We start from the raw sequence: 72,089 nt of genomic DNA, 5'->3' as shown, positions 1-72,089 counted from the left end.
TGAAATGAGGTGAGATGGGTTGGATTGGAGTGAGGTGCATTGGACTGTGGTGGGTTGGATGGATTAGATTGAGTGGGGTGGGTTGATCTGGGGTGGGATGGGATGGATTTGATAGGAATAGAGTAGGTGGATTGGAGTAGAGTGGGGTAGATTGGACTGCAGTTGGGTGGGTGGATTGGAGTGGGCTGGAATGGATGGGCTGGATTAAATGTGAGTGGAGTAGATTGAAATGGGGTGGGTGGATTGGATTGGGGTGGGGTGTACTGGAGTGGGGTGGATTGGAGTGGGGTAGGGTCGATTGGACTGGAGTGGGGTGGGTTGGGCTGTCATGAGGTGGAATGGAGAGGCATGGAAGGGAGTAGGCTTTATTAGAGTGGGATAAATTGTATTGGCATGGGGTGGGTTGGATTAGGGCAGAGTAGAATGGATTGCAGTGGGGTAGATTGGATTGGAGTGAGGTGGATTAGATTGAGGTGAATCGGGGTGGGGTGGGTGGATTGGAGTGGGGTGGGGTGGGATTGCGTTGGGTAAGGTAGATTGCCATTGGGTGGGTGGGGTGGATTGGAGTGAGGTGGTTTTGAGAGGGGTTGATTGTTTTGAATTGGAGTGGGGCAGATTGTTTTGGATTGAAGTGGGGCAGATTGGAGTGGGGCAGATTGTTTTGGATTGGAGTGGAGCATATTGGACTGGGTCAGATTGTATTGCATTGGAATAGAGCAGATTGTTTTGAACTGGAGTTGGCAGATGTTTTGGATTGAGTGGGGCAGATTGTTTTGTACTGGAATGGGGCACATTAGTGTGGGGCACATTGGAATGGGGCAGATTGTTTTGAATTGGAGTGGAGTAGATTGGGAAGTGAGTGGAGTTGATTGGATAGGGGTGAGGTGGATTAGATTTGAGTGTGGTATATTGGAGTGGGCTGGATTGTGGTGGGTTGGAAAGGTGTGAGGTGGATGAGATTAGAGTGGGGTGAACTGAGGTGTATTGGCCTTGGGCGAATTGTGATGAAGTGGGTGGATTGGGCTGAGATGGATTGGATTGGAGTGGGGCAAATTGTAGTGTGGCAGATTGGAGGGTGGCAAATTGAAGTGGAACGGATTGAAGTGGGGCAGATTAGAGTAGGGCAGATTATTTTGCATTGCAGTGGGGCAATTTGTTAGGGATTGGAGTAGGGCAGATAGGAGTGAAGCAGACTGTTTTGGATTGGAGTGCAGCAGATTGAAGTGTGCTAGATTGTTTTAGATTCGAGTGTGGCAGATTGGTTTGGATTGGGGTGTACTGAATGATTATGTGTTAAAGCATCAATTAAGAAATTACACATAAGAAAGAAACAATGTAGCTTTGCTATAAAATAATCCTCATCTTTTGAGACCAACGTCCGCAAGCAAAAAGAAAAGAAAACAGGAGTGCAAAGTAAGACAATATGACTTGGCAAAGTAAAAGGATGTTAACTATAGAAAATAAATCTTTGCAATTTTTCCGGGCACTGATTAAATTGAAACAATCAGTGCTTGGTCCCTGCTTCAGAGAGACTAATGCATATGATGCTAAACCTGCCGTGATGAATTGCGAGGCTGTAAAGAAGAGCACCACGCAAGCCAACAAATAGTAAGCCATGGGTGGGCTTCAAGGCCTTTTGTTAACAACAGTGTCTCACAAGTGAGATGCATGCGCTAGTACATGCTCTCGCAGTCTCGACCCTAAAAAATCAATGTGTACCTAGCCATGCATACAAACCATTCATACTCTAAATATTAATCAAAACTTGGTTGGGAGAGCCCAAGTCATGCGGTGCATTTTCCTTATTTCATATTTTTTCCCCACAATTACAATTGATGTTATTAGGCACTTCTCCAGTCAGCACTTCTTACCAAATTCTATTGACTAGGGATCCATAGTTTCGGCCCACACCTTTTAAGCCTCCATCAGCATAACGTAAACTTCTTTCATCTTTTGTTTACCGGATAGTTCTTTTTGATGTATCCTACTATGTGCATAAATTCCTATTTTACATCCGACATTCCTATATATTAAATCCTTTCATGTTTACCTTTCTCAGACCGTATCGATATGTAAAGCCAATCAGCCGCGTAGCTGGGGGGGGCGAGGGGGGCGGTCCGCCCCAGGCGGCACCATTTTGGGGGCGGCGGCGGGCACGAGGCACTGGTGACCCGTTGCGGTGGCCTTTAAAATTTATTTGGGGACACTACTACTTTACAGTAGTGTCCCCAAATAAATTATAAAGGCCACCGCAACGGGCCGCCAGTGCTGAGCGCACGCGCCGTTTAAAGTGCAAACTGCTTCCTGCCGCGTGCGTGCATCACACGTATGTACGCACGCCACGCCACGCCACCACCTAGAATAGGCCCGTCGCACGCAGAATTAACTTCTGCAACGTTGATTGCGACGGGTGAGGCGTCTGCATGTACTGTAGCATGACTGGCATGATGGGTGCGGGGACGTCTACCAGCAGTTCAGCTGCCTCAGAAGTCAGTACATCCGCAGAGGCTGCTGCTGCCGGACAGACAGTGGTTGGTGCCTGCAGCCTGTAAAGATGATGCCGCGTGACTCGGGACCAGGTGCGGCTGCCGGAGAATATTTTGCCTGCATGCAGCCTCTCATAACTGTGGTCCCAGCAACTCTCCTTTGATCGCTATGCCAGAAGTCTCAACCAGGTAATTTAATAGTATTTATTCATTTTTGCGCGTTAATAATCACTGTGGTGTTGTGTGCCTGTTAAGTGTTACAGTTCTCATTGCTTGGCTGTCTACTCTGTCTGTGACTTAATTGGATACAGTACAACTGACTTAGGCCCTGCATCAGTGCCCGATTGCTTTTCGTTTCGGTTCTGACCGGGACTGCCAGGCAGAAAGGGCCACGTCGGGATAATATAGGGAAGCAGTGGTGGTGGGGGAGGAACCCTTACCCATGCCAGCCGGATACTGCCTGCCCAAAGTGAATCTCTGGTGACACAGAGACCAGAGCTCCGTTCGGTTGCTCGGTGGAGGACAGAGTCAGTTTGCAGCTTCTAAATGCATATGCACTACACAATTGCAGCAAAAACTCGAGCACTGACAGCACAGCAGCAGGTCGCAGCTCCTGACCCCGGAACTGCACATTGGGGAAGCCAGGCCGGACACAACCTGTCCGGCCCGTGCCACTGTGAGACAATTCATAGATAATTTGGAGCTGGACCGGCGGGACGCCCCGGAGATTCAATGAAGCCTAAACTGGACTCAATCTTTTGGCCAGCGCAAGCAGGGTACAGCTGAGACCATGGTGATTTGACCCCTGAGATGAGGCTGCAGCTATCTCTTTAGTTGACGTTCTGCCACCAGTGTAGTCTGATCTCGAGATGGCAGGTCAGGTCTGTGTGTGGGTTGATTTTTTTTGTGTCTGTTTGTGGGCTTGTCAGGTTAAGTGGTTGGGCTAGACTGCTGATTTTTCTCAAGCAAATAAAATCCTGCAGTAAGCTTAAATGGACAGAATCTGACATGCAAAACACATATAGCATAAGAGGACAACCTGAAAACGTGTTTGTTATGGTGTACGTCATGATATCCTACTGTTGCACTGACTTGCTATGCTATGATTGCTTTTGGTGGCAGTCGCGTTACTCAAATGGGTGAAATTTCTAATATTTCTTTCCCTCGCTTTCATTGCTTGATTTTACTCGCAAGAAAGTGTCACTCATAGTCATTGAAATGTCACTCATAATTTCCTTAAAATTATGAAAACGTCACACATAGCAATATGAAACCTTGGCAGCAATGAGTGATGCGGACCTCTGGTTATTGAATAAAAAAAAAACGAAGTAAGTAAAACAAAGATTATCGATGATGATTTTAATACTTATTGCTGACGATTGTCAATTAATGATATTGTGATCTCATAGAATACATGAGTTGGGGCAGTTGACGTTTATGATCAGGTAAATTCTCAGGCGTTTGGAGACTGGTTTTTGAATAGGCTAAAACCTGTATATGTAATGGAAGCTATTTCCTTTTTACCACTTAGCAGAGCCCACTATGACTGTTTTAGAAAAGGAATCATTTTGTAACACTCTGGCCAACATTAGTTTCTGGTTCTTATTTTTTGATTCAATGTTTTTCATATCTGCAAAGGAAACCGACGTGTGGACGCGATTTACATTACAAGCCCATATTCTTAGTTCTGGACTATCGTATTCAGACTCTTTTGTGCTTTGATTAATCTATTTTGGATGCAATATTTGATCTTTCTTTGCTTTTTCTAGAAGGTATTTATATATTTTTGTTTCGAATATTGCTCACTGGATTCATTGACTTGGGTGTTCTTCTGGGCACTCTCACCGTATTCTTTCTCTCTCCACTCTTTTTTCTTTATAATTTTTTTTCACTTTCTTTTTTTACCAATTTTTTATTTGACACACTGTCCTTGATTATTTCACTTCTTGGACTGAGTGGAGTCACATACTAATTTGTAAAAAGATTTCTCGTCTTGATTACTTCTTTTGCATGAACACTAACACGAGGGAGAAGAACTTTTTGATTAAGCACATTAGGGGTACTCTAAATTCTCTCCATCTAACCTGATAAATTACAACAAATTAATATTCTATATGATCTTGGTAACAGCCTTGAAAAAGTCGCGAATGGCGACGAAACATGTGTCGGCTGTAGCAGAATTAATGTTGTAACCACAGAACAACTATCATGAAGATTGTTTGCTGAACAGAATTTACTCCATGAATTTCGTATTAAAATAATTTCGCTGGTTGGGATCAATCAGCTGTTTACTTAATTTTGTGTTGCGCTCTGTCTATGTTTCTAAGTTGATTAATATATACGGAGATCTCCGCTATGTATTAGGTGACTACTATGGTTCATGGTCTCCGCTTTTAATATAAAAATAAAATCTGCTCTTAAGGTCCTCGTCAGCAGTCTTTGATTTTGCTGCAAGATTGGGAAACAAAATGGTCCAAGCAGTGACAAAGATAATGCCTGGCCAATTGTGCTGCTCTACATTAATATAACCCTGGTGTCAAACAAATTGAGTGGAGGACATTTATTTTAAACATCACACTACTACACTGGAAGCTAATTCATACTGTAGCCCTTATATAGTGTATTCAACTGTGTAGCCTTGGACCGTGTCATGTATGTGCATGTAACTTGCATGATCGAGGTAATTATCAGCAGCGATACTACGTGTCTCTCTGACCTGTTTTAAGTGCCCGCTGTCCTTTTTCCCCAGCAAAGGGGGTGGCAATTTGAGGGATAGCCCCGGGCGCCACAAGCTCTAGCTACGCCCCTGAAGCCAATTTCTTTCCAACTCTTTTAGCATCCCTTCTTACCTTTTGCCTCTTCCTTCTCCATATGTTAGAGGAATCCCGGACCGAGGATTTGCCATAGAAAGTGTAGCAAGTACATAAAGGAGAAGGGAAAAGCAATGAGGTACATTAATTAACATGGAATTGAACCATTCAGATGCATCATCGATACTGTTAGAAGGGATGCTGAGAGAGAAAGAAAGAAATCAGCTATACATATAAAGGAGGTCTGGGGAAGGCAGGCATGAAAGGATTTGGTACATAGAATGTTGTATGTAAGATAAGAACGTATGCACATTGTAAGATACATCCAAAATAATTATCCGGTGAACAAAAAACAAAAGAAGTTTCAGTCATGCTGATGAAGACTTAAAGGAGGTGGGCCAAAACTATGGATCCCTGGAGTCGAGAGATTTTGGGAAGTGCTGGCTGGAAGAGATGACCCTAATAACATCAATTGTAATTGCGGAAAAAAACATTTGTAATAAAGAAAATATGCAACATGATTTGGGGCTCTGCCAACCAGGATTTATTAATATTTAGATTATGAATAGTTTGCTTGCTTGGTGAGGTACGCACTGATTGTTTAATATTTGCGAGGTATCTATTGAAGTGTGACTAGCATGAATGTATATGCTTAGGTTTAATTGATTTGTAAATAGCATGAATTTATGTGACTAGGTTTAATGCATTTTTATAAAAATGTATTTGGAAAATTAAACAAATCAAATTGTTTGACATTAATAATAATACAATAAATGTAGATATGGTTTTGGGTATTCTATTTGTGTGCAATAGGTATCACTTTATGACGTTTATATTTTCAGAATAACAAATGTATAATTCAGGAGGTTTCCAATCTTGGAGGGATAGTTTGTTGGATGTACTGATTTGCCTCTCTAATCGATAAATGCCATTGGGAGTGCAGTCAAACCTCCTCATAACCCTCTCATATATCTGCTCAAATTAATATTTTGATAAGTGACAGTAGAGTTATTGAAACATTAAAGAGCAGTGTTAAAATCGTGTATGAACTTAACTGGGAGACCCTCGTACAGCTGCTGAAAACTATTTGTTCAACTTTCATCCTAATGTAAATCAAGATACCAATGAGAACAAAGTACCTATGGATAGATGGAAAATATATTCAGAAAATGTTCTCGTCAATTTCAATAAATATAATAATAATTACAAACAACCAGCAACAACAAGAATACGAATCACCATCATCACCATTATCGTCAATAATAGTGTTCTTTTTATGGCGATTTAGTCTGAGCTGGCTCTTTGTCATTTGTATTTTTTGTAGCTGAGGGGCCAAATTAGGCACGAGACTGTGTATGAATCAAGCAGACCTTGCAGGATGCTCTGCAGACAGTCTATTTGGGACAATATTTCTGCCTGTGCCAGACTTGTCAGAACAGCATGTAGGACGTGCCACGATGCCCTGTAAGAACTCACGAAGACGGCAGCAGATAGGAAGCGAAAGGACCCATCCTCCGTGGCATTCAATCACCGTCCGTGTGCACTGCACGTGTCACAATAAATTTAGGAAAGGCAGCGCTGCTCTGAAGCCGCTTTTCGAGTCCCACAACCACAGCGGTGACAACTGGCAAACGGGATTCAGGCCCCCGGGCAAGAATGCAAGATTTGGTCTGACCCAGACATTCCAGGCCTTTTTTTATTCATTTGTGAATTTCTGTTTAGTTGCTCCGGACATTCTTCATGCACTCAGAAGCAATGAAATGTCAGCGTTGTCCAAAATATTTTTAACTTGGAATCGTTTTAGTTTTGGCAAGTAAGATGTACAAGAAGGCAAACTCACGAAAGAAAAATTAAGTTCAATGCTTTACAAACTCCTTTTTAGCTAGAACAAAATGTCACTTTGCCCACAGCAAATATGGCTGCATTGTTGCTACGCAGGAAAAAGCCAAACATTCATAAATGGCAAATATTTTGATCTAATATAGGACACAAAAGTTGATAAAACTCCAATTAAATCCAAATAATATTTAAAGATCGTATGGCTTGTCCATTGTTTATATCACTTGTTAAGCACGCCAAAGAATTAGCAATGGAAACAGATGCATGCAGCAATCTGATTTATATGCAATCTATCAACACCATAATTAACTTTTTGTTCAACGCCACTTTTGCTTAAGTGAGTAGTACATTCATTAATCAGTAGGATATCAATATCAAAATTGACCGAACATTTTTTGACTTGTATCTTCATGCAGGTGGTGGTACTGCTACTTTTGTCCTCGCTCAACTTCCACTGTTCCCCATGCCAGAGGAAGTTAAGGCAAGAATTAGCTTCAACTATCTAGTCTGTATTTAAAGGACTAGATACACATTGTTTGCCAGTGAGACATCACTACTTGAACCTTCATTCTGACTTCAGGGGAATTTTGGGATTTGGCACAAATGGTGTTTGCACTTGATCCTGGCATTCGTCGTTGTGCATTAAATTTGCAAACCCTAGGTTTTTCCCTGTGCACATTTCTCAAATAATATCTGGTGAAAATTGCATGGGAAAATAGGTTGGAAAGAGCATAAATGTGCACAAATAATCTGTGGTAACTTTCTTTCCCTTAACCTAGAATAAGGCAGTAATATCCCCCTGGGAAAATCCCCTGTTGTGGGCCAGTATTTTCTGGAGCAGTATTGCTGCACAGTAGTTCTGAGATACTTAAAAAGAGCAGTGATATAATGTAAGGTAATGTATGAAATTCTTCCACAAGTCTTAACCTTAGGAAATTGCCCTGTGTACTCCAATCGAGTCTATTTTTTTCTGCTGCACCAATCCAGACGGGAACAATCATACGTAAATTTGATTTGGTGCTGCTCCAATAGGAGCAGTCCAGTGGAAACTGCTAGGCCACATCCCCTACGAATGGAAAAACGAAAAACCCAAAAACGGTTTCAGTCCTGTTGGTCCTCAGCAGAAAGATGCAGCTTGGAACCAATGGTACAGTGAGCACTGACCCATGTTTGGCATACCCTTTGCACTTAAAGACGCACATTACAATAACAAAAAGTGATGTGTTCAATGCTTGCAAGAGCCTCAGCCATTGACATTCACTCTGGACTATAGTCTAGACAAATGTTTTCTCCTTCTATGTCACTCCAGATAGATCCCAGCCTAATACAAATCAGCCTTAGGCTCCAATAGGAACAGTTCCGCCCAGCCTGCCAGGCCACGCCCCCTATGAAAAGGGCACAAGCAGCTGCAGATCGGTTTTGGTTTTGTTAGGCCTCATCACTGAGATGTAGCTTGTGTTCTCTGGCACACTGCACAGAAAACCAATTTGTGGGTATTCCAGTCAAACTTATGGGTTCACACTGGGACAAAAACCAAAAGTGATAGATAAAATGCTTGCAAAAGTATCAGTCAGTGGCAACTGCTCAATGCATAAGATATTTTTTTCAGCTAGTACAAGTTACACGTTTTGAGTAGGTTTCTATTAATGCGGTTCTGTCCACAATTAAACCTCTGGGGCCATATTCTAAAATGGGTTACACTATGTGTAAATTAGGGATCCAAGCTTCTATTAATTAAAATAAACTGTGCAGTCCTCTTTGGATGCATTAACTGTGACTGTATGGACAAAGCAGTAAGCACTTTGCAGGCTTGGAGCATACTCTTTATTTAGGCAGTTAGTAAGGAATCCGGAGCCCCCACATGGGTTGGTGCAGTGTCAAAGTGTCTCCATCACCCTGATATTCTTCAGGGCCCTTCTTAATGGATGCAATGCACATCTTCACCAGTGCACATATATATAGATTGTGAGTACTCTTCTGCATTGTCAATGTGTGTACACAGACATGCCCACCATCCATTTAATGGATGCTGCGACACCTTCACAAGCTGTTGGGATGCAGTCTTTGGCTGCACCCGCTCAGCCTCTGTACCCTCTGGAAAGGCACTAACATGGGTCAATATTCGCTCTGCACTTACTGCAAGAGACTGAGGCCCCTATTGTGGGCATACCGAATGGCTAGAATCACCGGTTCTGGCCTGTTCCCCCCACTTAAATCCAGGGGCTACAAATTATGTTCCCAGAATGGGGAATAACATGCAGACGTGGGAATACATGTCCAATTCCATGTGTTTCCCACTTTTAGGGACAATAACGTGCCAAAATCGGCACACGTTCCTCAAGTTGTCAATTTGTGTTTAGGGGGTATTTTTAGTTTGAAAAATGGATATTGCTGGGACTGGAGAATGGCCTGGAGCAGTACTTCCCCACCATTACAGTCCAATTGCAATGTATGGTGACCTAAGTGCATTCTGTATTACAGAAGACGACAGTTGGCCTCTTCTATGATAACAACTATACTTGCAGTGACACAGATGACCCTGTGGTCAATTCATACAGGTGGAACTTTTTCGTAATATGGCCCCTGGTTTCTAAATTGAACAACTTTGTAATGTTCATAATGGTTAGCTTTATTCTTTTGCATTGAGGGCCAGCTGTGGTTTCTCCCTTGGACTGGAGGAGTGTCGCCAACCACACTGCTGGGCAAAAAGCATACAAAATGAAATGGGAATAACATTATTTTATTTCTGCCAGCAAACAGAGTGTGAGGGCAGGGCGGGGCCAGTGCATCACTGCTGCCAATGATTGGCAGCAGTGAGGAGTGGCCACTTAAGTTTGCATTGCTCATGCCGGTTGGCCGGGTACCTTGCTACGGCCAAACTGGCATGCGCATTTCAAACCCTCTCCAAATGGCTGCCTTGGACAGCCGGGTTGTAGAGCAGGCACAGGCCTACAGTGCCCTTTGGAGCGTGGAGCCAGTCCGCTCCAGCCAATCAAGGGGCCTCATTTATGAAAAGTGACGCATCACTGCGTGAAAATAGCGATGCCTCACTTTTCACTGCGCTCTCCCTGCGACATGATTGATGCGTCATATTTAAAATATGACGCATCATGTCGCAAGGGGTTACAGATACGTCAGTATTTCTGACGTATCTGTAGGCGAAAAAGTGACGCATTGCTGGAGTGTGTCACAAAAGTGACGCAACTCCAGCAATGCTTCCTTTCACATGGGGAAAGCCCCATGTGAAAGGGCTTGCGTCAGTCTTCCGCCTGATGTGAGGCAGGCGCACGATTTTGACGCAACAGCATCCTAAAAGTGACGCAGTGAAATCTCAGAGATTTCACTGCGTCACTATTACGAGGCTTTTTGCGGGTAAACGCCCCCTCGGCATACATTATACCTGACGCAGGTATAATGTAGCGCAGGGGTTTACAAAGTGACGCATCTGCTTAGATGCGTCACTTTGTAAATAGTGCGCATCAGGAGGCATGTTTTACGCCGCCGATGCGTCACAAAAAGTGACGCATCGGAAGCGCAAAACTCACGCAAGGCCACATAAATTAGGCCCAAGATGCTTTAGAAAAGCATCTTGAATGGACCAAAGAGTAGGCTGTGGGCTTTGCGCTCGGAGGACATGCTGCAGAATAACGGGGACATACTGCAGAACATCAAGAGGCAATGTAAGGTAAGTGTTTTTTTTATTTGTATATTTATGACTATGTGTATATTATTGTGTATTTGTTATGTGTATTATGCATATGTGTTATATCTGTATGTGTGTATTTGTGTATATGTTATGTGTATTATGTGTATTTGGAGTACCTAAATGCATGTCTGATACAGAATATGAGAATATGAGCAAATTGGTTTTACAGCATCGACTATATTTAGAAACCATCCCTTGATGGCAGTTCGAGGTGTGAAGAACATACTTCATGAAAAAAAGAATAACAATTCTTTCTACTCTAAGAGGTTGCTACGATTAAAAAACAACAAATAGGGTTTTAAATGCTCTGTATTATACTGGTCCAAAGGCGTGTATTTTCTTCGTGAATATCATGGTTTGATCCACAGGAATCAGTGACATTAAAAAAAGGCCAGACATCTCACTGACATGGTATAGATGCATACACACACATTTTCACGACCGTATCGCTAGCTCAGATAGCAGCTTTGCTTTAATGCATCAAAATCACCGTATCTCAGCGAGGGTAGAAGATACTTTTTCGCTCAAACCTTTGGAACTAGCACGTGATCTCTCTCCCTCTCCTCATACATCTGCTCCTGAGAATGCGAGTTTAAGTCTGCCACACAGAAAAAGAGGAAATAATGCTGCATTAAAAAGTCAGCATGTACACTTTTGTGGCCTTAACCTTGCAGTTGAGCGCCTGGGAAACCGTTCCTTATTTACTCTTCGTGCTCCGGTTATATTGCTATCCCAAACAGCTCTGGAAAGATAAATAATACCATCTGACTCGATGAGGTACAGGAATATTTGCCAAAGATCATTTTTCCGAAGTTTGATAAGGAAATTATGAACTCATCTGCTTCGTCTAGGACAAGTTTCAGTCTGTTAATATAGGACACCCAGACGGTTTTATCTTCTTATTTTGTGCTTCAAATATGTTTCCACCAATTAGTGCATTCTTTCTTCAGAGATAATGTCAGCTTGCAATACAAGCGCTCAGCCCTCAGACAAATAATTGTTCCTGTTGTTGAATAAACTAGTTGTAAAACACGTTTAAAATTGGCACACAAACTATTTGATTTTATATATGTGCAAACGGTGCCCTGCACTTTTCTTGTTTTAAAGCCATGTATCTAAATTATGATATGGTATTACTTTTGCCTTTACAATGTTTAGGTCCATTTCTATCCATAGAGGATGTTAATTATGCACAAATGTGTGTTTGTACTTTCAGTGTATGGGTGTTTTGATTCCCAACTGGTTCATGAATAAATTCGGAGGTGAGAGTAAGGGATGTATGACGTTACAACGCAGGCTATTACAACGCCTGCCTTTACAACGCGTTTTTTACATCGCAATCCATTACAAAGCATAGTGCTTTTGGGTGTTGGATAGTGAATAGTTTAATTTACTATTCCAACTCCAGTCCGCGTGGACACTAGGGAAGGTGTTGGATAGTAAATTAAACGTATTCCCTATCCTAGAGCGCCCCCCAGCGCAATGCGTTGTAATGGTTTGCGTTGTAATGACCGCGTTGTAATGGTAGTGCGTTGTAAAAGTTTCATTGTAAAGGTTGTTTACCGAGAGTAAGGAAGGAGTGAAAGTGCTAAGCCCCTTTGGGTATTCATGAACAGAGAGGCCCATATGTTGACCATCTCTATATCATACTTTAACACCTGAGAGCCCCTTAGGTGGTGCTGCTGCTAGCTGATGCTGGGATGCCCCGTTCTTCTCCCCCACAAGGGTCTGAGAGTGCATTTCCTTTCATGGGCAAACATGGCCACAAGAGGTCCTTGCAAGGCAATGAAAATTAATATATTTCCCACCTCAATTTGGGATTCGAAAGTAGGCCTATAGAGCAGAGCCTGCGGTCTGCCCGGGGGTTATACAAGAATTCCTGAATACAAGATGCTGACATTGTTGTAGCTACTTCCATTGCGGCTTTCCCTGCGGGACTCGTAAGCCATTTCCAGATTCCAATAGAGCAGAGGTCTTCAAACTTTTTTGCTCTGAGCCCCCCTTAAGCAGAATGTTTTGAGGTTGGGCCCCCTCCAAGACTTTATGTATAGATTGGGGGAGTGGGATGAACAAGGCTGTGTGCAGGCCCCCCCACAAACAATCAATCATAGAGCTAAATAAACTATATTTACAATACTTGTGCCTCAGTAGGTAGTGGTTCTCTAACAAAACAATGGCACCCCTAGGTACCATTTAGAAATAAACATTCAAATAGTCAAAGAGCTAATTAGCTGCCACATGCAATTAATGTTGTCCACAGTGAGACAGAAAAACATCCACTAAATGTATTTCTGAGAAAAGTTATCACTTTCCTTAGTGCACAATTACAGTCACATGAAGCACTCGATTCACTGAACATAATAAAAAATAAGCAAAGTCTCCCCATTGAAACAGACCCACAAGGAAAAGGAAACAACATCTTTTGACATCACCAACTTTAACAAGCAAATTAACAATGTAGGGACATTGAAACTAAACGTGGGGCCATTAAAGGGCAGTAGACTACTAAAGATGATTTCTTGTAGTTGTTCTTTATGAGAAACACACATGGACTGCATGGAAGTCTATCTGCATTTCCCCCACATTCGTTCATTCAATCCCCTGTTGCCGACATACCCACCCGACCGTCTCACATTTCTGATTTCCATAACCTCTTGCAGTTTTCTATTTGCCTTTTCCATCCACATCATGTTAAATTCATCTTACTATTCCACCTCACGCCTCATCTTTTTCCACCAAAACCTCGGTCCACCTTTCTCCATCTCCCAACTCCTTAACTCCTCAACTAATTCTAATTATGTATTGTCGCGTGCACTTTCTTCCTTAAGTAATCACTCCACTACAAACCCAAAAAAATAAATAACAAACATTACAATTTATGACACCAATAGTTTGAACTTTTACAAATGCACTGCAAATGCTTGTTCAACTAAGCTGTTAGTGCATTATTTTATACCCACTTATGACTGTGAAAATACAAATAACTTACTTTTTTTCTTTGTAAGCAACATCCTGGACCCTGTCAGCACATTTACTGACCCCTGCCCTTACCGTACTCCGGAATAAATAAAGACAGCCTGGAAATGCGGCAAATAAATATCGCCATACTTCCAGGCCATCTTCATTTACATGCACTTGCAGAGGCATTTGTGCCCCCCAGGGGAACCCGCCCACAGCTCCCAGGGGGGCGTGCATCCAGTTTGAAGACCTCTGCCATAGAGGAAGGAAAGTTGATTCATGTGTGCATCTTTGCATATTCCTCTGTAAATGAGGGTTGTGTCCATTTCTGACCTTGATATACCCCCCTACCAGCCGCTAAGCTAAGTGTGTTGCAATGAGGTAATACCACATATGCAGTGAAGTTAGAATACAATCATTACATTCTATGATTTCACCAATTCATGAGTGTATTTGCTTATGTACAAAATAAGGCGGTAGCAAGTGACCGTGACCCTGACATCAGAAGTACTCTTTATTATGACAAAAATAGCTATTTTTAATATATTGAAATCATTGGTTTCTGGTCACACTATACACGAACCTTTTTCTTCTGACGTGGTTCCAAATGACTTAAGAACCCTATGTGATTCAAATTATACACCATAGTATAACAGCAACTTTACTCCTCTGGCATGATTTAAGGCAACTCTGGAACCCAATGTGACTGAAAACAAACAGGATTGAGCATCAGCACTCTGTTACAATACCTTAATTTACTTAGAAGAGTATGTGACAAGTGTGGCAAAGTAGTAAGGGCTTTGAAAATGTTTTGTGCTTTGTGCAGTTCCAAGTGCTTTAATTCCCAAAGACTACATTTAGGAGTGTACATCTCCTGCAAGGCCTGGCTTTAATGTTCTTCTTTCCATGACAATCATTAAGCCTTGTTTTACACTTTTTTTGAGATCATCAAAGGGATACTAACAAAATACTAAACTGTCCTTTGCATTGTGCCACCAAAAATATTAAAAGGCAACATCTTCCTACATTAATTAGAACTAGAAAAGCCATAATGAATGTTAATGGTTAGTGGGAGATATATGTTCACTTACACTTGTATATATCAAAATGATTAGTGTAAGATATTGAGTTACTGGTTGAGTGTGGTGAAACCCTACTCAAGCATCAACCATAATGCTTGTCGGTTTAAACCTGTGCTTTACCTTCTGGTGGCTTGGTAAAAAAGCAGTTAGGCTTGACTTAGAGGCAATGTACAAAGCATTTGTGGAGCACTTAAAACAGAACAAAAGTGAAAAGACAACACAGGAAAAATCCTGTACCATTTAGAAAAATTGAGTATGTTTTAATAATTATTTGACAGCAAAATGGCAAAAATCCAATTAGTACAACCGGAAATGTGCAATTTTAGAGATTTTGTAAAATCAAGCAGCAGGAGGTAAAAAGCGCCAACCGCAGTTATCTGTTTGAAAGAGACAATCAAAGTCACAAGTTCAGGCTGACCATGATGAGTTCAGACCAGATACGGGACCAAGCTCAGTACGCTAAAAGTATCTTGTAGCCTGGGTGCCAAGATGTGATGTCCTTGCATTGAGCTGTGTGGTCTGGCATCAAGAGACTTTTGACACAGAACTGGGATGCGTGTCCGGCATTGAAATTCATCACGTTGTGGTGGATTCAATGACTATTGATGGGGCTTGCGATGAGAGGTCCTGTATTCTCGATGAGGAAGCCAACAGGCTTGCAGAGATTTGGTCTGTGATGTGTCCTGCAGGCAATGAGATGCATTGCTCTGGGCTGGTTTTGGCGTCAGGCTGTGTCAGCACAGAGAAAGCCACCAGGGCTTGTGAGGACTTGCGATGAGATTTGTCGGTGTTGAGCATGAGCTGCACCGCTCTAGTACCGAAGTCGATGCTGGGCTATGCTGCCCTGCGTCCAGATGCAAAGAGTTGTGTTGAAGAAGCCTGTTATGTCTCTGTAGCTTTGAACAGGGAGCCAGCTGACTTATCCTTTGAGATTTCCTGGAGCCCTGGGTCCATACAGACTGTTGGATTCAGCAGGGCAACTCACAACTGCAGAGGTGTCCCAGTGCAGCAACAGCAGGCCTTGGGCAGCATAGTATTCTTGGTAAGCAAGTAGGTCAGCAGGGTGGGCTTCATGGCTGGTCAGTCCTTCTTTCTGGCAGAGTACACAGGTCTAGAATTGATCTAAAGAATTGGGTCTGAGGGTCTACTATTTATACCTGATGGCCACTTTGAAGTGGGAGAAGCTTCTGGAGTCCTCCTGTGCAAAGGTGTCTGGGATTTCCTTTGTCCATGCCCTGCCATCAGCTTGTCTGGGGACAACCCTGACTAGGGTGAAACCCTTTGAGAGTATGCCGAGGCAGAGTCTTTGTGCAACTGTGGTAGGTGACAGCTCCTCACCCTCATCCTGACAGAGATGGCCCATCCTGCCAACACCCATTCCTCCTTTGTCTAACTGTCTGAATGTCATACATAAAGAACAGAACAGCTGCCAGCTACACGTATTCATGTGATCCAGGATACAGGCCGCAGGCACCAAATAGTTAGGATAAGATAATGCCAACCTTATAAAAGTGCTATTTTCACATTTTCAGGAATTGTGACTCAAAATCAGACTTTACCATTAAAGAGGTTTTAAAATTACAATTCTTAGAGACCAAACTCGACTTTTGTACCTGCTCCCAATTGAAAATTATCACTTATTAAATGTAATAAGTTAACCCAATGCTGTCCTATGGGAAAGGTAAGTCTTGCAGTAGTGAAAAATTAATTTGGGAGTTGTTCACTACAAGGATATGTAAAAGTTAAAAGTACATGTCCAACTTTTTAATGCATGGCACCCTACATTCTGGTCTGTGTAAGGCCTACCATTTAGGTGATATACATGGTTTAAAAAGTTTACCTTGCCAGGTTGTAAGCCAGAGACATGTTTAAAGGGCTACTTGAGTAGATAGCACAATCAGTGCTGCAGGCCACTGGTAGCTTTTAATTTACAGACCCTGGGTACTTTACTAGGGACTTATAAGTAAAGTAAATTAGCCAATTAGGTGTAAGCCAATGTTATCAAGTTTTAGGCAGAGTGAACAACACTTTAGCACTGTTTAGCAGTGGTAAAGTGTGCAGAGTCTTAAGGCTAGCAAAAATAGTAATATTGAAGGCAAAAATATGGGGCAAGCCACGCTAACGATGTCAGGTCCAACAATAAGATATAATGGTTTTTGACAGTGTGAATGAATAGACTTAGAAATATTAAATCATTATGTGTTGCCAGGAAGTGTGAAAATGCACGTACAACACAACACTGGGGAAGAATTTTGCAAATCTTTTACAGCCTCATCCCACTAGAGCCTGTACATCTGAATATCAAAGTCAAAAATATCTCCTGACATAAATATTAAGTCCTAAATATTATTTATAAAAATAGTGACTGGTTAGATGTAAAATCTCTAGTATTAATCGAATTGGACAATATTTTAGTAAATGCTGTTTAGGACATAATATTAATGTCAGACTATGTACTGACTACGATAGTCTGGTCAATACCCCCACGCGAGGCACACACCTGTAAGAAATAACACTTTCAAGAAGTCATACACAAATAAGATGTGTAAACGGGAACTCAATAAATTCTACTAAAATAAAACCTTCATAATAGTAGTTTCAATTTTCATGGACATCATGCGGAATGCATGCCCCTGGAATTGAGGCCTTTTTTTAATTAAAAACATTTATTTGAATGCTTCTTGCATACAGAAGTTATGGCAAAACATAGGTTGAAACTATCTAGACATTTAATACAAAATATCCCAAAAGAAAGAAACAGAGAATGAAGTGACAAACAGAAAAGGAAGCCTGTCCTGAAGTGTGAGATAGAAAAAAAAGAAGGTTCATCCGATCCATTCCGTATTTTTGCCCCAAATTTCCGACCCATTTTTACATCTTCTACGTCCTGTTAGTCTATATACAGCTAATTCCATGTTGTATATAGCCAACAGCCGGGCCCTCTAGTTTATGAATGTGGGGGAGTCAGGACTGATCCATTGGGAAGTTATGCCCACTCTCAAAATAGACATAGCAATAAACAGGAAACCTTCTTCAGCTTTTTCAACCCTGCCAAATGTTGCGTCTGATTGACTGCCAGGATCATTAAGGTAGGTGGTAACATCAATACTTTACCAGTAATCTGGACTAGAAATGATTCAATGTCTTGTAGATATTTGGCCAGTTTGGGACAGGAGAAGAACATATGGATCATGTCAGCAGCCAAGGTGCCACATCTGCTGCACGAGTTCCCATGGTTACTAGACCATCTCGAGATTTCCCCGGGGGTATAATATAGATCAAAGGCTGACATTTAGTGCTGGGCCCTCAAACTACCAGTTATTAAAATCTGATTGGCCAGCTCCAAAGAAGCTACCAAATCAGTACCCTCTTGTCCAAATTTCCTGTCCCGCCTATCATTTTGAATAGTTAAGTCATCGGGCAAGCCAGAGATGAGTGTTTGATATATTAGCCCAATCCGAGATCTTTTCTCTGTGATCCCCACCAAAGGAATTTTCCCAAACTTGTCTTTTCCTGGTGTTATATGCTTTAGCAAGTAGCTCCTGATTTGTAAGAACTTAAAAAATGCCTGGTAGGGAGCCCATATTTGTCTTGAAGGTCAGAGAAAGAAGTAATGTGGCCCTCGGAAAACAAATTGCCCAATACCTTTATTCCTAGAGTACCCCAACTGATAGTGATCGAGTCCTGAAAAATTGGAGGCAAAAGACCATGTGACAGCAGAGGGGTGTTAGCATTGATATTCGAAATGCCGGATCGCCGTCAAATTTTTTTCCAGAAAAAGTAGGCAGAGTGAATCACTTTGAATTTGATTTTCTTATAATAACTTGATTCCACGTTTCTGACTAAGCAATTGCAGCGTCTTCCCCAAGTAGAGCCTCAGAAATTGTGGGTCTGACAAATTTCGGCACAGCTGACTTTCCCCCCGCCAATAATATCACCATTGGCTGTAACAGTGCAGACCAATGATATAGCATTAACGAAGGTAGACCCCAGCCACCCCTTGATCTAGGGAGTATTAGCCATTTAACTGCCCTTCTGGCTTTATGATAACCCCACAAGAATCTTGTGCAAGCCCTTTCTGCACTAAAAATACAATGCACTGGAAATTCAATGGGGATGGTCCTAAACAGATATACAAATTTAAGAAATATGGACATTTTTATGACATTGGAACGACCATGGAGTGAAAGGTGCAAATGGTCTAATCTTTCCAGAGTTTGGTTCACATCTTTAATGATCGGTAACATATTGATTTCTGGTATCTGCTCCACAGATGGCGTGATCATCACCCCCAAGTTTCCAATAGCCCCAGTTGCTACTGGGGCTATTGGAAACCCTTCTGGGTTTGAAAAATCTGAGTGTATGACTTGGGTTTTGTCGACATTCAGCCTATAACCCGAGACTGCACCAAATTGCTTGGCTGAATCATAAACTGCTGGGAGAGCAGAGCTAATATCCTTCGTGAAGATGGCGACATCGTCAGAGTAGGCTAGTGTTTTATAAGCCACGCCGTTAACAGTAGTGGCCTTAATCTGTAGATTGTTGTCCAATTTACTCAGGAAAGGGTCAATATAAATTGAGAATAGGAGCGGAGAGCAGGGGCACCCTTGGCGGTTTCCTCTGCTAATAGAGAGGGAGTACAACTCTTGATCAGATATACAGACAGAGGCCTCTGGGGAAGTATATAAAGCTTGAATGGCTGTAACGAACTCCTGTGGGAATCCCTTGGTTTTTAACAACAGCCATAGAAAACCCCAAGAGACCCTGTCGAACGCCTTTTCAGCGTCCAACAGGATAATTGCCAGAGATTGTTTGCAGACCTGGGCCCAATCGAATAGTGCTATTGCCCGCCTGATATGGTCTGATGTGTCACGACCAGGTATAAAACTGTGCTGGTGGGTGGAAACCAGGGGGGCAATATCCTTTCCTAGCCTGAGCGCCACAATTTTAGCATAGATTTTGCTATCGGCACAGATTAGGGAAATCGGGCGGTAGGAAGAAGGACTGAGTTCTGGTTTATCTTTTTTTTTAAAGACTACAATGGTAGTCTTGTGCCATGAGTCAGGGGTCCGGCCATTCTAAGCAAGTGAGAACAAAGATTCAAGCTCTCCAAATAGAGTGTGTCTGAATGTTCGGTAAAATTCGAGGGCCAATGAGTCAGGACCAGCGGCTTTCCCCGCTCCCGTGAGGCTACCACTAGTTCCATCTCCTCCCGAGTTATTGGGGAGGAGAGCATGACCCTCTATTCCGGTGTGACCTTGGATGTTATATAATCACACAGAAATTCCTCACCCGGTATATCTTCATCATCCTCATCTGGAGAATAGAGTGTGTTATAGAACTCTTGAAATACCTCCAGCACCTTGCCCGGTCGATCCTGAGTCTGGCACTTTTTGTCTTTGATTTGGCATATCTGGTTTGAAACACCATTATGTTGAAATCTTTTAGCTAGCAATCTGCGTGTATTTTCACCAAACTCATATATATCAGTTTTATATTTAATAAACTTATCAGTGAGTTCCTCACCGAAACATTGATGTATTCTATTTCTACCAATTGCTATCTGGCGTTGCCATTCCTCTCTTTTTTTCCTTATCTGCAATTACTCGAATGAGCTCTTCCTCTACTTCTCGAAGCTGGTTAACCCAACCATTAACCCTTTCTTTGATCACCTTCTGACGATGAAGGGAGAAACTGAGAGCCTCCCTCCTCACAGCTGCCTTAAAGGTGTCCCAGACAATTATCTCGGGGGGCTGTTACCTTGTTCCTACGGAAAAAAAATCTGTTATCCAATTTGTCATATAGCTACAATACTCTTGATCAAGCAGTAGTTTTCGCTCAAATGTCCAGTTTACCACAGCTGGTTTTGGGCCACTAGACAGAATTTGCATTATTAACGGATTATGATCCGAGCTTAATTTAAGATGTATCTCACAGCTAGTCCTTCAAGAATCGGGTCTGAGACAAAAAAAATAATCTTAACGTACAAATTTACTGTGGAGAGCAGAAAAAAAAGTATAGCCAAGTTCAGTCAGTCGCAGTCTTTGACAGACATCTACCAAGGCATGTCCTTGGCAAAGCCCGCGAATGGCTTTGAATGTCTTGCCCTGCCTCCCAAAGTATGGGGTATTATTATACAAGTCAAAGTTAGCATTCAACTGGATAATAAAGTTCCCGCATATAAATTTGGGAGAGGGCCACAAAGCAAGTTCAATACTCAGGAAATTTAGAATAGAAGTGTCATCAAGGTTGGAGCCATACAAAGGGCAGAAAGTGTATGATGACCCCTTAATTAGTATGTCAGCAATTACCTAACGGCCTAAGTTATCCACCTTGACTTGCTTAGTAATAAACGTGTCTTGCCTAGCCATTATACATACACCCCTAGTAGTTGTAGCTTGTCGAGTACATGCAATAAGATCGAGATCAAATTCTTTTAACCAAGCACAGTTGTTCCAAGAGACATGAGTCTCCTGCAGGCATAATAAGTCTATATCCAAATGCCTAATAAGTTTTGCTAAAATGCCCCTCTTCTTTTCATCGTTTAACCCACAGCAATTTAGAGAACAGATTCGAATATAGTTAGGCCTACCCATCATCCTTTAATGCTGTCCAGACCAGCCCAGAGAACCCAAAACACATCAGTCCAGTTTTTCTAATCAGGATATCGCCAATAATAAAATTAGCCAAGTAATGCTTTTGGAGTATTTTGTGTTGTTTGCCATAACTACTTTTGAACAGAACTATTTGTACTCCCCACCATCAAACTCCCTTTGAACCCCCGCTAAACCTCCCCCTACCCTTTTACCCTTACTACCCCTGAACCCACCCCTCCCAACCACCATCAAATGTGGCATGGGGACCAGCGGTCCCTGGTGATGCTGAGCTGAGCACCCCACTCTCTCACCACTACACACTAGGTGTACTCAAAAATATATACAAAAACAATGAAGAGCAACTGAGTAGAAAAAAAGAAAAGAAGGAGAACCTGAGCCGGGAAAGACCGGAGAAGACCAGATCTAACAAAGAGCAGAGAGGAAGCAGGGAACCCACTGAACCAGAGTTAATTACAATGATAATTAGAGCAAAAAGTCAGTCGAGTCCCAGATTGCAGACAAGATACTGTCCACTAACAGCTCAGATGGTTAAATCAGGGACTTTGCCCTGTCTTCATAGAAAGTAGATACTCTTTAGCTTGAACCTCTGACTGAAAAAAGTGAGTTTGCCCTTTAAAAATCACTTTTAACTTGGCCGGGTTCAGGAGAAAAATCTGGGATCCCTTCGCCTGGAATTCGGGCATCAATTGTTGAAAATGCCATTGCTGTTCAACTGTCTTCTGACCGAAGTTAGGGTGCATGAAGAAGTTGCAGCCTTTCCCGGCCCTTTTACAATTGGGCCTAGCCAGAACATAAAGGGATTCCCAGGCCAAAAATTTGTTACGGGAGATCAAGATGGCAAGAGGGCGATTGTCAGACTGCCCCCCTGAGCTACGCTGGTTAAATGGGAATTCGATGCGCCCTTTGAATTTGAGTCTTCCAGTCCCATTGAGGGAGATCTGAGAAAGCTTCCTCAAAAAGCCCGATCACGAATTGGCGGATGTTAGAACCTTCTTGGCCCATCGGAATGCCCAGAATCCTTAGATTATTCCGCCTAGCTCGATTTTCCAGGTCAGTCAGTTTAAACAGAGTGTCATCTCTAACCGATTGTATAAGTTCCGTCTTAGATTTCTGCGAGGCCAGTTTGTCTTCAAGTTAGGAGATCCTGGTTTCTGCTTCTTCTATTCTTGTGGAAAAATCTGAGCATGTCTTAGCTATCCTGCGAATAAAATGTTGTAGTTTCCGACAGGCCCCTTGTGTTTGGGAGCTTTCAGCCCTTGACTCCTCCCTATGTGCCATCATCACCTGGTAGATTGTAGATAAAGTGATTTCTTCAGGGCAGTTAAGAGCTGTAGCTGTTCTAACAGATACTGCTCCATCCATTATGCTATTTTTATCTCCCAAGTCTGGTGAATAAAAATAGTCCCAGGACATAGCTCCTGTGGCCTCCTCCGTCAGGGTAGGACAAGCGAAGATTGCTCTTGTTTTTTTAACTGTCTCTGAGTTCAACTGAGAGTGATCAGCGTCACCTTCCCAATGCAAGCTACTGGTGTCGCTCCCATCACAAGCCCAGTCCTTGTCCAGGGTGTCATCTTCTGAGGAATTAGATACATCAGATAAAGAAAAATATTTGTCAGCTGTGTCATCCTCCCTGTTAGGATCAATGCCTTCCTTCTGGATGTTCAAGACTTCTGTTTTAGGAGTGTCTGAGCACTCTAACTCTTGCGCTCGAGGTGCGAGAACTGCATTTACCAGAATGCATTGCATTTGCTGGGTGGAAATTAGGTCGGATTCTGGCCTTTCTGGGGAGTCAGTCAGAGTACAGCCGGAATCTTCACCTGATGCTGTATGAACAGATACTAACAATTCTGCATCTTGAAGTGTCAGTTCACCCACCGACAGAAGCGCAAGGAAAGGGGAGAACTCCCCACTGACATGAGCAGACGGCACCTCTGCAAAGCCGTTTGGAGTGAGAGCTGGTGACTTTGGTTGTGCGGATCATCTGGCCCCCCCGGGGGCAGTGAACGACGGTTTGGCCTTCAGTTACTGTGCTTTGAACAACGCTGCTACAGTCTGTTTCTCCTGGCCAGCGGTGTGATTTTTGCCGGTAGACTCCGTCACAGAAGCAGGCGCTGTTTGGGGATTGCTGACCTCCCTGCTCTTGGCGCTAGTGTCAGCTGCAGGAGTTTTCGCCTGGTTGCCTGGGGCAGACGATGAGTCACGACCCCTGATGCTTCTGATAGATGTTTTTGGTGGCATGGTAGCGGGTACCGGCGTCCGTACCGCAGATTGTACAGCTGGCGAGAACACGGCAGTTAAAAGACCGCTCAGGCTGCGAGACGCCAGATAGCAGGGGAGCGGAATGCTCCACGTCCAAAGTTGAGAATGCCAAATCATTCGGGGGAAGAAGCCAAAACAACGTTGGTAAGTACTTTTCAGTTCAAGTTGCGAAGTTCTTCATTGCAAAAAGACAGGTCAGCAGTGGAGAGTGAGAGAGCAGCTCATTCAGCCGTCCATGCGGCCGCCATCTTGCCTCCGTTGGAATTGAGGCTAAAGAAAATATGTTGGTGTTTCAATCAAAAATTATTTGATTCCATAAAATGGTCCATGGGTAACGAACTAGAATTTTGCAAAGTTAAATGCTTTAATATTCATGGACGTCATCAGAAATGGATGCCCTTGGAATTGAGGCTAGAGAAAATATGCTGCTGTTTGAAAAAAAAACAGAATGTTTAATTGTTGTCCTTAAAATGATCCATGGGTACCTAACTAGAATGTTACAAGGTTAAGTACTTTAATGCAAGTAATGGGTTTAGTGCTTTACAAATTTAAATATAAATTCAAATGTAGGATTCGTGTCAAAGGGATCATTTTCAAATAGAGCCCCAAAAAATGATGCTATACATTTATTAATTTCAGGAGTAGTCTAAAGTTTATTGCATCACGTTGCAATTAAATTAGAGCTCTCTACATTTCAAAAGTGGGAGCTCATGATTGTGGATTAGTAGAAGTCCAGGTTGAGTGGGGAACGAAGCACCACCTGATATTCCATAATTACTACCATCAGTACTGCAAAAAATATCTTGACCAGCAGGCTAGCTTGATATTTCCTATGTTAAGAATTTCCCAGAGTTAGTTGGGTTCTTCCCTTTATTGTCAAGTTCGAAATATTTTCCTTATGTCGGCCTTGAACTTCCAGAGATCTTCAGCTTCTTGAAAGTCTACTGAGAGTTTGGATGCAAGGTTGTTAGCAAGAGATTCATTGATCGGATGTAATGGAGGTAGTTTTGGGAAGTACCCCGTGCTTTCTTCCAGTACGTTTTGTCATGCACAGAAAACTTTACACTTAATCCTTTTGTCTACCTACAGGAAAGGGAGTACTAGTTTTATGCCATCAAGGTTTTGGAGATTTAGGCAGAGTTCAGCTGAATTATTCTTTAAGGAGGTACCGTTTTACCATACATTTTTTGGGATGTCCTTTATATGACACATTACAGTAATTCAGCTGTGATTCTTCTAGATCTGTCCTCAGCCTTCGATACCATCAAACATAAAAACTTGATTGATCTCCTACAACATAGGATGGGATTGTTGGGCCCGGTCCTAAACTGGTTTTCCTCCTTCCTGCACAACCGCACGCAAAGGATCAAAGTTAATCATGCCCTCGCTTCCAGTACCCATGTCCTTATTGGAGTCCCTCAAGGTTCTACGCTCTCAACCACTCTTGTCAATTTATTTATGGAACCTCTTGCGGTCATTTTGAAGAGAGCCAACATCCAATACCACTGTATGCGGATGACACGCAACTGTACCTGAAGATCTCCTCGCAAGAAGACATAAAAATGTTAAACACTGCACTTGCTCAAACTCAACAATGGCTAGCTAAGAATCATCTCCTAATAAATACTCTCAAAATGGAATTTCTCTTGATCATCCCATCCAATCACTCAGCTCCTACCCATGACTGGATTAAATATCTAACTGCTCTGAACTGCACTCCTCACATTGTAGACTCTGCCAAATCTTTAGGCATCACCTTGGATAAACACCTAAACATGCAGGCACACATCAGTGAGACTACTAGAGGAGCCAATTTCTAACTCAACACACTGAAGAAAATAAAACCACCCCCCCACCACCCCCGAAGTTCTCAGACCGGCGGTTCTATCCCTGATTATTCCAAGATTGGAATACGGGCTGGTGAAACCTCCAAGACTCAAAAAGAAAACATTGTACAACCATGCATTCTCCGGTCTTGCTCCAAGAATTTGGAACTCCTTACCAACAGAGATCAGATCGAATCCTTCCACTACTTCCTTTAAAAAACTGGTTAAAAGACTACTGATTAACGAATTGCATCAATGATACTAATGTTATATCTTCATTATGTTCTGTATAATTGCTTACTACAATGCTGTACAGCACTCTGATACCCCTTTGGATCTCATTCACGCTCTATAAAACTTTCAAAATAAAATAAATATCTTACCACTCCATACATAGGGTGAGGTGAAGTAAGGTGACGATCTTTCAAAGCAAGAAGTGATGCAAATATATGCCCTTGAAGACAGCCTCCGTTTGGGTTGAGAAAGATGTTTTGCTGTCAAATGTAGCTCAAGTATTTTTTTTACTTTTGTGGATGGAAGTGGTATTCTGTGGTCATTCAAAGGTGTGATATATTTGTGATCTGCTTTGCCAAAGAGAAGGTTGTAAGTCTTTGATTTATACTAACAAAGGACTTTTTTTGCATCCAAATATATATATGGTTGAGGCAATTCATGATTTTATTCCAGACTTTATGGGTCTCTTTCAATCCAAAGTGCTTATAGGTGTTTCCAGCACACACTTGATAGTGAAACTCATATTGTTCTGAGGCGTGGGCTTCAGGCATATGTTTAAATGAAAGACTAAGGGTGAAATTGCTGAGCCCAAGGCAATTTCTGAATGTACAATGTGAAAACGAAAAAAATATTGTTGCCTGAATTCTTGAAGAAAGCTGCAGTTATAATACAGAGCCATAGGGGGAAGCCTACCCAGTCCTGAAGTCTTTTTAATAGTATTGTATGGTAAATTGTGCCATTGGCAGCAAAGAGATAGAGTGATGTCATAGCCAATTGCTAATCTTCATCCTTTGAAGTAAAGATTTCCTATCTGAGGTGATCTCAGGGTTGGGTGGTTTTAAGTGTCTCCTGAGGTTTGAAACCATGACTGATGATTGCGCTGAATTTGGTTTTGCTTCCTATAATTTTGTAATTGTTTCACAGCTTCAATTTGTAGGTGTTTACTCTTCAATTGCAGGATCGAGATTGGGCAGTTATTTGCCAGATTCTTTGGGTCTACAACTTGTGTCTTCTTTAACAGAAACATAACAAAAGCTTGCTTGAGTGGGTAAGGGACTGAACTTTCTATGAGTGATACAAGTGAGGTTCAGGATGAGAGTTGTGATGAATTGTTTCATTCAGGCCAACAAATATGGTTCAGAAGACATTTTGAAAGCCTTGGCCTTTAACGCTAGGCTTAATACCACATCCTCTCCCAAAGGTTTTTATATCATGAACTACACTTATATACAAGGTTGGAGAACATGAGGCTAAGGGTAAAGAAAAGGGGTGGCCCTAATATCATCTAGAATATTTGAAATGTTTACTTCAAAGACATTGTTTGGTGGCACAGGGGGTATTTTATAAGACTCCTTGATTTGCCAATTTTTGGGAAATGCTACTGATCCCTACAGATTTGTTTGGTGTCTCAGCAATGCATTTCATGAAGTATGACCTTGTTACAGTTGGCAACATTATCTGATTAGTTTGGCTACTTCTTTGTTGTACCATTTATTTGGTTAGTTTATTCATAGATATTGTTTATGTTGATCTCAGAAGGATTTGTGTGTTCAGTGAATTCGAAATTTTGTGGTGGAAGATTGCGTGTCTGAATTTTGGGTTTGAGTGGTGAACAGTTTTGTTTGTGTTCTTTCTGATCACTTTGTACATATCATGGAAGTATTTTGCACATACAGAATTTTTGTGTTTTGGTTGAGATGGTTTTCAGCCCTTCTTCAGAAGAGAGAAAGGTTTGTCAGTTGCAAGAATAATAAGATGTGGTAAAACCAGTTTCAATCTACACCCTCAATTTGGCTGTTACTACATCGGAGAGAACATTAAATCTAGTGGGTCTAATATAGATTAGTTTACTTCATTTATAAGGCACAACAACGCCAGAGATCCAGTTTCTAGATGTCAGACAAACAGTAAAAAAATAAAATACAACAGATTAATAAAATTAAATCAGTTATACTGACAGCGCACAAATCCAAGGAACCTAATGCAGCGTTCAGCACTTCTTTATTAATTCAACAGATGCCGTCCTAGCATAAATGTGTATGTGTTTTATTCAGTATGAGGTTTAAAGGTATTTATTCTGTACCTTGTCACCTTCCTTTGACCCACTGAGCAGATCGGACTATTCACAGCTTGGCTACAGGTGACATATTCTCCTTGATGAATGAAGAATGTCCAGGCCTAGGGCTTTCTATCCATATCCACAAGTGAAGCTCTGAATATCATAAATGAATGGAGGATTCCAGAAATAGGCGTACCTGCAGAATGCAAGATAGAAATAGGCCATTGTATCCCAGAAAGTGATAGACGACTGTAGTTAATACGGAACAGTCTGAGATTACAACACATTTGAAGCAGATGTACAGAATGCGTATTTTTCCGTGTTTCTAAGATTTGAGGTACGATGAATAAAGGCTGCTCCATACTCTTTCATACCTTCCTTGCTCCTATTAATTATTTGGAAAAGTAGTGGCACCAAGTTGTTGAAGGTGGTCGCATTGCACTAAACCACCCACTTTTCTGTTAATCGAATTATCTAAAAAACATAATTTAAAAAAATCTACCTTTCTAGACACCACAATTTGTTTTCTAAGCAGTTTAAATAACAAATGGCCCAATTGTCCACTACATGAAACTCAACATAACCCACTTCAGAAAATTGAGAAAGTCTGCCTTGGGATTGAAGTTTGGCAATATCACATTTGCCAGTAAATGTTCAGCTCTCTGAGTCACTCTCCCACCATCTGAAGGCCAGGGAGCAGAGAGGGTGTGTGGTTTTTATTCTCGTATAGAAATCCGTTTTAGTACATATTGTGCTGCTAAAACCAGGAGCCAGATGTGTGTGGGTTACGCTCTGGCAATAACAACTGCTTTGACCACAAGGCACACGTTTAGTGAAAGAAATTGAGCTCTTTCCAGTTCCACAAACCCCAATACCTGGAAAGTTAGCAGGTGAGCAAAGCTATCAACTATGCAGCAGGTGAGTGGTACCTTTGCTTTGCCCATCCTGAGGACGGTCATACTACCCAGTCATTACCTTGCTTGCGTTAGAGCATATTAGTTTCTTGCTATGCCACTGCAAATGCTTCCCTTTTAAGAAAACATCTCCTGAGTGTTTCTGGTGTCCTAACTCTAATTTTCTAATGTTTCATCTCTGCTCAACGCGCGCGGTTCCTTAGTTTAAACAAATATATTTGTTCCTTTGAAATATGAGCTTTCGAACGACCATGGCAACATGCCTTTCCGTAAGCTGCTCTCAGCTTTCCTCAGAAGTAAAATGCTACATTAACTTTTAAAACAAAATGAAAACAGTGTTTATTATTGAACATTTTTCTCTTTACTGCAGCCCTTCTGTGATTACTCCATAAGATTTTATGCAGCAAAATATGACTGCCGCTGGAGTGCTTTTGTTCCATTCAGTGATGCTCTGCATGAAAGGAGATGTGTTCCAGGGATTTGGTTTTGATTTGCACAGATAAATTTCCACTGTTCAGGACACCTATTAAAGTCTGTCAAACATGCCCGTTTAGATAGTGTAAAGTAGCCAGAAATATTTAGGTGCTTCACATTAGCTCGCCTGGACACTGACCATTTAAAAGACACACCTGGCGATGGTGAAGAGACACACAAATTAAATAAGTTCTGTTAATGCTTCATGGGTGATTGCCTGCCTAATGCATTTATACCTGAGTGAAGTGACACGCTCAGCTTGAATAGGAGGTGGCATAACTACAATTTAGGGATAATTGCATCAGTACTTGCATGAAAGACTTCAAAATCTAAATGAAATCAAACAAGCATTTATATTAAAAAATTCTCAACCTTACAGAAGAAGCCCTATCGTGAGAACTATGTGATATTTCACTTAGAACTAATCCTGTAGAGCTCTAAACGTGAAAATGAACATAACAGGTGAAATATTAGTGAATGTAAGGCCCACTCCGATGCAACAGAATAAGAAAATGCAGTGCATCTCTGTGTATGTATATGCGTGAATTAAACCAAGCTACAATGCAACGGTGAACTGCAGATGTTGCACAAGGAGAGGAACAAGGGAACATGAATTGGGATACTGTATGAGTGGCAAAGATTTGCAGTGAAGCGGGGAAGGATGCTAGAGTCAAGCATACAGGGCGCGTCAAGCAATGGGGGAAAGTGAAAGTTGTGGGTGGATGGGGGGAATGGGGTGAGAGCAGGAACTCTTCTTGGGGTAGTCCAGGGTCTTGAGTGATTACTTTTTGACAAGGCGTGACTTGAATATATAGAATTATAGGTCAAGAGATAAAATAGGAAATGCCTATTAGCAACGTCACTATAGTTTGGCATGAAAGGTATCATGAAAATGTGTCATGGAAATGCAGCACTTTCAATATAAGTAAATACGACAAACTGTACTTGTGGAAGGGATTTAAGCACTTTGTATTTATGATACAAAGTTATCATTTCCCATTTCATCAAAGATGGCTGTTAACGGTAGGGTGCCACCTTTTACTAAAGAACTGTAGTGGCAAAATCTTATGACTGAAGTTCACTTAAGGCATGATGTACTAAACGTTTTTATGGTCGCACACACCGATTGAGACTGTAACTGTAAAAAAAGTTTTTGAACATGCACAAACCCGATTTAAGATGTGGGAAATGTATGACCAACTCCTAACATGGGCTTGCAACCCTAAGGAATTGGTATTTTGGAAGGGGTGTGTTGAAGGCGTCCCTTTAAATGGACATTCTTTAGATGTATCATTTTTGCAACTTAAATCTGGTTATTATATTAACTTTCTTGACTCCTGAGTTGGTGTTGTAAATTATACACAAAAAGGAAAGGGTCTCCAGAGAACCATTTCCCCTTCGTGAATTAAAATAAAAGTTTGTTGGGGAGAAGGCAGTGCCTCTAAAGGAAAGCACTTAAAATAAAGAAACTCTTTTTTTCTTAAACACAGACTGTGTTCTTAAAAAAATGGGCTGAATTAAAAAATATAAATTGCACTTTATTTACACCGATACGGCGGTCTGATGATGACAACAGGCCACCATCCCCTAATGGCATCCAATCAGAGTAATTTTGCAATTGCGACCTGCCTCATTAATATTCATGAGTTATGTTGGATAGTGACTCACTCCAAAAGATAACTTTAGTGAACCAACCAATTAGTACATAGGTTGGCTCGCAAAAATCTACTCCGGTCACAAACATTATGGTCATAATTCTGGCCCTTGGTTATTTACAGCACATATGTGAGCATTTTTTTTGTTAATGTGCATTGTGGGATGGTCATAATATATATTTAAAAGGCACACGACCTGAAAGCGGGTTCAACTGATCTGAAGAGTTTCAGAGCCACTGGAGATGTATTCATTCTCCTGTGACTTACTTTAAAAGGCGCCATAGTAAAGGGGAACATCTCACGAAAATGCACTAGGCTAGCTAGCACCAGACAGATCTATGAATTCCTTTCCGAGCGTGCACGCGGCACATGCGCGCTCCTTCATCACTGAGACTTAGCCACAACTGATTGCCTTTTAGTTAACAAGCTAATATTTCATCCATGGATACCAGAGAATTAATGGCTAAATATTCCAGTCGAGGGAGTGAGCACATGTGCGGCCATTTGCCTGACACAACTTTTCCTGTCATGGCCTATTAAAGCCAGAGTGCATGTGCGTGTCGAATGTGATGAATATGCATGTGACCTCTTTCAGAGCTATCACTCATTGGACGATACCCCCCACGGCAGGAAAACAGCACCTCTCATTAAGCACAGCTTGAGTTACAGGCATGTTATGCTAATCATTTTCTCAGAACTTTAGGGGATTTTCTTCCTGTCCCAATAATTATTTAAGACTAACATCATTTCAAAGTCTAATGACTGAAGATTATTGCTGTTTTTTTCCTTTGGTGAATCTTATTCTATCAGTTTAAAGGAATTTAGAAAAGTGGTTTTATCTTGGCAAAAGTAACAGCCTCCTGTTTAAGGAGAGCAGGAATGGGTGACTTTCACATATCAGAAATTTGTGTCACTGTGCAAGTACGGCACTGTCATAGTTTATTAGGATAAATAGGGCGCTGACAGAATACAGCTAAAAAAGGTACTGTGGGGAAATGGCATCCTGTTTTTCAAACACTAACATGAAATAATTGCTGCACAGAACCTTTCTTCCCCCAGGGTTCTCGAAACCTCACACGACGGACAAGAAAAAAAACTTAAGGGTCACAGATCAACCGTCCCTTCTGCCTCAGTCATCGTTCAGAACAATATGTTATTCAATGTAAAGGAAAATAGTATTATTATTAATATTATTGTGTCTTCTTTAAATCTCACTAATATAAGTTGTACACGAATGGGGCTTAAACATGGCAGAATAAAATGACTGGCATACTTGATGCACTGTATACACTGTACGGAACTGAAATCACACTATGCTGTAAATTCATTAAAGTTTAGCATTTATGAACACCGCAGCTTTGTTCATGCACGTTTATACGCGTGGAAATGTATTGTATTGCATTGAATTGTAGTTTAATTTATAGAGCTCATCATACCGATGTCAAGCCATGTATGTGTATTTGAGACTGGTGTAGTGTCCTGCTAGGACACAGTCTAGTTGTTGCATGTGTAATCCCACACACTAAACACCCACCCACCACAGACGTCACTGGGTCAGGTGACGCTGTTAATAAAAGACCCTGAGCGCACGTGCTCGAGGCCAGATCTGCTATCCCCTAACTGGTGTCCTGTGTCTCATTCCTTCCACCATGTGGGCCTAGGGCCCCAACACTACATTGGCGACGAGGTCGGTAGTGAAGCCCATGCGTGCCACTGCCCAAAACATCGTTTGAAGGGGGAGAGAGCTGCCCGCCAAAAGGGCATCCCCTGCAGCACGGCGCAGTGCGCCGAGAAGCCGGTGGGCACGTCGGAGCCCCACAGCCTGCTGCGACCGTGAGGCCCACCGCACCAGCCGTGACGGACGAGCCGACCGGAGCCCACCCGCGTCTGCCGCCACCAACAAGCACCTCCAGGGAAGAGCGGACCGCCCAGTGTCCACCTGAGACGGCCGTGAGGCAGAGACCCCCACCGGAGAGGTGCACCAGCCGGGCGGAGCCCACCCGCCACGACCGCGACAGAGCGTCAGGCCCGCTGGCCGAAGGTGAGCCGGGAGTAGGAGGTGACTCCCCCGGAAGACTGTGCACCAGCGGAGCCCACCCGTGGCCCGCCGGTAGCACTCCCAATGAACACAGACCAAGCAGAGCGGGCGGAGCCCACCCGCGGCTCCCAGCGAAGGACAGACACTGCAGAGCCAGCGGAGCTCACCCGCGGCCTGCCTCGAGCGCCCCCGCCCCGGGAGGAGTGAAGGGAGCGACGCGCTCCCCCGCCGGAGCAAAGCTTTCAACACACACACACCCCCCGGCAGTGTGTGGACGAAGAAGCTGCTGCAGGGAGGGGGGGGGTGAATGCACGGAGGACGAACAGTGCCTCAGCTGCAGCGCCGGCTCTCCCCCGCCTCGCGGAACTAGTGAAGTCTAGGGCTTCCGCGGGCGGGGAGTGCAACAGCCGACAAGACTGCCTCCAACGATCAGAGGTTCCCCGCAGCCCGTGAACATTTGGCCTGCTGCGAGGGGGAGGGAGAAGCCTGCATGCGGCCAGCGCCGCCGAGTCCGAGTGTGCCCCCACAGCAACAACAGATGAAAGTGCCGGTGCACCCGGCAAGTATGTGAGCATTTGCCCCGTGATCTAAAATAACAGTGCCTCACACAGCATGTGCCCGAACAATGAGCCTGTGCCCATGCAACACTGGGAGCAATCGGGTGCCTGTGCCTCTCTGCCCCAATAGAAAATATGCAGGAGAGAGACTCACCAGGTCACAGCAGCAGCTCCAGCCCCCTGTGAGCACTGACGGACAGACAATAGAGTGCTCAACCAGGGAAGAAAGTATTAAGCAAGGCAGGCTGCTGCCAAAGTGAAGTTTACTGCCACCCAGTGGCCAAAAAGAAAAGCGCACCTGCCACCAAGAGAAATAAAACAAGCATTGCACAACACAAGAGAAATCAGCAGCAGCAAGGGACAACAGACTGAGCAACGCCCCAAGAAAAGCATATAATCTCACGCAGCAAGTAAGTGCGCAACCACGCAGAAAACACCACACACACCAGCAAGGGGTCTGCAGACGCCACTCCCAACGCAACGTGGGAAGAGGCGCGAACGCCTCAACGAAAACTCAAGCACTGACAGAACGTCTGGAGGAAACGACTGCCAAGCACTGGAAGAACGTCCAGGGAAAACGAGTGCCGAGATCAAACGACGGAGAGAGCAGCAACATTTTGTGGCCACAGGCGCCCACCGCAGCCTCAACTACTCCCGCCAACGGTCCAAAGCAGCAAGTCCCTGACAACAGCCAAAGCAGCAAGTACCCGACGACTCGCAGCAGGCGTCCAAGAACTCCACACCCGCACGCCAGGACCGCGCAGCACTGCGCCGGAACGTGCCAGGAATCAGGAGCGCCAGAGTGACGCTGCACAGCGACACGCCAACGCCACGGGACAGCACACAAAGGTCCCCAACAGAGACAGCGATGTCTCGCAGCAACCGGAGCGCCATCGTCAGCACGCATGGCAGCATGCACCAGAGTTGCACCAGGAGCGGTGACGCAACCCTCCTCCGCGCAGACAAAGCGCGCCAACGCCAAAACACCGTGACGGTGAATAGCGACCACGAAGAAAATAGCACAGCATGACAACTCATGCCCAAGGTGAAAACCGACCACCCAGTCTGGTCATCAAGGAAAGGAAAGCAACAACAGGAAGATACGACGACAGGTCTAGTCACCAAGCCAAGTGAAGACAGTGTCCTACCACATGGACAAGACCAAGGGAACGACATGTAGAGGGCCCGCTACATGGAGAAGCCTGGTTAGCATGAGTAAGCAAGAAAGAAGCCCGGACCGCGTCGAGGAAGCGAACGAAGAGGAAGAATGGAGTAACACAACATCACTCCACAGAGGAGGAGAGAGAACCACAGCACACAGGAACATCGGTGCTGTCCAAGGAGCATCGCAACAGTCAGCACATAGGAACATCGGTGCTGGCCAAGGAACATCGCGACATCCGTGTGGATCCCAGTAAGCCCTACAACATGCATTCGAGGAGACCAACCACTGAAGAACTGCATGGGTGCCCCGTGAACCTGAAGCTTGCCGAAGCAGAGCATACCCGAGCACTAGACAATCCACCCTTGTGGACTACACAAGACTCGACTGTGGCCATGTCCGAAGTTCCGCAGCGACCCGCACATCCCACGCGATCAGGTGGCAGTCCAGGGGACAAGGGCCTCGGCCGCATGTCCTGTGAGAGAGGAATCCGGATGGGAGAGGTGCAGCAGCGGCAGCTCCACGACAGGCAACAGGAAGCATGAAGGCCCCAGGTAAACACCTGGCACCGAGAAACGGTCTGTTGAAGACACTGAACCCATGTCCTAACGGCAAGACCATCCTGGCAGATGACATCAACACCCCCGAGGACATCATGAGAGACTTGGCGGTGAGTCCGTTGGCAGTTCGGCAGCGACGCCTTTGCGCGGCTCATGCGAAGCCCGCACGGCCCACCCGGTCCCATCGTGTCCGGCAAGAGGGTCCTCCCAGCGTCTCTAGTGAGAGAAGAGTCCAAGCAGGAGAGGCCAGTCTTCGAGGCCCCAGTGAGAGAGGAGTCTGGCAAGAAAGGCAAGTCGGAAGTTACTTGGCCGGACGGAGATGTGAAGGCATCAAGATCAGCAAATCCAAAGAAAGACTTCTCGTGCCATAGTCGTCTCCTACAACCAACAAGCGTTGTCATCCACCGGACTAGGAACACCTGCGAGACCCCTCAAGGGTCACACCCATTCTGCTCCAGATACTCCAAGTAATGAACACTGTATATAAGCGTCAACACAGCAAGACAAGGATGATCTGAAGTACACCGCCGAGGTGAAGCTCATCTGACTGACTTTGTAGTCCTGGAACTTTCAACGTTCTCCCAGCTGATCGCCTGAAGAAGATCTGTTGGGGCTATCAAATGTTATTGTTCTGTTTTCTTGCAGGTCGGACATTCATTTTCTTTTCATTAAAGTTTGGGAGGAATGTAGTGTCCTGCTAGGACACAGTCTAGTTGTTGCATGTATAACCCTACACTAAACACCCACCCACCACAGACGTCACTGGGTCAGGTGACGCTGTTAATAAAAGACCCTGAGCGCACGTGCTCGAGGCCAGATCTGCTATCCCCTAACTGGTGTCCTGTGTCTCATTCCTTCCACCATGTGGGCCTAGGGCCCCAACACTACAACTGGTAGTGTAGTATACTAGGAGGGCCGAGGTAGTGTGTCCGTCATGTGGACTTTTGGAAAAGTGTTGAGATGCGGACGATATTTTTCGTCTTGCCTAAGTGTGACTATGAAGCTAAAACCATTGAGAAATAGGACCCTTAAGCATCAGATGCTAGTGATAGATGGGTGGAATAGTGTGCCTGTGCAGTGTGGCCTATGCAATAAATGTTTTAGTGTCATGCGTATGAGCCAAAAACAGTCCAAACCATGTCACTCTGGGAATGTACCTGTACCAAGGCCAGTGTCATCTTAAGCATTTGGAGGGTCCCATGCAAGAAACATCTCTGGGCCCTGCTCAGAACAAGTTTGAATTGTATTACCCATTTCCTACTAAGTCAAGCCTTTTGATACTAAACAAATTGACTTGCACATTAAAGGCTGACCTATAGAAATACACAGAAATTAAATTTTAAAAAGTTCACTTTCCCAGGGGCCCCTTGGAAGATGAGTGCCATGAGTAATTGCATACCGGCCTGTGGCTTAAAATGTCTATGGCCAATGCTTGGATGTAGAAGCAAACCGTGAGAACAGATGTGACATGCATGTGGATACCTCCCATCCTTAGAGTGTTGTGTTTTAACATCTTAAAAGCCACTATGAATGAGATTAGGAAGTAATCAGAGGGAAAGTAGCTGAAATCTTGTATTGTCTATAGTATACGTTCTGCAGTCCACACAGGAACAGCTGGGAGAAACCATGATAAATGGAAATTACATAAACATCCCTATCTTCTGATATTTCCAATGTGGAGTGATAGAGGAAAAACAGTAATCCAACCATCTATGATATAGGAGTAGGAGAAGGAGTAAGCTCACTTGTGCAGGGAACACCAATAGGAATGGATATTATTAAACCAGCCATCAAATGGTGTTATGGAACTGTTGGAGTGGGGATCTCAGTTCAGTTATCGGCTTATGAAAGAAGATATCACTTCATTAGGGAGATTTCCCCGCTGTTAGGTCAACGGACTTTTAACGTTGAATGAGATTAAACAGGAGCTGTATATCAAATGTAATTTTTATCACAATCCCTAATCTATTTTCAGTCAATAATTAGAGTTTGCATTGAGTTAAAAGAATTGTATTAGTCCACTTTTTTAGTAATTAATCGTTATTAATATCAGGATGTAAATTCATCAATATCGATCATTAGTTTTGTCAGTAACCAAAAACAGTCTCCAGTACTTCATATTAAATGCATTAGTTGTGTTCAATAAAAGAGAGAATCCCTATTCTGGGAATGAGGAAAAAAGAGGCCAGTTCAAACCTATAAAGAGTTCCAGTTGGAGAGAGTGAATATGAACATAAAGCCTTAGCATCAATCAGCTCAATAATCAGTAATCTATCAAAGAAGACTCCTCATGAAGAGAGGTCCAAGAAACTCAGTAGAGTCTCAGAGTAACGTGGAGCAAGCAGAGGGAATGGAATTTAAAACGTGTGGTCTATACCTACCCTAGGAACACACTATTATGGACAACATATTTGATCAAAGTTGCAGTTTGATGTGTCTTCTTTCTTCAGCCAGCCAATCATCTTTCAATGCTCTCATGGGAATAGGATCACTCTTCATCTTCTCACACAAACACGATAACTCTACACAGAAACTTTTACTGTTGTAATTAATTCTTATCACCTAGTGGTTTTCATCTGCCTACTTGTAATTCTTTTTCTTGTTCAAAACTACTTTCCCATTCAGGAATTTTCATTTCTACTTTTCTAAATAACAGATTTATTCATTTATTTGCAGCAAACATTGTGTAAGTAGAAACATTTGCAGAAATAGTTGAAAACATGTAGCAACTATTATTCATGAGGAAAACATGTTCATGGGAAGGTCTGGAAATAAACATTTTATATGACTTAACCACTTATTTAGTCATGCCAGCTTGTCAGCAATGCTGCTTCAACCATTCAGGCCTAGTGCAAGCAAATAAGGTTGCCTAGAACAATTTTTGCATTCAAATGAACTTTTATTTTTCCTTAAAGTCTTCACATTAATTCTGCACATTATTATAGGCTGCATTCATATTTCTCGATATTGTAAAATCCTGTAGTAATCTCCTCAATCCAAGCCACCCAATGTCTTCACAAATGAATGTTTAGAGCTCACTCTTATCCTCAGTTGAGTCTCTTTTCTTTCTATTCAAACTCTCAGATTCCTTTACCCTCTTATCTTCTCAATTGATGTGATCATTTAATTCTAACTACCTCTTTATCTGGCTGTATCTCTCTCTGCTCTTTCTTCTACTAAAATAATATCTGCAACTTTTATTAAAAAAAAAGCAAACAATGTTAATAAGCCATATACTGGCACAAGGATAGCCCTAAGAACTCCTCTTCCAGTGTTAGCAAACCAATAGCAAAAACTCCTTTAACTATATTTTCTAAAACCCTAGGGGCCTCATTTATGAAAACTGTCACAATGCTGCGATAAAACAGCAATGCAACAGTTTCACTGCGCCCTCCTTGCGAGATGATGGATGCACTCCATGTCACAAGGAATGACAGATAAGTCAGAAATCCTGACATATCTGTCGGTGCAAAAGTCTAGCATTGCTGAAGTTGTGTTACAAGCATGACGCAACTCCAGCAATGCATGGGGTAGGCCCATGCCTATGGCACTGCGTCATCCTTTGGCCTGCCATAAGAAAGGCATAAGGTTTTGACGTGGTGGCATCCTAAAGTGTTTTAGTGAAATCTCGTAGATTTCACTGCAACACTTCTACAAGGTTTTCTTGTGGGGAATGCCCACCCTGCATATATTATACCTGATGCAGGTATAAAGTAGCACAGGGCTTTACAAAGTGACACATCTGCTTAGATGCATCACTTTGTACATAGGGCGCAATGTGGCACATTGTTTACACCGCTGCTGTGCCACGAAAAGTGAGGCAACGGCGGCGCTAAAGTGTTGCAAGGCCTTCATAAATAATGCCCTAGGTGTTTTCATGATCCTAACTCAGGTTTTAAATCAGAAACTTTCTTTGCAGCTTCCAACATTTTCTTTCTCTCATCAGGAATATAGAAGCAACAATTCTGAGCTTTCATCATCTTGCAGACTATGCCTTTCTCTGCAAGCAAAATGTTTAATGCTAGGCGTATTTGTAAACACATTGATCCAATAGCCACTAATTCTGTATTAACAACCAGCAAAGCTCCAGAAGTGGTATTTGCAAGTATCCACAACTGTTAACGTTTTCTAATCTTCTCATCATTTAAGACAATCCCCATAGGTGGATGATTGCCCCAAAAATGTCTCCAACTAACTGTGTTCCATCACCTATACTAAGTGTATGCCTGTGTGATAATGCCATTGTTAAAACATTTATACTATATACATGATACATTTTTGAAAGCAGCAAAGCTAAATAGCAACAGCCCTTTCAATCAGCTGACAATTAACAATAAGCATCCTGCCCACAAATGAAATAAACTTCTGGAATGATTGATTCCTCTCCTTGTAAAATTTGACATCTATCTCCGATCATTGCAAATCCCCATGTGTCTTTTCCTAACTTAGGAGCTCATTAGGATGGCGGACGGAATTTTGTCCGTCCGCCACCCCAGAGGAGGAGGGACCGTCCGCAGGGGCAGTGGCGGTCCCTCTGTGCCAATTAGGACATGACCGCCACCCTGGCGGTCACATCCTATATATTTAACATTGTGGCGGGTGCTGCTTGAAGCAGCACACGCCGCAATGTTAAAAAACACATGTTTTCCTTTGCGTGCACGAAGCTGCAGGCACCGCGTGGTGCCTGCCGCTTCGTGCACGCAAAGGCAGGGAGGTACCATAGGTACCCCCCATGTGCAGCCCCCACCCCCCCTTCACCCCTGGGGGCCCGCAACGGGCCCCCAAAGACAAGTCCGTATGCCTTTACACAGCAGAAATGCCGCCGTGTAAAGGCATAGCACCTCTGACATCCTAATATGGCTGGCGGTGTCTGATAGACACCGCCAGCCATGTTAGTGCTTTTCTGCCGCGGACGGGAGGCGACCGCGGTGGAAAAGCGGCGGATGGAAAAAAGATCCCACAGCCATCCTAATCTGGAGGGGGGTCTTTTTTCTGTCCGCAGCGGTTAATCCGCATCCTCTGGGCCGGCGGTGGCTTCCGCCGGCCCGGAGGATGCGGATTAACCGCAATCCTAATGTGCCCCCTAGTTTCTTCTTTTGAACACACATATTTTCCCGTATTGCCTTCTGTCTAATTTTAGTTTTGGATAGATCATTTATCCTTCTGTATTCATCTTCATTTATCTTCCACACTATTTTTACCACGTGAAATGTTTGCTCTACTTCTTTTTATCAAGCCTTTTGCGATTCGTAAAGGCCAAAATTCTGTGAATTTAGGCCTTTGCGAATCGCAAAAGGCTTTTTTGCATTTTTTAAAATGTAACAAAAAAAATTTGCAATTCCTTATTTTGCTTAAGCATTTAAGGAATCGCAAATTTTGCGATTCCTTAAATGTGATGTATGTGGCTTTAAGAAATTGCGAATTTGTGTTAAGAAATCGCAAATTACCACCAACTTGTAGTTGGTGGTAATTTGCGATTTCATTTAAAAATGCCCTATTTGGCATTTGTGAAGGTGGCATGCGACGCAGATACATGCCCATAGGGCATGTATGTGCGCCATATGCACACACATGTAAATTTCAGGGGTGGAGCAGGGTGTCTTTGAGACACCCCTGCACCCTTGAAATTATTCTCATTTTGCGATTTCGCAAACTGCGATTCGCAAATGAAGAAATATTTCGCAATCATTCCTATGGGCCAGGAGGGAAATGATTCCTTATTTGCGAATTCGCAAAGTGCGAATTCGCAAATAAGGAAGACTAAGAAATCGCTAAAAAATAGCGATTTTTTACATACATTCCATTTTGAGAATTCTAAATAGCGATTCCTTAAAAATCGCTATTTAGAAATCACAAAATGGAATTTTGATACATCTACCCCTAAGACTACTACTAAAAATGTAATACCCATGATGATCTTGCACCTAGCCCTGTTTAGGAAACACATATTTGTCTGTAGTCAGATCATTAATCAAAAATATAGCAGCAATAATTCAACAGACTGCTTCCAGACTTTCTTTAAGCAGCTTCTTGGATTTTCATTTGCAGTTAGTTCGTTTAGCTTTATTTACAGTAATCTTCGTAAAGTCATCCTTAACCCTACTCCGTCTTCTTCTAAATGTGCTATCCCTACTCTTCTACAGCATCCTTGGGCCTAGCGAAATCTTTTTAATTCTTTTTAAAGTATACATTTGTTTTGTCTTTTGCATTTTTCTTATTCAATAGTGTATCTCAATGTTTGTTCCTTTTCTGGAATCTTTTTATAACGGTTTTATCCAATTTTGCTCTATTGGGCCATCATAGATGTTCAAACAGTTCAGATCTTAGGTAAATCAAATCTGATATTGGTGTGTTTAACACTTGCTTCATGTAGTAAGTCAATTTAGGAGCATCATACATTTGACAAGGAATCACATCAAAAGAAGGTCAGGGCAAGAAAATCCTGCACTAGTCGTTATCATGTAACGTGGCTACAATTAGGGTTAAAGCTAGGTGCAATGAGCCAGGATGTGACCTCCATACGTCCCAAGAAAGTGGTACACAAACCACTGAAACAAATTCAGCACAAATGGCCCTGCACCCAAACAACTGAAATGTTATTAGTAAAGGTAAATTATTGTCCATAATCAAACAGCAAGAAGTGAGTTGACGTCTTCCTCAATAAAAAGAACAGTTGTTGTTTTAATTGTAGAAAACAGTTATTTTTTTCTTTAATCCATAGAAAATTTCTCAAAACACATCACACAATGGACAAGACTGCCAACGTGTTTCGTCCTCTTAAGGACTTCTTAAGGGCTTAATAGGTCAATAATATGTGTCAAAGTTCTTTGAAATATGGCACTTATATGAGTAGTCAGATTGATACTACAACTTGTAAATAAATAAGAAATTCTCCCAATACTATACAGCTGTGTCCAGTTCCCAAGTTTGGAGAAATCCGAGCACCCAAAAAATATAGTGTATAAACCTCCAGAAGAGATTAAGCGGTATATGTATCTCCCGTGCGTTCGTAATGGTGTCTGGTTCGAAAAAATAGATCAAGACCTTTGACAAGGCACTCTTGCTCCTTTTGATCTTCTTGGTGTCTGTTTATTTTCTTCTTCTGTGCCACTTATACTGCTCAGTTCTATCTCCACAGCAATTGTAGGCAGTATGTGTTCAACTTAAACACTTGATCTTAATTTTCTTCAACGATAATTTTGTGATCATTCAGCATTGTAAGTGACTTTTCTTGATCCAGTACATGTCCCTTCACCCAGATCATCTTTTTTTTTTTGCTGTTGTCTCAACTGTTATCTCGGTTGAGATCTTGTCTCTTCTTCTTTGCCTTCTCCAGAAACGTCAATGCCACTTTATGAAATCAAAGGACTCTGGATACGTGTGAATGTCTGTTGTTCTTCAGCCCTTTCTCCTTCTTGCTGTTGTGCCTCTTGTGGTATCACTCATTGCAATTGTTCAGTTTGTAGTGGTTCTGCCACCAGTTCTTTTGGTACTGGCTCATAGAACACTATTTCTTCATGCAGACTTCTTACTCTATTGGTGTGCGATGCATGCACCTATTTGGCACTCTGCCACACTTAACAGCAGTGTTTGTGATTAGAAACACATGGATGGGGCTTTTCCATCTTGGTTGAAAGCCAGACTTCAGCACGTGCTTCTTGACCAACACCCAGTCACTGGGACTGAGGTCATGGCACTGTTCCTGCTGCGGATTAGAGGTAGCAGCTTCAACCTAGTGAGAAACAAAACAGATCACACACCTAATCCCTTGCAGTAATTGTGTATCATGTCACCAGTGATGTTCAAATGTCAATTTGCAGGTACAGCAGGGAGTTTTATTTCACGCCCCATCAATATCTCATGAAGAGATAATCCTGTCTTCCTGCCAGGAGTATTTTGGAGACTCATCAGTACCAAAGGCAAACTTCTGGCCTTTTCACTGAAATGGAGGCACAACCTTTTGCCAACCAGGAATGTATGGTTCCATTCAGCTGTGTGGCAATGCCAGATGCTTCTGGGCGATAACTCCTTTGTAATTTCTGCTTGATCTGTAAAGCTGCACAAAGCATTCTTAGGACTTCATTGCTTAAATAAGTCCTATGATCTGACTCCAAAAGTACTGGTAATTCAAATCTGGGTACAAATTCCTGCAATAGATGTTTTTCCACAGTGAGACTGTCATTTCTCTGTGTGGGTAAGATTCCACCCATCAAGAGAAAATTCACACTATAACCAGGACGTATCTCAGCCAATTACAAACAGACTTCCTGCTAAAGTCCATTTGCATCCTGTTGAAGGGACCATCTGATCTTCCTACATGAATTAATGTAACTGGTGTCCTTTTACTTACATTCATCTGCTGACATGTCACACAGCAACGGCACAATTCTTCTTCAATCATAAATCTGGGGTTAAATCAATTCTGCCTAAATAACCTTACCATTGCATATCTTCCTAGTTGTGTTGGATCATGGGAATGTTGTGTCATGGAAAAGAATAAACTGTCTGGTAACACTTGGCCTCCGTCTGCTGAAATCCAAATGTAATTTGGATTTTTTCCACATCTTGCTCATTTCGAGTCCTGCTGTTCTGCTTCTGAAATAACTTCCTGCACTCTCTTAAACTCTTCCCATGTATCAACTACTAACAACAACATCAAAAAGAGAGTGCCCTCTTGTGACATATCCATTAGCAGTACAGTGAGCTGCACATTTAACAACTGCAGCTTCTGTAGGCATTTGCAGTGCCTCAAGCAATATCTTTACAGGTTTTCCATTTCTGATGGGTATACCAGATGAGCTCATTAAACCTCTTTGTGACCATAACTATCCAAAGTCATGGACCACACCAAAGTAATTTTGACTATTTGTTAATATAGTCACTCTCAATTGGGCTGTTATACTGCAGGCAAATAGCTGTGCAACTTGTGCTAAGGTAACACCTCAAATTCATGAAGCTTCCACAACCTCTTGAATTATACAGACAGCGTAAGCTGCTCTCGGGATACCTTCATTGTTTCTGAGATATGAGCCATCCACAAAGTTTACCTAATGGGGCAAATTAAAGGTGTGTCTTTTATGTATGACCTTTGCTTAGTGCATAAATCCGTGACATCTAGACAATCATGTTCAACCTCATCATCACTGAAGTTCTCATTTGCAGGTAGCAATGTGGACGGGTTAAAGATTTGGTTTTATTTGAAAGTTATATTCTCGGCAGAAAGGATCTGCTGCTCATACTTTGTAAGTCTGCTGTGTGTCATGTACTGGGTTTTTGTTCAAGCGAGTAATATTTCTGCACAGTGAGGGACCATATAGTTAAGGGATGTCCCATCACTATGTTTTCACATCTCTCTATGCTAACATCAACTGTGGTGACTGATTTAAGGGAGCTGGACAGTCCTGTGGCTACAGGGTCAAGTGTAGTTAAAAAATAAGCCACAGGTTTTCTGAATCCCAATGCATCTGAGTAAGAACTGAGGGAGCACAGCCCTCCCTCTCACTACAAAACAATGTGAATCGCTTACTGTAATCAGGCATTCCTAGTGCTGGGGCACAGCAGAGACTTTCTCTCAGCTCTATGAAAGCATTCAAGCACTCAGTGTTGCATGGGAGCAGATCAGGCACATCTTTGTGTGTTAGCCTTAATAAAGGCTTAGCCACTAGGGAAACATTTGGTATCCACTGTCTACAATAGCCGACCATTCCCAGTAACATTCTGATTTCTCTCGGTGTTTAGGGTCGGTGTATCCTGAGGATGGTCTCCACTCTCACTTGTGACACCTTTCTCATTCCTTTCTCAATGATATGTCTTGGACTTCTTTCTGACAATATTGCAGTTTACTTGGGGCCTTTTATATCCAGTGTCACCTAGGTGATTTAACAAAGCATTAATATCCTGTCTGAAAGCTTCTTGTGTACGTGATGCAACAAACAAGTCATCAGTATATTGCATAAAAACTGATCTGTACGGCATTTGTAAATACTCAAGATTTGTTTTCCAAAATCTGATTTAAAATAGGTTGACTTTCTATATACCCTTGTGGAACTTGACAGCATGCCAAAACTCTCTCTCTCAATACAAAGGAGAATCAAAACTGGCTGTCCTCTTGCAATAGTATAGAGAAGAAGGTTTGGCAGAGATCCACTACAGTAAACCATTCTGCAGTGAACAGAATTTGGAAAAGAATGGTTACTGGATCCAGTACCACAGAACAACATGGAACAACAATGCTGTTAATCTTTCAAAGATCTTGAACAATCCGATATTTAACATTTGGCTTCTGCAAGCCCATGATCGGAGAGTTGCAAGGGCTTCCAACAATTTCTTCAAGAATCCCTTTACTTTGCATTCTTCAGTTCATGGCGTTATTAAAATTGACAGTTTACCTCAAATGAACCAATTTTTACAGGGATCTTTTCTAAAACTGGGTTTGTTATCTGTTTATTTGTAACTCCTACAACTTGGATCTTCTTTCCCCAAGAGGGACTTCTGCTGTTCTAACAATGGAATGAGTAGCTCCTGTGATGATCAAAAATGAGACTTGATGGCCATTAACCTCAATGGTCCACTACAAATGGTCCACTCTGGTCACCCTCTAAGACTTCACCAAGTACACAATCCCCCCAAACCCCAGGCACTGCCATTAGGAATTATTGGAGATGAAACTACCACTGTCCAACATGGGGTGTTGTTGGAATGGGGTTTGATTCTGTTTCTGCCCTGGGTTTGTTCTGGGCATCTGATCTAGGAGTTTCCAAATGTTTCCAAATGTTGTGGGGCCATCAGGGCATTTGGAACCTGCATCACTGGAACCTTTCTCTGCATTGGCACTTGCTTTTGCTGAATGGGCACAGTATGCATCTGTACTTAATTTCCTTCTTTCATTTGGCATATCCACATATTCTGTTTGGATTTAGCCAATACGCCCTCTTTCAATTCCCATTTTGTTACAAAAATGGAAATAGGTCGACTTCTTCAACACGGCAACATTTACACCCAAATTTGGATCAATCAGAACACCTCTGCTTCTACTGTGTGAAATGCCAACTCCTCCTTGAACACTTTGAGTTTGCATACCAACATCTTGCATCTCACTCTGGTTCCCTGCAACCTATTGGTTCTGAAAACCCTTGTGATTCAAGTTAGTCTGGGCAACCACAAAATACGCCTTGAGCCTTTTCTGCTTCATCTCTTGCTCTTCGCTGCAATATTTTCCATACCTCAGAATCTCAACTCTGTCAGCAAATCACACTCTGTTGGATGTGCATACTGATCTCTGGTCTCAACCCGAGAACAAATTGCAAAACAAAGACCCACATATCACTCTTGTCGGGATGTCCCTGTCCACTGTGTTGTTATAACACTTGAATCAATCATTCATAGTATTTATACATTAATCTTTTGGCTCTTGTGCGGTATCTTTACCCAATCAATATCTTTTGGAGGAACTTTGACTTTCTGAAAGGTAATCACCTCATCATATTTTTTCATTACCACAGGAGATGGTGCATTAGTGCAGGCATCTCTGGTTGGTTTTGTATGTGGCCATTGCACAGCAATCTTTAACTAGGTTCATAGATCACTTGGCATTACAATATCAAAGGAATTATTCAAATCAATCCACAACACTTTTGAAAGTTTTACAAATCTGTCAATTTGTGTATAACACTATACAGGCTTCTCTCTTAGCTTTGGAAAATTATTCATAAATGCTGCAGCATCGCTTCTACTCCAAGGTATATGGACATATCCTTTACCTGGTATTTCTCTTAAAGAAATGCCCTGGCTTTTCCTTCATCTGGGGAGCCTGGTGGTGGCCTATTATTTCCTTCAGCTGCCTCTAATTGTTACTTTTTTTTCTCATGTTCTTTGTCCATTTGCTCTCTAATTTCTCAAAATCCCTCCATTTACAAATGCATTTGACTAATTCAGTAATGTGTAATCGCATTCCTGAAGCACACGTTGTCTCAATAGCTTCATCCTCCAATTGTGCCCTTCAACCTTTCTGCACTGGGACACTTTTTGAAAGATCGACTTCATGTTTTCAGGCTAATTCAGTTAATTTATCACATGTAGCGGCTGCATGCCTACTAATTTATTTTCCAAATAAATAAACGCTTTTATTTGCATTGATTTACATGCTCAAGATCTAAATATCCTCAATTTCTTCTAGCTCTATTTTTAAACTCAGGACATTTAACAGTCTTTCCGTCTCTATCTCTTTTGTAGTGGTAATCTGATCCTTTGCATTTCCTGCCTTTTTATTCTCTGGAGGTTCTTCAAACTATGGGGTAAGAATCCCATCTTGAAATAGATTAGTCTCGCCTTGTGTTATTGCAGTTGTAAAGACAATCCTTTTACCTTCCCTCAATGACTGAACAGTCTGTGGTGGTGTCCAAGCAGCAATTTGTCAATTCTGTGATAATAGGATAAATCCTGTCACAGGTGCTCCTCTAACAGATCCTTGAACTACCGCATTTGGAACCATATTAATCAGAGCAGTTGCTGTGCAAATCTCTAATGGCTGTGCTGTTATGACCCTAGAAACAGGTGCTTGTACAGTTACAATAGAATGGAAACACCTGGAGGTATCATTTTGGGAACATTTCTAACTCGGATGCAACATTAGATATAAAAGGTAGTACAACAGACTAAGTGATCTGTAATGGTCTTTCAATCTGAATTGCATTCGGGTCAACAGGGGCTGTAGCCACTGTTGCATTAGATGTCGAAGCACCCTCATTGTTGGTTACAAGGGCCACATAAGTTGGTGGAAATGTGGCTAACAATACATCCAAAATGTAATCCCCCGAATCACTATTGGCATCTGAAATCTTCTCATCTTTTTCAGCTTCATTCCCCTGTGCTTTATTGTTTTTCAACTTCTCAGGATTTTCAGTAGTAATGGGTGGGTACAATCTAGTCCCCTCAACTATGGATTTTCTCAACCTCTCTTGCTCCTCATCCCATCTAGCATCTGCATAATTACACACTGCTCTCTTGGCCCTGTTTTGATATTTTTCCTTCTCTTTAACATGTGCTATTTTCTCCCAAACATGTAATGCTTCGTAGTGTGTTCTTCTAGGTGGTGGCTTCATCTCATACACTTTCTACCTCAAACGTTCAATGAAATTCAAGTTGAATGAACCATGTGGTGGAAATTTCAGTGAACCATCATTTTCAGTAATCTTGCACCATTGACAAAGCCACAAACACACATGCAACCCACTATTTGTTGCCATTTAATGTGCTGGTATACCCTCTGGAGGTGTCTTTTCACCTTTCCATACTGGAATTGCTACATCACCTCACACAAAAACCTTAAGAGTTTTGAAACTGTTCATGTTTTCAGATTACTCAACAAATAGCAAACAATGCAATTCAAATCTCCAACGTTTTGTTTCTATTTCATATTAATCAAATCTCTTACTCCAATACCATTATAGTTTTAATTTATGAAGACTCGTTAACCAATCTCAATGCAACACTTGCACAATAATTTGACCTATGCCAGCACGGCACTCTGTGTTGTCATCAACCAATAGCAGCACAACAGCACACCAACCAATCCCAGCATGGCACACTATGAATTATTATTTCATTCCTCGCAGCGATTCACCCTCCTTTACAATTTTATCATACACCCAATTTCCACAACTCTAAGCAAACATAGTATAAACAATCTTTGCCTTCTACTCTAAAGAAAACAAAGGCTTTCCATCAATTGAAATATTGAGGCTTTAATGCCTTCTGACTTTTTCACACAGAAATACTTTTCACACATATGAATAAAATCTTGGCCAGTGGGAAATTATCTTAATAAATGTAGTTTCACCATTGTGCAATAGGTTCCACTAACATCAATCAATATTAGTGCATTCACAACAAATCGTTATAATCCCCATCTCAATTGTGATGTTGATGGTACCTCACGACCTACACTACAAATCTTTAGCAGATGAGAAAACCGTAACTCAACTCTTATTTATCTATCCCGGGATCTTGGTCTACTTTGAGTCCAATAAACTTTTCTATTTCTTCAAAATAGCACATAAATATCACCAATACATTCAACATATATACTTCATCACCTTACAAGAAACAATTCACAACGCATAACCCTATTGATACTCACACCTCAGATTCTGCAACCACTTTCGAAAATGCACCTCATCAGTCTTCAAAATTTAGGCTTTGGGCTATAGGACATGGGGACCTCTCTAAATAAGAGCAATTAATTACAGATCCTTTTTCTCATAATGTAAACCATCCTCTCACTACCAACTTTGCTGCAGCAGAGATCTCAGATAAGTTATCAGTTTACGGGAGAAGATATCCCCCTCTTTATTAATGAACCTTGACGTTGAATCAGATTAATCAGGAGCTGTACATCATGTGTAATGATTATCACACTAACTAATCTATTTTGAATCAATAAGAAATTTTGTTATAAGTTAAAGGATTTTATTAATCCAATCTTTCAGCAATTCATCTGTAATAGAATAAGCAGATAAATTCATCAATATCAATTAAAAGTTGTTCAATTATCAAAAATATTCATTAATAAACCATATTAAATGCATTAAGCGTGTTCCATACAGGAAAGAATCCCTATTTTAGGAATGGAGATAAAAGGTGTCGGCTAGAACTTATAAAGAGTTCAAATTAGAGAGAGTAACTGTAAGCATTAAACTTTAACATCAATCAGCTCAATAATTAGTGATCTATGAAAGCAGACTTCTCATGAAGAGAGGTCCAAGAAACTCAGTAGAGTCTCAGAGTAATGTAGAATGAGCGAAGGGAAAGGAATGGAAAGAGTGTGGTCTGTGCCTACTTTAGGAACCTGCACTATTATAGACAACACATTTTATCAAAGTTGCAGTTTGATGTGTTTCTTTCTTCAGCCAGCCAATCATTTTTTGTCGCTCTCATTGGAACGGGATCTCTCCTCGTCTTCTCACAGTAACACAAACGCTCTACACGGGAACTTTAAATGTCTTAACTAATTCTTATCATCTAGTATTTTTTATCTGTTCTACATGTAATTCATTCTCTTGTTCAAAACTACTTTCACATGAGTGAATTTTCATAGCTATATTTCTAAATAACATACTTATTCATTTATTTGCAGCGAAGTAAAAACCTTTGCAGAATTAGATGAAAACATTTTTTCAACTATTATTAAATTAATCACGAAAAATATGTCCATGGCGGAGGTCAGGAAGTAAATGTTTTATATGACCAAAGCATTTCTTTAGTCATGCCAGCTTGACAGGCAATGTTGCTTCAACTATTCAGGCCTTGTACAAGTAAATATTGTTGCCTCCTATAATTGTTATATTTAAACGTACTGTTATTTTTCCTTAAAGCCTACACCTTAATTCTGTACATTATTATAAGCAGCATTAATTGTTCTCAATATTGTAAAACGCTCTACAAGGACCACCATGCCTGACAGAGCAGCAAACCACATCATGGACCTGCCATACGATATGTCTGGATTCCAATCATGCATGGCAAGAAGAAATTCACTTGAATAAAAATTACATCTCTAGCCATATTCTGCTTTGAAGGGTCTCCCATAGGCTGCAATGGAGAAATCATAATATGACCAGGTATGCTTTATGCTCTTGGCATTGATACATAAGGGGCAATAGAGTACCCATTCTATGAGCAGATAAGGTATGCTCTTTGGCATCCGCTCAGGGGTGCCAGAGAAGGGAGTAGGCATTATACAGCCAGTTATAATATGAACAGAAATATACATGAAGTAAAGGATAAGCGAAAAGTAGTCAACAGATGCCACACATAAATGGGTCTGAAGTGTTTCTCCAAAAGTGACAACAGCCTGTTGGTGGGGTGACAATAAAGGAACCAAGTAGAAGGGACATAATCCGTGTTTCTGTGAAAGGAATGCATTTAGGTTAAAAAAAGGAGGAATAGAGGGTGAGTTTCAAAGATAGAATTGAGGAGGAAACAGCAAGGAGTTTTGACCCTAGGCGCTAAATGTGCAAAACAGAGAAATCAAAGAAATCATCCTGAAGCTCTATGACCCTTATTTATGAAGGGCTGGCGCCGCCATTGCATCAACTTTTGGTGAAGCTGCGGCAGCATAATAAATGCACCCACTGTGCCCGATTTACAAAGTGATGCATCTAGGTAGATGCGTCACTTTGTCAGGGCCAGCACTACATTATACCTGTGTCAGTTATAATATATGCTGGGTGGGCGTTCCCCCATAAAAAAGCCTTGTAGAAGTGGCGCAGTGAAATTTGTGAAATTTCACTATGCCACTTCTACGACTTGGCTACATCCAAATCCTTATGCCTGCTTCAAGCAGGTGTAAGGATTGCCACAGGTCTTTTCACAATGGACTCACCCATGGGTTGTGACACAGTGCTGGAGTTGCATCAGTTTTCCGACGCACTCGAGCAATGAGTAATTTTTGCACTAACAGATACGTCAGAATTCCTGACGTTTCTGTAAATCATTGTGCCATGGAGTGTGTATGTAAATACGGCGCATCCATGGTGTTGTAAGTATGGCGCTATGAAAAGTAACGCATCACTTTTTTTTGCCCAGTGATGCATCACTTTTCATAAATAAACATGCAGACTGGATGGCGGGGAGACAGGATGGGGGGAAATTGTAGAGGAGGCGGAAATGCAAAACACAGAAAAATGCAACAAACAATGATTACACTTTAAATGTAATGCTACCACTTCCCAGTCAGTGTCCTCCGTGGAACTTCAAGTAGTTAGCATGCCACGCCACATGGGGGTGAACCTTCTTAGGTAATGGTCTTACCTCTCCAGGGTTTATAGTCTTTGTGACCTTTAGGGATAGGGATGGGGAAGTAGGGTACAAATGCTTGGTACAAACATCTTCTTCATGAGGGGAGCATATACTCTCTTCTGATCAGAGGGTGGATGAGAAACAGACAGTGATAGAGGTGGAATACTATTATGAGATGTGTGCTTTAGTGATTGACCCCTTGAGATTAAGTCATGATCCTCTGCCTTTACACATAAGGGCTACTGATTAGTTGTGTTACATGTCACTGTTATTGCTCAAAAGAGGGTTGTTGGCTGTACAACCTACTCTATGAGCTCTGTTAATGACATTGTTGAAAAATTTAATACAGAATTGATATAAAAAAAGGTAATGCTTCGTTCAGCAAAACCAAATTTCCTTTGTAGATGGCAAGCTAAATTTGAGAGCAAAGCATACCTATGGGTTAAGAATGAGGCTCTGTCTCTTTGTTTCTCGGGGCAGGGAAAGAATGACAAATGGCTTGGGAAAATGCTGGGGTTGGGGCCAGGGAGCGGGGGGCTCTGAAATTGAATGGTGACTAGGACACGTTCCCCAGGGCGATCAATACTTGGCCATAGTGCCCTCATTGGAAACATAATGTTAAGCTTACAGAGCTCTACATGAAAAGAAACAAAAATCCATAGGTATGGACCACACATTTTCAATATTTCTTTCATCACTCTCAATATTGGTGCCAAGGATTACAATTTACAGTTTCAATATTAGTGCTAAAATCGGCAAAGCCAAATTCCACTTGACTGGTCAAATACTAATTGGGATTATCAAACTCATCTGGAGTCTAGGAAAAAGTTCCATCTCTGTGCTCTTCAGCACTCATGAGATGTTTCATTCTGCCTTATATATATATTTTACAACACTATTAAAGCAACAGTCGGGAAAATGGCAACAATTTCCTAAGCAGTGTATCATCTCATTGTGGGCTCTAATAAAGCAAAGGGCTATGATTAGAGTAATGGAGACAACAGCGGCAGCTCCTCTAGTAAGGCAGAGGAGCGTCACCCTACTGCTTTGAAGCAGTGAAAGAAAGGAAAGATAAAATGATTATAACTCAAGGTTATTTACATTTTATGTTTTCCTGCTGCAGCAGGTTTGCAGGCAGGGCGGGGCTGCTCCAACGACAGAGGAGCAGGGGGAGGAGCTGTTTGCCCACTCCAAGTGTGCATGAATATTTAGCTGGCCCAATAAACCTTCATGCACACTTTGCATGTTCTCCACGCAGCCTGCATTACAGCCTGCATGGAGAACATGCCCAGGCTCCCATTCCCTGGATGAGCTCCGAACCACAGTACTCAGAGCAAATGCAACGCTGCATTGCAGCATTGTGATTGGCTTTGGGGTGATTCCTGTTCCAGCCCCAGGGAAGAGACGGTAACGGAGACACGGAGGAAAGACACGGCATCAGGTAAGTGATTTTTATTCATTTTTAAACCCTCTTATCCCCTCTCCCCCCGCCCCTGATCCGTACCGGCAGCCACTGGACGACAAGCAGCTGGTATCCTGTTGTGAGGTAAAATGTACTTTCTACAGTGCTGTGGGGGACACTGAGAATGAACAGGGTCAACTGTACAATCTCTAAAGTGCAGTTTTCTTGAAATAGTTTAGTATGGATGTAGTGTGGTGCCTTGTGGATGATGTGTGGGATAGAGAGAGTGTTGTTGGTGAACCATGAAAACAATGAGTGAAGTTTGAGTACAGTATATTTGCTCTGAGTTGCAGTCTCAATGCTGCGTAGGGCAGAGAGAATGCTGTGGCGTCAAGTGTGAATGGTGTGAGATGTAGTGTGAGTGCTATTGGGTGCAGTGTCACAATACACAACTAATCCCATTTTTGGGGCCTCACACTTTAAAATATGGTGGAGGCAGCACAGGGGAATTTTCTTCAGACATTTTTCTCTAATTCTTTTTCTCTCAATACCACTCGTTCAGAATATCCCACTATCTCTATCCCTCCTATATCATACTGTCTATGATTTGCTCCATCCACTCTTCTCTGCCTTCTTATTTTACCATCTATATTATCTCTGCTCTGCTCTCCCCGTCCTTTTCATTATATCCCTTCATCCTCCCATTTTCTACTCACGCCTCCACCCTTTCACGTTTCTCTTTTCTACCCTTAATCTCTTCATTTTCCTATATATTCTCACCTTTGTCTTTTCCTCTTTCCTGTCTCTTACCCTTTTCTTTCAGCTTGTTGTGATTTTTTTCTACTTTCCTCACCCCCATTACTATCTTTCTTACGTTTCTGTCAATTGTTTATTTCCTGAGGTCAGTATCTTTATACTCTTTCCTCATCCATCATGTCACCCTCTCCTCTATGATCACTCCTCTCTTTATTTCACTTGCTCTTTTTACATCTCACTCCATATTTGCTCCTTCCCTCTGCTACCTTCTCTTACCTTCCCCTTCACCCTTCTATCCTCTACCCTTTTCTTTTCTTTCTATCTTTTATCCTAATATGTTCCTCTTGTTTTTCTTTCCCTCCTTCGCTCATGTCTTCGCTTTGTTCATCTCTCATTTTAAGCATGGTTGGAACACTTTCCAGAGAAATGTCACAATTTTTCATGTGATATTTCTTCAAGTGTGTTTTAATGTGAAAGGATCTGCATTTGCTAGTATTTCAGATTTACTTTTACTGCGTTTTCACTTCTGCAAACATTGGTGGGTTTGTTGTAAAATGTTATTGTTTGTTTTATTTCACTGCCTGGTAATAGCAGAAAGGAAACCTGTCGACGCCCATCTGATAGCAGCCCTGCCGTTGATGACTGGTGTTCTACTGAGGCAGCTCAGTAATGCAGAGGCAGTGATACATAATGCCCTATTCCCAATATTCCTGTATCAATTCAGGCCATGCATGTAGACTTACATACTGCTGTCCTGAAGAAACATCCATATGATGGTACACAGACAGAACTCTATACATCAAGAATGACAGTCATAATCATCCATATCATTTCAGAGAATAGAATAATTCCTCTTACACGGGGGTTGAAATACTTGGAAATCCGCCCACGAGCCATTTTAATGTTGTGAACAAAATGCAATCTAGTAAACGGCCAGTGGGTGAGAGAAGTCTGCATATAGTTTCATGAACTCTGGTCTTGTTATTTAGCCACCGCATGAGAGAAAATACGACAGCAGAACACAATGGCTTTTTTCTGTGTAAAAATGTTAATTTGATAGTGTTAAGCAACGTTTAAAAGTAGTATTTCTGAGCATATTAATGCATAAGGTGTTCATCGCTTCCTCACAGGGATATGACTTACCTTTATTTCGTAAAGACTGACCTGTGATATTGGAGCTGAAGGGAAAACGTGGAGAGTTTATGGGCTCATGGGTCCTTTTCACCTCACATTCCTCTACCAAGCCCTCCGTCTGTCTAGCAATAGTGCTGGCATGCCACCAGGAATCCTGCATATAAATGAGTGTAGAATTACCAAGAATGTGTCATTGTATGGAGGAATGTGAGCAGAATATGCATTACGGATATCGTGGCAGAAATATATGCAAAGAGGGAGCATTGTCGTGGGACTGAGCTCTTTGCTTTGGAACAGTATTAACCTAAAGCAAAGAGGCTAGACAGAAGTCAAAAGCATCCTGTATAGCTATGAATTCAATCACTGACACATTGTATCCGAACCTATCACCCCCTAAGGGAATAGAATTCACCATCAGCCATTCAGTCCTTGACACTGGGATTTATTAATGAAGCTGGTTGCAGCAAGCCTCCTCTGAGGATTGCCCAGCCATCACTGGCTCAGAATCAATCTACACCCAAATAACAATAGTGTTGATTTTCCACAACCCCTCTAGGCAAGTCAATATACGATTGATGAACAGTGGTGGCTGGTGACTTTTGAAACTGGCGGGGCGCAATAGTTCTTTCCAACTTTCAAAAAGCGACTAAGACCAATAGACACATGAAGGGTTGGAGTTTGGGGGTGGCGAGGGTTGGGAAATCCCACAGAAATTTTTGGTAACGAATTTTAATAAAAATCTAAAGCTTGAGAAGGCAGTTCAGGTTAGAGAAAATGAAGGCCTGTGCACTGATAAAGTCAGTAGGAGAAGTAAATGGAAACCTATCATATAAAGCCATGATGGTGCAGAGGAGATAGCAATGAAATCTAGTCAGATGTCAATCTATGTTTTTTATTGTGGCACTCAATTGATTTGTAATACTATATACGCTAGACAAATAGAAAGATGCAGAAGCACATTATTTTGCATTCACTACGTAAGCAAATGTAGACAGAATAGCTTTATGAATGGCTACATGAGTCTATATCGATAAGCTAGTAGTTTGACATGGTGGGAAGGCACATTATCATCACTATATTAAACACCTATGAATAAATGATGGAATACATTTAGCCTCATGCAATAATTCATCAGATGCTAGGGGCTATACATTACTTTAGACATATTAGCAGTCTGATTCGGGTGCACATTACATAAGTATGTGAGTGACTAACAGGCCTTCGTGGAAAATGGCAGAACATTCTAGCTTCCAGCCTCTATGTGGCGTGATGCAACTGTTTCAGGTAGGGATCCAAAAAACAGAAAAGAGTATTATAGCTGCACTCACTAGGCACGGAAATGTAAAGGTAAGTGATTTGCATGCAGTTTGTACTGTGATGATGAATTTTCATTTCATTGTACACTTTCTCTACCAGTATAATTTGACGTTCATTGGATTACTCTCTGCCATTTCAATATCCAGAAAGTGAATTTTGTACATGTTGCTGGCGGACTTTAGCTTAATATCCAAGTGATGAGATATAGGGCTACGCACTGTGGAATTATATTGCAGGGACCCTGCTGCGAACAAATTAGGACCACAAGCTTCCTAGGCGCAGTTTGTCCATGCTGGTGTACACTTAGGCCCCCATTAGGATGGCAGGCAGACTTTGCCCGCCCGCAAGCTGAGCGTCAGTCCCTCCTTGCATATAAATATGCGCCTGCCACAGTGGCGGGCGCATCATGCATTTATAACATTGCGACGAGCGCTATTTACACCAGCACCCGCCACAATGCTATAAATGCATGGCATGCATTTGCATACACAAAGCGTCAGGCACCACGCGGTGCCTGCCGCATTGTGTATACAAATGCAGAGGGGTACCACAGGTACCCCCCAAGTGCACCCCCCACCTCGTATTCACCATGGGGGCACACAGGGGGCCCCCATGGCGTCCGCATGGCGGTGGCGATCCGCCCGACATCCTAATGGGCCCCTAAGTGAGCTGGTGTAATTAAAGAAATAATCAGTGCTCTTCAAAGCATAATTGTACAGCTGACAGCAGCTATAACCAACAACATTTTTTGGGGTTATTTTATATAGCACAAACTTGACCCGAAGGTATCCGAGTGCTTTACATAAGCAACAGTTAGGTTATAGAAGGACATATTTATTTTTGTAGGCACAGGAGATTAAATGATTTGCCCAAAATCACAGAATGTTGAGCGTCCTGGCTGAGGCTCGAACTATATCCTCCAGCTTCGAGAGCGACCGCTCTAGCCGTTAGGCCACATCCTCTTCCCATTTCCTTGCGCACTTTTCCATGTCCCTGCTATCCTATTGTCTATTTGATGTCACTTATGTTTTGGTGATTCGGCATCCACTGATGGGTGTAATGCACAAGTGTGTATTGATGGATGTAATACAGGGGTCTCTTGTGCCTTTGGTGGTTGTGGCTTCCAGTTAATGCTGATTAGGGCTGGCACATTGTGCAGAGTCAGAGCATATGACAGCTGTCAAGCGGTTTACTGATAGAATATCAATATCAAAAACATTGATGTTAAAAATATTGAAAAAATATATAGAATTCAAAAATAGCGACTACCACACCTACACAGCGAAGTACAAAAATATAGATGTAAAAATATAGATATAAAAAATATTGATTTAAATATATATATGAAATAAAATAATATATTTTAAATATATTAAATATTACTATTAATTTTAACAAAATAAATTACATGTAATATACATTTGAACAAAATAGAACAAATAAACTTTGTTAAAAAACAAACACCCAAACAATAATTTATACATATTTATAATTATTTACTTTATAATAATTAATAAACTAGTACCTATAATTTATTTAACAATTTTAAAATTATATAAAAATAAAATATATACATGTCAATAATTTAAAACATTTAACAAAATCTATAATTATTTAAGACAAACAGTAGGGAAATTGTTAGATAGCGGCGGGGTCAAAATTACTATTCCCACTCCAGTGAGAGCAACAGTTGGGAAAGTGATGGATAGCTGAGAGAAAACAATTACATTTCCCACTCCAAAGAATGCTACAGTAGGGAAAGTATTGGATAGCGGAGGAGTAAAAATTACTATTCCCACTCCAAAGAGTGCAACGGTAGGGAAAGTGTTGAATAGCGGAGGGGTAAAAGTGACTATACCCACTCCAAACAGTGCAAAAGTAGGAAAAGTGTTGGATAGCGGAAGGGTAACAATTACTGTTCCCACTCCAGTGAGAGCAACAGTAGGGAAAGTATTGGATAGTGGAGGAGTAAAAATTACTATTCCCACACCAAAGAGTGCAATGGTAGGGAAAGTGTTGGATAGCGGAGGGGTAACAATTACTATTCCCACTTCAAACAGTACAACAGTAGAGAAAGTGTTGGAGAGCGGATGGGAACAAATTACTATTACCACTGCAGTAAGTGCAACAGTAGGGAAAGTGTCAGAAAGCAGAGGGGTAAAAATTACTATGGCCACTCCAGTGAGAGCAATAGTAGGAAAAGTATTGGATAGCGGAGGAGTAAAAAATTACGTTTCCCACTCCAAAGAGTGCAATCGTAGGGAAAGTGTTGGATAGCGGAGGGGTAAAAATTACTATTCCCACTCCAAACAGTGCAACAGTAGAGAAAATGTTGGATAGCGGATGGGCAAAAATTACTATTCCCACTCCAGTAAGTGCAACAGTAGGGAAAGTGTCAGATAGCAGAGGGGTAAAAATTAGTATTCCCACTCCAAACAGTGCAACAGTAGGGAAAGTGTTGGATAGCGGAGGGGAAAAAATTACTATTCCCACTTCAGTGAGTGCAACAGTAGGGAAAGTGTTGAATACCAAAGAGACAAAAATTACGATTCCAACTCAAAAAAGTTAAAACAAAAACTAAAAAACATTAACAATTATAACATATCATTAAAAAAATTATAATGAAAAATCAAATATATTAAATATATAAAGTTAGAAATATTATAATATTAATTACATATAAAAACCTGCAAATAATATATAATATAAAATGATAAATACATTTATAAAATAAAATTATTTTAAACTAGAAGATATTTACAAACAAATACATTAATTAATACATTTCTTGTATTTACTACCATATAGCTCCACACCAATACCAAATCACTTCAACATTTCTAATTTCATTTTTCCAAAATTGAAATAATTAATAATCAATTTTAAAAATATTATTAATAAAATTATTTAATAATCATTAATTGACTACACACACTTTAACACTATGATATCCACAACAAACACATAAGTTAAGCTCTAAAATAATAAAACACAATTAAAACGTATTTATTCATTAAAAACGATTACTACTAACAACTAATAATAAAGTAATTCAAATGTGTTTAATACCCACCATTTACCTCGTCAAAAGTAAAAAAACAGACAAAAAAATTAACAATTACCCAAAATACATATCAAATAATTAACATTACTTAACAACTATATATTAATCAATTAAATACGAAATACTACTTCCCACCCTTCACTCCTATAAACACCAAAACAAACACCTAAAATAATTACACAATTATCATAATGAAATACCACTTCATTAATTAAAAATAATTAACATCCAATTATTAATACACCAATTAAAAATATATTACTTCCCACCCTTCACACCTATAAACACCACAACACACACCTACAAATAATTACACAATTACCATAATTAATTACAAATTAGTTAATTTAAATTGATTAACAACCAATTATTCATTAATTAATAATACATTACTTTACACATTTATTAGTATAACATCTCAGTTAAACAAATATTAATAAATAATCAATGCATGAAATATAATTAAATTACTTCACACCCCATTCCCCTATAAACCAACAACCAGCTACGGAACTAAACACGTTAAATTCAAATAAAAATAATTGAATAGCTACTAAAAATGTAACACATATATTAAAAATAGAAACAATTCTTATACAAAAAACCAAACAACACATACATATGAAATAAATGCTAAAATACATAACATTAATAACATTAATAACCAAACAATATTTTTAACAGCTATATTTTTGCAAACCATATTAAGCACGTCGCTATTTTTAACATCAATATTACTTACCTAAAATCGATATTCTTGACCACGAGAATCTGTATGTCGATATTTGTGACTCACGATATTTGCGAATCGATATTTGTGCAAGTCAATATTTTTTAATAGATATTCTCTCTCTGCACCCTGTCAAGCGTAGTCTAGACGTGACAGCCTTTTCTAATGCAAGCTCTGGGAAGGTCATATATGCGGCTGGATGATTTAGTCTACAGTTGATTGTCCTGCAGATTGGCCTAATTTGAAGTAGGAATGTACTTTTAGTTTTGTAATATTTAACTGCATTTGGGGACACTTTAGTTAAGCTCTCTTCTCAGGTCAAACAATCCATCCATCAACAGTCATACGTGCAGGGTGAGACAGACTTACACACACACACAAACACGCTCTCACACTGTTGCACACATCAATGCCAGCATTGCAAGCTCTCTTCTCTCCTAACTGACTGCAGCATGGAGCAGGGCTCCATGTGTGACACTGGCGTTTAAACTGCTGCAAGTCATCGAGCACTGTGACCCCTGGTGTCATGTTCCGTGCTGAAGCCATTTAAAGGAAAGAGAGTCTGCCATGCAACAGAATAAAAGAGGGCTGAATGGCAAATATATGCTAATGTTCTGTGTAAACCCCATGCTATGGATGAAAAAAAAACTGCAGTCACATAAGCAGTGCTCACACATTCTGCTCAAAGCACTCACTATCGAGACTTTTTTAGCCAGTGTATAGATTAAAAGACGACGTACACAAAAGACTCTTGCAAATCTAACCAATAATAAGCAATAATAATGGGAGGATCCCAGCAACCATAACCAGCCCACAGAGGCTACACATCCCAACCATGCCTCCCTACTTTCCCCATAGCTCTCTTTTTTCCACATGTGCTCTGTTAGCTCACAACCACGTCAACGCAGTCAGCACCTCAGTGCAGACAAACTCAACAGAACTGTAAGGCCACACTCCTAAGCTGACGTAACTGCCTTGGCTTCGGCACTAAGGACAAAAAGAACCCCTGCCCGAGTCTGAACAGTAATCCCTCTCAAAAATAAACTTTGAACCCATTTTAATATGCAACAGCCAACATTTGACTGAACTGATCATTCCTTCCCACCTCTTTTCTTTTCACCTCCCATGAATGATGGTGCCCTGCCCTACATGCTCATAGAGGCAAGCCATGGCTTTTGATTTAAAAATGCCATGACCGAAATACCCATCTACCTCTAGCTCAACACCAACAAAATCAGAGTTCTCCTCTTTGGAAGACCCTCATCACCATGGGATGACTCATGGTGGTCCTCAGTACTTCACCCATCCCCACCACCCACACCAGGAACCTTGGAATCTTCATCGATAGCAAACTCTCCATGAGACAACAGGTCAACACTACTGCCTCTACCTGCTTCAACACCCTCAGAGTGCTCTGGACGGTCTTCATATGGATCCCTACCGACACCAGGAGAGCCATCACCCACGCCCTCGTCACCAGTTGACAAGACTATGGGAATGCACGCAATGCTCGAGCCACCACCTTCTTCCTCAATCACCTCCAAACCACCCAGTATGCAGTAGTGAGAGTCATCCTAGACCTTCCCAGAGGAGCCCACATCAACCCCACCCCTGTAACCTGCACTGGCTCCCCCACAAGAAGAGGTGCCACTTCAAACTGCTCATGCACGCCTACAGAGACCTCCACAATGCTGGACCAGAATACCTGAACAACCACCAGTTCACCAGACACCTGCAGTCTGCTGCCCTTGCCCTCCCCACCATTCCACAAATCCATCGCACCTAAACCGGAGGTCGCTCCTTCTCTCACCTCGCAGCCTGGAACAACCTCCCCAACCACCTCCAAACATCAACATCCCTTTCCAAGTTTAGGAGCAAACTCAATATCTGACTATTTGATTAGACATCCTCATGCTAGTGCCTGAATACCCCTCGGTTGATCAGTGCGCTCTACAAAACTCTGATTGATTGATGAACATGTGTCGCACTCTGATATGATGACCACTAGGTAATATGCCACCATATTGGATGTTTTTCACCACATCATTAACCCATAAAGCACCATGACTCTCAATAAAACAGGTTACCACTCTCAATACACTTTATGGATAACCATCACGAATTTCCTAAACCATAAAATCTCTTCTTAGAATTCTGATTCCAGTCGACCTTTTACCAGCCCCAGGACACCTTGGGATACTTCAGAAATAGCAGAATCAATCAATCGGATAAATATTTGAGTAAAAAATAGATAAACACATTCATCAATAAATAATTAAATAAATAACTAAATACATACATAGAAAAAACACCGTACTTCGAAACTTTCTAAATTCCTATAAGAGACATGGGTGATCACTAAACAGGACCAAGGCACAAAAGAAAGAGATACATGTATGCACCATGCAAGCTTAAATGGACACATGTGGAAGAGAAAGGAATATACAATAAGCACTCTGTAGTGTTCTCCATCCAGGGCTTAGAATGCTTGTGACATGATGTACTGGCCAAAAGCATTTTATTTAGAGTGTTGGTTTGAAACGAATTACTGTTGGCTCCTGATCCCTTGTTTGAGCCGGCTGCTGCGCAGCACCTGTGTTATCTCAATAAACTTCAAATCAAATTTCAGCTTTGAGTCGATCTACTTACTACATTTTACGTGGCGACAATCACAGGTGTCTGCAGAACCCACCGTATGAAGAAGATAACCTGGTCAAAGAATCGGAAGATACATTTTACCTCATCAACTGTAGGCACGGGAAAGAAGTTTTGTCTGTTAGGATATTCCTCTTCGAACTTCGTGAGTCCCACCGCCTGAGCAAAGTAATGAGGTACTGTTTTCAGGTTGTTTTTGCAGCAGAGTAAGAGAGTGCACGTTAAAATAGTCTACGTCACGAGACTAACTGAGGTTGGCGTTATAGTTGTTTGGTTAACGCCATCTTGGATGTTCTACGTAACGTTACATCCATTGAATTACATTACATGCTTCCAGTGACATTGCGTCACGTACAAAGTGGAAGCCATTTTACTAAAAGAAAAGTAGCAAGTTAGAGCCATTTTGGGAACTGACGCATCCTTTAAAGTATTTGACAAGCGTCATTTCGGAAGGAAAAATCGTCTATCTACTTGTCATGTCTTGACAACGTCAAGACGGAGTTAACACGGCTGGAAGCAATGGTGAGTTTGGAAGCTGTGAGACCATCTTCAGTTTGAATAATACGTCGGTGAGATTCACCCACATTGTTCTGTGTGTTTCATAAAGAAGTTAACTCTTTCATTTAACATGTGCGCTACCGAATGCAAGCTATTGGTTTTCATCGCAACGTGCTTGTTTACGATGACACACACATCTGAACCTTTATTTAGCTGCGTCCCATGGTGAGTTCACTAACATTGACTCATTAAGGACATTTTCTTTGTGTGCTTGTTTTCGATGACACGCACATCAATCCATCCATCAACAATTTTACTTTTATGTTCCTTTTGAGTATGCACATCTACATTCGTACAATTTTTAACACAAGTTCACTGTGTTAGTGGTGTACTTGTACTCACAAATTCTAAACAAATATAGGTTTTGGTTGTGATACTGTGCTACATACAATCTAACAGTTTAACTTGGGAAGGAGTTATGTGCTAAACAAATGTTTTCTTTTTTTTTCTATTTTTTTAGTTTAGACATACACATTTTGGAAGTTTTATCTTTCAAACAGTTTTTTGTAAAGGAAATAGTCTTGTGAAAGATTGTATTAATTTTTATCAACTCCTAATTTATAAATGTTTTAGGAAAAGTTACATTATTCATTAGGCAGTCTGTTTCTCCACCCCCACCTTTTCTAGAAACACCAGGGGATCCACCAATTTCATGGGAAAATGGTATGATGCTTTTATCACCTACATTGGTGCAATAGGGTTTCACGTTATAGAGCTGAGAGGAAAAAAAATATTTTATTAAATGTTTTAGGATTGGAAGGGAGATCCATTTTCAAACATTTACCTCCTCTAGTACGTGCTGTTGATGAAGAGGAGATTGACGAATTTGCTGAGACTGTTAAAAAGTTGTAATTACGTTTTGACGTCAAACCCAGTTTAGTTGTCGAAAGGTATACGTTTTTTAAGAGGGAACAGAGGGTTGGTGAAAAAGTTGAAGATTTTATTTCAGCATTACGAGTTTTAAGTGCTGAATGTCAATTTGAAGGATTTAGAGATCAACTTATAAGGGATCAATATATTTGTAAGTGCACTGACAAGAGTATCCAGCAAAAACTTCTTTCCTTAGGTAATCCAACACTTGAGGAGACTATTCGCATAGCAAAGAGCATTGAACTTTCAAACTTTTCAGTGAAGGAACTAGATGAAAAGCCAACATCTACATCTATCAAAGATGATTCTGTTAATGCCATAAGGTCTAAGGATTCTAAATATTCATCTTTTAATCGTAACGATAATACGTTTTTCAAACAGACGAATATTTGTTTTAAGTGTGGTAACTTTCCCCATTTTAGGTCGGGACGTCCCTGTCATAGCTAGAAATGTAACCTGCAGGATGTGCGGTAAGTTAGGTCATTTTTCGAAAGTCTGTCAAAATGGGAAAATAAATTTTGCTTTTCATCAAGATTCTAAACAGGTTACCAGATTGCCATCTTCTGTTGCAAATGTTTCAATGTCAGAATCAAAAAGTGATGATTTAAGGGACATGGTTGTTGTGGTTGGTGATATGAGTGCGGATGCTAATGAACCTTCCGAGTGTGTTGACCCTTATGTGGAGATTGGAGTTGGGACAAAAATGTTATGCTTGCTTGTTGATTCGGGTGCACGAATCACTATGATAACTCAGGAAAAGTTCATAGAAGTTTGGGGTTCTTGTCCATTACTACCTCCAGATAGATCTCCTGTATCGTATGAGGGAAGAACAATTTAACTAGCAGGACATTTTGAAGACACCTTGGAATTTAGGGGTAGGGAAATCTTTGGTAAAGTATTTGTGGCCATCAAGGGATTAAATATCCTTGGATGGTTCCATCAAGGTCTTTTCAAATCGATACTTAGACCTAGCACGAAGGATCAAGTTTCGATTCTTCGATCAGATGATTTTGTGGATATTTTGTGCGAATGTTATCCTTCAGTTTTTAGCAACAGTCTTGGACAGATCAGAGGTTTTACTCATTGTATCAAAGTGAAAGAAAAGGCTATACCAGTTAAGCATAAACTCAGAAACGTTCCATTCAGTGTGAGAGAACAACTAGAACTGGAACTCAAGGGTCTTTGTGAAACGGGGATAATTGAACCCATTGAGTCATCTCTTTGGCTTAGTCCTTTGGTCAGGGCTAAAAAAAAAATGGTGAACTTCGTGTCTGTATAGACTTGCGCAGTCTCAATAAAAATATATGGATAGATTCACATCCCCTCCCAAAAATATCTGAAGTGTTATCGTTAATCAATGGTTCAAAATGGTTTAGTAAATTAGACTTGGTGTCAGCCTATCACCAAGTGGTTCTGGATCCATTGTCTAGGCACTTAACTGCTTTTGTTTCACCCATTGGAACTTTTCAATACTGTCGCATGCCATTTGGGTTGGCCTCTGCAGCACCAGTCTTCCAGAGGATCATGTCTAATATACTTAAAAACATCAAAGGAGTCGTTGTTTTTCCAGATAACGTTTTGGTCCATAGTGAAACATGTGAGTCGCATGATGAGACAGTCTTTTGTGTGTTAGAGACTTTATGTGATGCAGGTGTAGTTTTAAAGAAGGAGACATGTGTTTTCAAGGTACAGAAGGTAGAGTATCTTGGTCATGTTCTTTCTGAACATGTGGTGGAACCAAGACCAGATCTTGTTAAAGCCATTGTGAAATGTCCAGCTCCCTGTGACAAAATAGGACTCAAATCGTTCATTGGGTTGTGTGAGTTTTACTCGCGATTTTTACCAGATTATGCTTCAAAAGTACAATCACTGTCTAATATGCTCAAGAAAAGTGTTCCTTTTGTATGGGACAAAGAATGCAATTATGTTTTTGAGTGGATTAAGGAACCCCAATGTTATGTGTACTATCACAGTAGATGCCAGTGGAGTGGGATAAGGAGCTGTTCTCACCCAAAACATAAAAGGGGATGAGCACACTTTAGGATATGCCTCAAGAGTGTTGCGTGGTTCGGAATCACATTTTTCAGTGATTGAAAGAGAATTGTTGGCATGTTGGTGGGCCATAAGGAAATTTACTCCTTACGTTTGAACATTTTAAATTATGCACAGATCATAGACCACTTGTTTCCATTCTTTCTGGTGATAAATTGAAAGAACACACACCAAGGATTGCAAGTTTGTCAACTAAACTTTTACAGTTTGACTTCGAGATTACCTACATTCCTGGGAATAAGAACATTAGGGTAGATTATTTCTCTAGACACCCTGTGCAATGTGATAATGAACATGATGATGATGATGAGGAATATTGTTTTGTGGCTGCTGTGGTTTTAGATGAGATGTGTGCTGTTAGTGAAGCGGAGTGGAGAGATCAATTGTCCAGAGATGTTTTAGTTGGATAAGTCATTAATTGTGTGAGAAGTGGTTGGCCGAGAGAGAATAATGTTCATCTTTCTCTGCAGACTTTTGTAAAGGTTTCACAAGAACTTTCCATCAAGGATGGTTTACTTGTGCGTGGAGATAGATTGATTCCTCCGGAGACATTAAGATCTATGTTAATACAAGGCGCACATGAAGGTCACTTAGGTAAAACCTTTATGAAAAAAAGATTACGTGAACACCTTTCGTGGCCACAAATGGATAGGGATGTTGATATGTTTGTTTGGGAGTGTGTGATATGCTCCAATTCAGAGAAGAGTATGAAAATACGTACACCACCTCTTTAACCCATTGCGTTACCAGGTAGACCTTGGGAGAAAATTGGCATTGATTTGGTTGGGCCTTTTAATACTCTTCCTACCAATGCCAGGTTTGCAATTGTGGCCATAGACTATTATTCGAAGTTTCCGGAGGTTCGTTTTATCAATGAACCTAATTCCAGCAATGTCATTGATTTTCTGAACAATATTTTCTTGCGGGAAGGTTTTCCTTCTACAATATTAAGCGACAATGGCGTACAGTTTGTCAGCTTGGAATTTGAATGTTTTTTGCACCAAAGTGGTATCACACATTCCAAAAGTGCGCTCAATTATCCGCAAACAAACGGATTGGTGGAGCGAATGAACAGAGTTATAAATAATTGTGTACAATGGGCTTTAGCTGGAAAATGCAATGTTCAAAATGCTGTAAGATTCATGTTATAGTTTTATCGCACTACATCCCATTCTTCCACAAAGGTGTCCCCTTTTGAACTTCTTCGGGGAAGGAAACCTTGCTCGAAAGTTTGTCCTGGATGGATGTCAAGATGGGTAAAAATGAATACTGTAAGTAATGTAGACAACATTGTAAGATCTAATGTTTCACAAGCCTAATGCCAACAAACATTATATTTTGACTCAAGGAAGAGATCTTTTTCTCAACAAATTAAAGTTGGCGACATTGTACGTATTAAGATTCCTACCAATGAGAAGAAAGGAAATTAAAAATTCTCTGAGCCTTTTACTGTTGACAAAGTGTGTGGTAATGCTGTTAGAGTCAACTTGAAAAATTGGTGGAACTTATCTAGAATTGTGAAAGTCACTGAACGTTCGTGTCAGATTTCCCGGTCTAGTTCCAACAATTTTGATAACAACCAAAGTCCTAATTGTGTTCATGGTGATGCTTCTTCTTTTCCTGCCATCGTGGGTCTGCGGAGAAGTTTCCGTAAAAGTTCTGTTCCAGCCAGATATCGTTAGCATCCTAAATTGTTGTTCCCTTAGCTATGCTGTGTCTTTCTTTTATTATTTTTTTTTCTTGTTTTTTTTTGTTTTGCTCTTTTGTATTTTTCTAATGTATTACGAGGAGGAGGATAATGTAGTGTTCTCCATCCAGGGCTTAGAATGCTTGTGCCATGATGTTCTGGCCACAAGCATTCTATTTAGAGTGTTGGTTTGAAACAAATTACTGTTGGCTCCTGATCCCTTGTTTGAGCCAGCTGCTGCACAGCACCTGTGTTATCTCAATAAACTTCAAATCAAATATCAGCTTTGAGTCGATCTACTTACTACACACTCACCACTGTTTCATTCGTGAATGGCGATGTTTGGAGCATCCCCTCTGACTATAGAGTTCAAAACAGAAGTAGGAATACATTGAGAACTGCCCTCACGCACCATGACTGTGTTTTTTCTTAGAAATTCTTAAAGTTGTATATTTTGGTTAAAACAGAAAACTGTTAACTTGTCCTCACTATTGGTCAACCGGTATACTTAGAGCTGAGCTATTGGATATACATAGGTCTATATAGTGTTCTTAACTAAATAAGTATCTCTAATGACATTTCTCCTGATTCTATGTAAACTTTAGCCCTATATAACTGTAAAATAAGCACAGAATCATACCATCGCATCACTACTATTCAGTTGTCTTAATTCCAACCGTCATTCATATAGTCACTTGGTGCCATCTCTCACTTAAGTTTTGCCTTGTCCCTCTATGTCCTTCATCTTGTGCCCCAGTTCGCTCTCACATTCTTCCTCTGCCTTGGTTCTCTCTTTCATCAGCCTTCTGCCCTGGCTCCTCACTATTTCATCATGTGCCTTGTTCTCTACAGTCACCAATCATGTGGTTTCATGACCTCTCTCACTGATCATGTACCTTGTGTCCTTCTCATACCTTTAATGTGCCCACGTTTCTTCTCTCGTCTGTTTTGCGCTGTGGTCTGCTCACCAATCCAGCTTGTGCCTCGCTCCCCTCCCACTTCACTCTTAAGAAACACATCATCTCTCATCCTGTGTGTACCTTGTTTCTCCATCTCAAGGGACTGGATATTGCGTCATCAGTCTTGTGCCACAGTCTACTCTCTAATTCATTATGCAGCAGTCCCTTCTCTCCTTCCATCTCTCTATTTGCTCTAGCCCTCAAAAACTCTTTGCCCTGGCTCCTCTTTCTTTCAGCTGATATTTGGCTCAACTTTCTCATACATCTTGTCCCTCCTACTCATCCGTCTCGTGCTTCAGTCCTCTTTAGCATCCATTGGCTCTGCACTCCATTATCTCATCAACCTTGTCCCTAACTCCACTCTTTCATCCATCTTTTGTCTTGCCCCTGTGTCTCATTCATCCTGTGCTCTTCACCCACCTTTCATTCGTTTGTGTCCCCTCTCTCATCCTCCATGTGCCCAGACATTGCTCTCACTCATGTCCTCTTTGGTACTTCTGGTACCCATCTCTCTTCTCATACTTGTGCATTGTTCCTCCTCACGCCCATCTGGTTCCTTAGTGCCCTCTGTTTCATGACCTTTGGCTTGTTTGAGTTGCACCAAAAACGTTTAAAACCACTCTTGAATTTCTGTAGGATATTTCCTTGTGATCAACAGGAAGAGGGAAATATACAGGTTTTGTAATATCTCTAAACTCACAGATATCACTTTTAAACGTGATGTAAGTTTATAGTGTTGATACCTTCAACTACGTTTAATAAGATGCTTGTTGTCATAGCCCCTCTTCTTTGTCCTGCTGTATACATTAGTTGTGACTAATATTCAACTGAATGGTGTGTTTTATGGACCTTTAAAGAACAACTAGTTGAAAAGAATCCAGTAGGTTTCAATCTTATAAACTGCATATTGGACTCAGAGATATACACAGGGCCAATGGATTTATGCGATTCTGCAATAGCTGCTTTTTTCGCATATTACGGATCTGCCACAATTGCCACATAATTCATCATGTGCAGCATAGCATGCAGATTTTAGCACAAAAAAATTGTTTCTTGCTGAAGCAGATCAAAAGTTACTAAACGCGTTGTAACATGTGCACGTGCAGTGGAAGGCCCTTCGCATAGGTTAACTGGTCATTTTCCAGTTCCTTCTTTCGGTATTTTGTAGGATAACTGGCACCATTGAGGTGAAATATTTGGCCAGTATTACCATGTGTAAAAATGACAAAATATTGAATACTGTCAAAAGATGTGCCACTTCCTGCAGCATAATTTGCCTTTTCTTGTCCTGCTGCATAATTATGATTTGATTAGTGTAGAGTAAATGCTGTACAATTCATGTGTAGATACAGAGCATAGTTGCAGGATAGGCCTTCATAGATGATTAGCTAATTAAAGTCTTAGGGCCTGATTGCAAGTATAGGTGGTATTTATCACACATGATAAATAGCGATACCGCGAGATACGGTTATTTATCGAATGCGATAAATCTACTTTTTACAAGTTGTTGGGGAATAACAGGGCAGATATTGGTCCTTAACGCACCAAACTCTGCATGAGATTGTAAACACCGTATGGTTTTCCCTCATTAAATTTCAACTGGTTTGACCTCAGTGAAGGTTGAGTTATTTAATGCATCCCATAATTATCAGATGCCTTATATATCTAACAATTCATTATTCCAACCCCTGCATGATACACGCATTGGATGGAATTTAATGAGAAACTCGTAATCTGGCCCATATTTAGGAACAAAGCATCGCTTTCTCTATTTTTGGAATTAAGTATAACTGGCTAGGTAAGGAGTCCGAATAAGTTATACACCCGCACTATGTGAATGAAGAAAATAAACCTTTATTGGCAGCACATGCACATTTTTGGCTGCTGAAGAGAATAAATGGAAGCAAATCTTTTATGAATTAAAGATGCCATCAATTACGTGATGTCTGTGCTTGTTTGTGAACATTCCCACTTACTCCTAGAAACAGCAAGGCAAAGTCTCGATATTAGCCATAAATGTGAAGAAACAAACAGCTATCTATTGAAAGGCATTCGCAGGCTACTTAAATTACCTACTGGCGGTCGCCAGTAGGTATATATAGTTAGGATTTTTTCTCTATGGGATTTTTGAAAATTCTATGTTTAATAACTTTGGCGTTTGTGGACGGAATTGGCTGAAATTTTCAGGAAAATGGAACATTTTGTTTCTGAGCAGCCCCTGAAAATTTGGGGGGGGTTCGTCAAGGGGGGGCCGAGAAAAAAGGGGGGTCCCAAAACGTGTTTTTAACATTGAGTTTTCCATAGGGCGGTTGGCCTCACTTTTAGCCCGAACGGCTGAATGGATTTGCACGAAACTTGGCAAAATTGTAGGGACTGGTAGCCCGATGTGCCTTTTGTAGGTCTCAATATATGTGCTCCAGTGGATTTTGAGAAATTAACGTTTAAAAAAAGATATATATCTGTAACAGCGGACCGGGCAGCGCTCCAGGAGGCGTACTTTTCGCGCAACGGAGCTTTGTGAAGCGAAGCTGATTGGTTCTCCGGCGTCTGTCAACATTCCAAACAGTCCGTAGCGGCCGCCATCTTGTCTCTCGGTAGGATCGAGAGACAAGAGGAGGCCAAAGCGAAGGGGCAAATGACCATAAGGGGGAATAGTAGATTGTCGCTGACCCCCTACGTTTGATGTGGAGGTTTTAAAAGGGCTCCGCGGGGCAAAAAAAAACCAAAATAATAATAATCGAACGGCTGAATGGATTTGCACGAAACTTGGCAAAATATTAGGGACTGGTAGCCCGATGTGCCTTTGCTAGGTCTCAATATATGTGCTCCAGTGGATTTTGAGAAATTAACGTTAAAAAAAAAGATATATATC

Source organism: Lissotriton helveticus, chromosome 6 (assembly GCF_964261635.1).
Source record: "Lissotriton helveticus chromosome 6, aLisHel1.1, whole genome shotgun sequence".
Taxonomy (NCBI): Eukaryota; Metazoa; Chordata; class Amphibia; order Caudata; family Salamandridae; genus Lissotriton; species Lissotriton helveticus.
This window is presented reverse-complemented; position numbering follows the sequence as displayed.